Source organism: Rosa chinensis, chromosome 3, assembly GCF_002994745.2.
Source record: "Rosa chinensis cultivar Old Blush chromosome 3, RchiOBHm-V2, whole genome shotgun sequence".
NCBI lineage: Eukaryota > Viridiplantae > Streptophyta > Magnoliopsida > Rosales > Rosaceae > Rosa > Rosa chinensis.
In genome coordinates this window covers 25217498-25278445 of record NC_037090.1, presented here as the reverse complement: position 1 = coordinate 25278445, position 60948 = coordinate 25217498, and the positions used below count along the sequence as shown (strand labels likewise).

General features: G+C 37.9%; 4 protein-coding genes and 1 non-coding gene across 8 annotated transcripts; 3 read left to right on the top strand and 2 right to left on the bottom strand.

Annotated features, from left to right (window-relative positions):
• Positions 1 to 8762: 8762 nt before the first annotated feature.
• LOC112195097 lies at positions 8763 to 10945 on the bottom strand. Its single transcript, XM_024335451.2, has 4 exons — positions 10430 to 10945; positions 10226 to 10293; positions 9717 to 9787; positions 8763 to 9606 (listed from the first exon to the last, which is right to left on the bottom strand). The coding sequence occupies exons 1-4, from the start codon at positions 10724 to 10726 to the stop codon at positions 8945 to 8947; spliced, it is 1098 nt and encodes a 365-aa protein (XP_024191219.1). The 5' UTR covers positions 10727 to 10945; the 3' UTR covers positions 8763 to 8944.
• A 1990-nt stretch (positions 10946 to 12935) lies between these two features.
• On the top strand, positions 12936 to 13017 carry TRNAS-UGA. The gene has a single exon. It is a non-coding gene; the product is annotated as a tRNA-Ser (tRNA).
• A 13993-nt stretch (positions 13018 to 27010) lies between these two features.
• On the top strand, positions 27011 to 29196 carry LOC112192562 (ORC ubiquitin ligase 1). Its single transcript, XM_024332355.2, has one exon. It carries the CDS (start codon positions 27679 to 27681, stop codon positions 28936 to 28938), a length of 1260 nt encoding a protein of 419 aa, XP_024188123.1. The 5' UTR covers positions 27011 to 27678; the 3' UTR covers positions 28939 to 29196.
• A 7422-nt stretch (positions 29197 to 36618) lies between these two features.
• LOC112194351 lies at positions 36619 to 38553 on the bottom strand. The gene is made up of 4 exons (XM_040517012.1): positions 37869 to 38553; positions 37338 to 37784; positions 37077 to 37247; positions 36619 to 36989 (listed from the first exon to the last, which is right to left on the bottom strand). The coding sequence occupies exons 1-4, from the start codon at positions 38551 to 38553 to the stop codon at positions 36619 to 36621; spliced, it is 1674 nt and encodes a 557-aa protein (XP_040372946.1).
• Positions 38554 to 48413: 9860 nt separating this feature from the next.
• Positions 48414 to 52455, top strand: LOC112192669. 4 transcript variants are annotated; one of them, XM_040516437.1, is made up of 7 exons: positions 48414 to 48697; positions 48781 to 49171; positions 49634 to 49819; positions 49949 to 50035; positions 50155 to 50215; positions 50344 to 51187; positions 51431 to 52455. In XM_040516437.1, the coding sequence occupies exons 6-7, from the start codon at positions 50350 to 50352 to the stop codon at positions 52099 to 52101; spliced, it is 1509 nt and encodes a 502-aa protein (XP_040372371.1). In that variant the 5' UTR covers positions 48414 to 48697; positions 48781 to 49171; positions 49634 to 49819; positions 49949 to 50035; positions 50155 to 50215; positions 50344 to 50349; the 3' UTR covers positions 52102 to 52455. The 4 variants fall into 4 exon arrangements, with proteins under 4 accessions (XP_040372371.1, XP_024188272.1, XP_040372372.1 ...); XM_024332504.2 differs by having other exon boundaries at positions 49722 to 49819; positions 50155 to 51187; XM_040516438.1 differs by lacking the exons at positions 49634 to 49819; positions 49949 to 50035.
• Positions 52456 to 60948: the final 8493 nt, after the last annotated feature.

Here is a 60948-nt window from a genome sequence, read left to right as displayed (position 1 = left end):
AGAGGAAGAATTAACCAAGGTATAAATGTGGGGAGATATAAAGTTGGTAAAAAAACCACACCATTTTTCTTTTCCTTTTGTAGCCAACCATATGATGCTGCGTGTGCGAGAGAATAGGAAGAGATTTTGGCCATGTTAAAAAAACATGACATCATTGTAATGGAATGATGATGTCATCTTTTTTTCTACGGCACCATTGTAAATAACATTATGGGTGAGGAACCACCACAAGTGATCGAGTTGGTAAAAGCCTCCAGGTGTGGAAACCCCACACCCGGGTTCGAATACCACCGACGCTTATTGGAGTTAAATCCCAATATATTCTTGGTGGCCAGGAGGAGGAAGCGTTCTGACAAGATCTCCCGAGCACGGATTAATCTCTGGGCCTAGGAAGCTTTTAAAGACACAGTGTGATTGACAAATAAAAAAAAACATTATGGGTGAGGATTATGAATTTTCGATCCTTTATTGGCGTTGAATATATATGGTATCGACTATTTCATCATTTTGTTGAAAACTTCGCTTTACTCCAATTCGTGCTATTTTCTTTCAATTTATGTGGCTCCATTTATTTCATGCAAAATAAATTAATTACATAATAATTGACTTAAGGAGTAATTTAACACCGATGTATTAGGTATAATTACACGCATAAAAACGTGTGTAATCATACCCCAGACTTGAAATTTGTTTGATCCCAAGCAAACTAAATGAAACTGAATTGGAAAATATATCAACTCAAGCACAAAGAAAGTGCAATATTAGTCTTTCCAACTGTAACCCTCGGATAATTAATTATGTACACGGCTATGTAGTCGGCAAAGCGCAACACAGAACTCACAAATTGGTAAAGCAAGTAAGATGCACATGTAAGAAGTACTCAAACATATGCATGTGATAGCCATTTGTCAAGTCAATCCATCATAATCAAATAAGCACATAAAAGACCAGATACAATTCTGTAAACTCACATAGGACCATTAAATATTATCGCTTAAGTGTTTTTGGGTTACATGTATTTCACTCGAAAATAATTTCACAACACACGCTACCATATGCTTGCTGTTCAATCTCGTTCCACTAATTAGCTTACAACTTGCTAGATCAAGAGGTTTTTTTATTGGTTGTAATAGGGCTACAGGCGCGCAAGTGGCTAATATATATAAACGAAGGATAAGTAAATATAAAATCCAAGGAAGTTTGTGAAGTGACTTTCTCTTGTAGAGATATGAGACTTTTGCTTTCAAATGCTAACTCACTCACTCTAATCCTAATGTACAACCCAAACTACTATGCTATACACAACGCATACAATGATCTTCTTTTTCATTCTATTTTTGTATCGCTTCTTCTTTTTTCTCTTTTTTTTCTCAATTTTTTTCTTTCTTTCTCTCTTTTTATTTTTTCTAAATTTCTTTTCCATATAAGGTCACTCACTCCTACACTTATTCTTATGTAACCTCACACTTTTGCCTTTTCTTTTCTTTTGAAATACTTAAACATAGAATCGATCTCTCGACTTTCTTCACCAACTACCATAAAAGAGTAAGATAAAAGTGTTTTAGGCAAGGTAGGAATTTATGGTGCAAATGAATGAAAAGACTAAAAAAAATATAAATAGGTTCAAAGTGGCAATTTAGTAGTAAATGTCTTTAGGCACATATTTCCTTGGCCATGATGGTAACCTTAATGCCATAATCATTTCTAGCACAGTGTAAGCTAACAAGTAACCTTGAGGGGTCCCAAGCAAGTTTTAGAGATATGATATATCATGAAATTATACTCACATGAACTTATGAAAGAACAAGTGAATGAATGATGCATGCACTATAAAAATGTCACAAATATATGGACATGTAAGTCAATCAAGTCCTTAATAGGTTTCTCTAACTATGATGAACCAATCTAACTGTTACGTTCCGTACCTTAATTTACCTGTTTACTGGTCATTTAGACCGTAAACGACAATTACTTTCACTTTTAACTTCGTTTTGAGACTTTTAAGGGCACCAAAAAGTTTCTTTCCTTATTTAAGAAAAATTTTCTTCATGAAAGTTGTAAAGGACACCAAACCGAGTTCTTAGACACATGGCACGGTCAAATCAGAGTTCGTATGACGAAGTTATGGTCAGAAAAGAATAGTTACTGTTCTGAAGAATATACTTTAAATAGAAACTTTCACCAAGGTAACTTACTGTTCTAAAGCACCGTTTCACGCCGGTCCACTTTCCGACCTCATCTTCCACCATCAGACGAGACAGCGGCGAATCGAAGAGATAAAGGCAATTCGGGTCCGTGAGCCTAACCCAGCTAGAAATTTCTCCTCCGGAGACCAAAGGCAATGAGGCAACTTGTGCTTTAGAGCTCTTCCAACGTACATCAAACCCTCTAGAGGGCTTGCACCAATTCGCAACGAGGAGGATGAACCGAGGATTTGAAGTTAAATATTTTTCTTTGGCATTTTGAGATAATTTCTTAATGATACACTCAAAATTGATCAATGTCATAGTCAAAGAAGTTGTTGGGCTATTGAGAGGAAGATTTTAATGTAGGTGGTGAGACCCAATTTGGGGGTCAGAGATGGTGGCGCGTGGGGGCGTGTGGGGCCTACTCTGACCTCCTAATTTGGCTAGCTGTGATATCACTGATATGGGTAGCGTGTTGAACTTGTGGGTATGAGTTTGATGGGAATCGGAGAAGGTTTTGTATTGATCAGAAATTCTGAAGTTTTGGATTTTCGGGTTGTGATTCGAGGAGATCCGACCGTTGGATTGTCTCCATTTTTCTTTGGGATGTTTTAAGTTGGCGAAACCATTGAAGTTTGGGTTGATTCTGATGGGATTTCAGATATTTGAAAAATTATTTGTCTGAGGGGTTTTTGGGATTTGTTTTAGAATCGTATGTAGTTTTGAATCGTCGTTTACGAATTATAATTGTGTATAGGACGACCTACCAACCCAGCACTCGATGATGATCCATACGCTTGGTCATGTTAGCAATATACAGTGAGTGGACACTTTCGCTTTAAATAATATGCATGCAATAATGTTTCGTAAATAATCATTTTATTTATATCTTGGTTTCGGAATATGAATTTGGGATTGGTCTATAACTTTGGCTTTCGGAATTGAATTGTGATTTATTACTTAAATTGATTTCAGGAATGGATTTGCTTTACAATTTGATTTTCATATTGAGATTTTCATTGAATTTTCCGAAACATGTTTATTGATCAAATTGTGAATTTATTTAATCTCACACTTTATTCATTATCGATTTTAGACATCGTGTGGTATTTGAAAATCACATTTATTATTATTTTTATGAGCATAATTTTACTTAAGACTTTCCAGAGTATGGTTGGGAACCGTACTCGTGCTTTAATTGTGATTATTGTTTATTGCAAGATTTTGGGGAAGCTTTTCTAATTTGCGATTTTTGTATGATTTTTCCTATGCCATACTTGTTGTTATCATATTAGCATACTAGCATGTCGTTCCGCCTTTCGAGGCAATGTGACTACTACCTTCAGGGTGGAGTCATGAAAGCCCTTTCGGCTTTTATGGTGATGTGGTGATGCCTTAGTGGCAATATCATGAAAGCCTAATACCATATCCGCCTCTGTGGCATAAGGTACAGGAGCACTTTTAGCCTGGGAGGTCCTTACCTGAGTTTGGAGACTCACTTGTATGGCTATCGTCTTCCCCTACTTATACTTTTTTTATTTTTGACATACCAGCGGGGCTTTCAGATTTTAAAAAAAAAAAAAAAAAAAAAAACCTTATAATTGTTGCATGCAGCGAGACTTTATAAAGTTGATACGTGGGAAAGTACAAATTTCTCTTTTATTTCAACTATTACAAGTATTTATTTTTGTCCACTTATGCTAACGTTTTTCAATAACTTTCCCCTAGGCCTTCGGTTTCAAATGCCCAATTTGCATAATAAGTTAGTTGAGGTCTGGCGTACATGGAGTTGAGGCATAGTTGTCACTGCTTCCGCATTGTAGGATTTATCTTCTTTTATTTTCTTATATACGTTGTGTATTAGATTGCTCTAATAACATGTGGACTAAATGTTATTAAGTTGAGACTTGTACCTGTGAAATGAGAGATGTTGTGATTTGGAGAGCAGGGGGGCTCCAGGAGAGTAAGAATAGTTTTTTTAGAAGTGTAAATGTGTTTTCTACAGGTTTTGGGTAGTCCATTTTAGGGGTGACGCTACTGAATCTTTGATAGAGTTATTCCTAATGTAGGCCCCGCAGGGCCACCTTGGGTTTCACGGTGAAATCTGAGGTAGGTCATGTCACTAACGTAGGCTGCGTATATACATATGATCAAACGTAGATCACATATACACTTAATCACAAAAGTAATTCAAAGTCCTACATTTTGCTTAATCTATCCACAATCACAACAAGTTAAATTCATGTCTCGTTATTGGGATTGAAAAATGCACTAATCACTAAAATCTAACTACAAAAACAAATCTAAAAAGGAAAAATATTTAAATTTTTTTTTTTTTAATATTTTCATATATGGCACCCCAGCCGTCACCCTCACACTTAAAACCAATATTGTAATTAATGTTATATAGTGAGCTCGAAAGCTAAATCCACGTTAGATGTAAACATGAAAGTGAAGTCCGGGTGCAGGCCCAAAAAACACCTACACAAATATAAATCTAAATGCGGGGAAAATATATAGAAATCCCGTTTTTGAAGATACTCAATTGCTCACAACCTTCGAAGAATACCAATAGACACCAACCTCAAGACACAAGGCCTTGACTTCCTTACGTATGCTTCATACTCATGGTGCTCATGAAATAATCAACTTCATTTAGACAATAGAATGACTAGAGCAATGCGACACAGACAAACCCCTTCATAAAATAAGACAAGTGAACTCCTATAGGCACGAGGTCTTCAGCACATCCAACACACCTCAAAATTTCCCTATAATGGCCTCCATAGAAGAAGTAAAGCACATTCAGGTCTAATCCACCGGGTGAACAAAAATTAGTGAGTGTAGAAAAATTTCAACAATGACCAATCTGCTCAAACTTAGAAAGTGATAAAAAAAATATAAAAAAATAATTAAAAAAAGAATATATGGAATAGAAAGTAGACTCATAGAGCTTTCTATCCATGTAAAGTGAACCACCTATCTCCAAATGAGATGAAAACTAAAACTGGTCAAAGTTGCTGCTGACCCTCAATCACCAAAACTGCAATATCTAGGGCTCCAGAGGTGCGAACAGGATGAGACCATCTAGAGATGAAAGTAGACTCATGAGGTTGCCTAATGGTAAAATCACACTGAAATATCCATTCTGAGTTGAAAATTGTTGGCCTTCAAACTCACTGTTGTGTTCTACCACATTCTGATGTACCCTATTCTGACCTCTTCCCACTTGAACTACAATTCCAAACACTACAGGTGATCAAATTAAAAACTGTTTCTTGGGCATATGCTAGACGTACATACACACTTGAAAATTTTGAGCTATAAATTCATCCATATGAAGAATATGTAGCTTCCCAAATCCCAAAGTCATAGTACAATAGCTTGTCTAATTTTGACCTTCAGATATTCGGACTGCCATTCCAGGAGTTCTACGGCTCTAAATGAGATAGAAAGTTGCAGACATATAGTGGACATCTAGCACTACCTCTCTGTAAAATATCATTGCCAAATTCTCACTGGTTTTGGAAGCGTAGCTTCCCAAAATCTAGTGAAAATCTGTTCAGAAACTGTTGTAGTATGAAACGTCACCTTCTTCACTCCTTGATCACCAAACTCCTCCCTCCCTCCCATATACACCTTATTCTTTATGTGAAAACTACAACTACCAAATGTAGTAGCAATACAATTCGTTATGTAAATACACCTCCCTACTTCCCAAATGTAGGAACAACAGTATTACTTGGCAATAAGTCAGCATTTATGCTGATTGGAACTTTTTCAGAGACTATTGCTAATTGGAACTTTTTCTCTACAGAAGATCAGCAATCTATACGTTGAAGATGTAATTTCACTTTTATTGCTATATAAATAGCAAATCAAGGAGAGTGACGCCCCAAAAACTAGGAAGCATAATTTAGACAATTAGACCTCCCTCAAATTACTTACATATATAGTCTTGCTCACATAGTTAATATAGAAAATATAGAAACTTTGTAATATAGTTTACTCACCATAACTCCATGCATTAATTCACCTCAAGTTTTTATATATTACAAAGTTTGCTTTAATAGAAAAACTGTAGTTCACCTCAAGTTAACAAAAAATTGAGTTGAAAAAAGACATTTGCATTAATTAACATCAAGTTCAACAAAAATGGAGGATCGGCCAAAAAAAGAACTTTGTAAAATATAGAAACTTTTGTAATAGTTTTGCATTAATTTTTCTTTACAAATATTCTTTCTTCCTTTTTTTTGGCTGATTCTCAATTTTTGTTGAACTTCCCTGACTATTAATTTCTTATGCAAAACAACAAATTTCTTGTAAACCTAATTCAAGGTGTTCCTAATGCAAAGTTCTTGAGGTGTTCAAGGTCCTTTTTTCTTATGTACTGTCTAGTCCATGAATCAAAATGCAAATTTCTTATGTGGACAAATGTTAGTAACTTAGTATAGTTTTTCTTGGATTAATTGCATCCCTAACTAGTCCGTGTTCTCTATAATGAGAATGTTGAAGTTGAATAATATCTTGAATAAATTCTACTCTTTCTATATTATTGCCTATTAATTTTTAGTAAACTTTCAAATATTTATGTCTGTCACATGTTTAGCATCTTGAATCTGAAAAGTGGTCGTCACATTTATGTCAATTATAAATTAGGAGGTGTAGACTGTAGAGAAATAATTTTTGGCAATAAGTTGTTGTCCATAATATATAAATAGGTAATTTGATCATTAAAAAAGAATAGAGGTCAAATGAGAAAATTTGGAGGCTCCAATAAAAAAACTCTAATTTATATTTTATCTTATTTATTGTTTTTTTTTTTTTTTTTTTTTGCATTCCACAATTAATTTTTCCACACTCCACTCTTCAGACCCTTTAAATTTCATGCAATTTATATTCTCACATTTATCTTTTGCTATTTAATTTACGCACCATTATTTGTCTTGCATTCTTTATTAAAAAATCACACACACAAAAATATATCATAGTAAAAACGTAGAAAGTTCTTGCAATAAGACATTCGAATCCCACGGCCCAGAAAGTTCATTTAACGGTTCACAATCACTTGAAGAAGTCAGATAGAGCTTAACTTGGGCATGCATTCAGCCATAAGTTAGCACACCCACGCAAAAAAGAATTGATGAAACTGACCATGAGTCCTTCGGTCGTCACATTTAGGCTGAGAGAATTTTGAGGCAATCATAATTAACACCAACACATTAACCCTCACTATATCAATACATTCAACAACTTCTCAACCTTAGATCAAGGTTAATCCTCACTTAGTCTGCCGAGACAGTATAATTAACAAAACAGACACAATTACAACATAAACTTGTAGACAACAATCGGAGAAAAATCAAAAGACTCAATGGACTCATCAATGTGTGTGTGTGTGTGTGTGAGAGAGAGAGAGAGAGAGAGAGAGCATCGTTGCCAAAGAACACTTAGAAACTGTCTCCAACTCTCCATTCCAAAAAGATGTTCAACCCAAGACGTACATACACTATTCTCGAATATATGTGACCACATTAACCAATAACCATCAGGTACATAAGCTGGCCTATCATCTATTCTTTCTGTCAGTTTCAGGTAGCAGTACATAAAAGGATCGAGGAGAATGTAACCAAAATAAAGGAGCACAGATTCAAACTTAATCAAAAATAAATATACTTGTCGAAACTGATGAAGGACATGCTGCATTTCATAATTTTGCACAACCCTTACTAGGCCCCATATAATATAATGCAACATTATCTTGGTGTTAACGTTAACTAAGCTCTTAGTCAACCTTAATGAATCTTAATGATCAATGTGCAATGTCAGAAACAACCTCGATCTGCAATAAATTACTTTTTACTCTTGATAAAACCCAAATTTACTTTCTAGCTTGCAGAATGTGTTCATTTTTCATACTTATGCATGTATATATACGTAGATTTATGAACAAGCTTTATTTACGTAGTTCACTCTCTCTATTTCCCCCTAGATCGAGTGAACTTCAAGTTGAGGTAAAATCATTTCAAAAAGTTTCAAGTTTCAGTACTCGAGTTCTTAAATATAACTGTAAATGATCTTAACAACAACCTTAAAGCATTAAAACCAAAAACACCATACCAGCCCCGCCTTCCTCATCATACGGCTACTTTCCGAGCTTCCGCCATCATCGGCATTTGTCATTAGACCACTATGTATACATGAATTTTCAGCCTGACTCTCTAATCTTCTGCTTCTCGGCCGCCTCTCGGGTGGTAGCGAACAAAGCAACCAGTGTGCTACTGATAAAACCATCTCTTTTTCTTTCTTAATTTCCTTTTTCTTTTTTCTTACTGAATTGAAATACTGACGAAGTATATATAGTATCTATAGGCATACCTGGTCAAAAGATGTACAGTAATAACTGAACTAGGGTCTCCTGGTGTAGTTCCCCACATCTGAAATAAATATTCTTTCCAATATTAAAGTTACATTAATTTGCAATTAAACTAGACTCGATTGCATCTACTTGTTTAATATAAACCCATCACTCACGCGAAGCAAAAGCAGTAAACAAGAAGATTATAAAGAGGATCATGACAATGATAAATCCAACACTTTATCGAGCATCTGTTTATATCATTCAGATCGAATCACACACGCAAATTGCAAGTAGTTGAAAGTATAGTTGCACCAAGCTAGCTAGTTATTCACACTTCAAACCTCAATTTTTGCTCGTAACTCTCAACTACACCGAATAGTTGAACGAATACTTTGACCTACTTGTTATTCTCATCATCCACTGCAGTTGCACTGTTCGTTTGCCCAAGCAAGCTGCTCATGGATCGTGCCTTTACAATACCGAGTTTCATTCTCTTCTTCGTAACCACCAACGGCTTTTTCTCTTCACCGTATTCATTTTCGTGTCGTTGATCTTCACCATGATGATTGACATCTAGTAGCGTATCAGGTTTACGCTCCTCTTCCTTTGGCAGCTCCAAACACGAGGGTTTTGATAATTGCTTGGACTTGGTCTCTATGGATCCAACAGAACTCGCAAAAGAGCGACTTCGGACGCTGTTCAAGCTCCTAAGCCTTCCTTTGCCCAAGTGATGCTCGCAAAGAGAGTACCCGACAAGTGTCTGTTGACAACACCTCCATCCTCTTCCGTTAACTCGACTGCACCTCGACCCCTCCATTATTGCATTGCCTCTTGCTCTCTTCTTTGGACTCGTACCACTACCAACAGTATGGTCGAGGCTTTCTTTCGTAATTACTCTATCTTCTTGCTTCTTATCATCACTTTGTTGACCATCACATTTCTTGTCCATCTTGGTCTGCGTTAATTTCTTCTCCTTCTCCATTCTCGTCGCCTCCCCGAAGCTCCCTCTTCGCTTCTTGAATGGGAACGCTTTCTCTCCCTCAAACCATCTCCCAAGAACTAAACAATAGCAAAACGCAATTCAACAAACTCGATTCAGCACGAGCTAGAAGAAATCGTAGAGACATTATTTCATGAGCAATTTACATAAGGAAACAAGAATTATTGACCTCGATGAGAAGAACTTGATGATTCTGAAGGAAACCCAGATACAGTTTCTGCACCCAATGTGCTTCCCTTCCTAAAAATCAACCACAACCACACGCATAGTTGCACCTCAAGAGTTCACAGACCAGATGAAAAGAAAATAACCACCAGAAAATAAAAGACAATAATTTTAATATCTTTGGACCAGAATATCCCATGCTAACGTGCACCGCATGGGTACTTTAATTTGTTAGCCAATATGGAGAAAAAAGAAGAGGAGGGAGAGGATTGGATTAGATGGGAAGGTATGGTGGCTAGCCAAAGCTGATATAAAAACACCTACAACAGTATATTTCCACTTACTTCCAGCAAATATTTTCTATTTTTTCTTCTTTTTCTTTTTAATTTTCAGTAATGAGCTGGGATGACTAATTAAAACTAATTAGAAATTCTTGGTCTCCTTCATTTTTACTACAAGCTGGATTTCATGAAATAAAGATGGGAAACTTTATGTATTACTGATATTGATTACCTGGTATCATTACCCTTCTCCTCTGCCTGATCTCTTGATCCATCTTCGTCTTCCCCTTTCAATGTCTCCTGTAATAATCAACTCCAAATATATGATCCACACTCTCACGCTCTCATGGGTGCAAACGAGAGTGCACCACCACTATTTTAATCTATCGCACACACAAGTAAAAACCAGAAATGGGGGCGTGATTGTTTCACTAACCGAGCAGTAATTTCTCTTCTTCAGCTCCCCGGAAAAATCACAGCCGTCGTCGCTCGCTGCTCCAATCGGCCGGGGGCGATTGGGATGATCAGACGGCTGAGGATGAGGGAGAGGGCCCACATGATCAAGTCGTTGGGAGGGTTTTGGATCGTGGTGGATACGTTGTTGTTGTTGTTGTTGTTGCACCAGAGGAGGTGATGATGAGCAGTGGTTGAGGTTGAGGAGGTGGGGATCTGGTAGAGGCACGGGAGAGAGAGAAGAGAGGGGCAACGGGACCTGTCTTTTCCGGATCCTCATCGGGTTAAAGATGAAATATTGGAGCTTCGAAGAAGACCCGGAACTGTGCCGGATTCTGATGGAACGTAGAGGCAGGAAGGAGCAGAGAGCTGGGTAGACAGAGAAGGAGGTGCAAACCCAACAAAATCCAAATCAAAAACTACAACCCCCGGCAGAGAGAGACAGAGAGAGAGAGAGAGAGAAGATAGATTGTTGCTTTTTATTTGTTGCACCACAGAGAAGGGAATAGTAGTAATAAGGAGGGGAGGAGAGAGGGACAGGCACGTGTGAGGGGTCAAATGGGGGAGCGGGGCGCGCGTGTGGGAACCGGCTGAGACGGTAAAAGGGCAGAGAATCGTAGAGGGGGGGGGGGAGGGTACGGACGACTGTGCCAGGGTGGAAGGGAGAGGAGGGAATACAAAATGATGGGAGTGGGTAGTTTTATCGTTTCTACTTTTAAGAACGCCACCAGGTAGGTCCCGCACGCCCAAACAGCTACCCCTGCAGATGCCTTTCTTTGTTTTCATTTTCCTTTTTCTTTTTTTTTTCCTTCTTTTTCCCATTTTCGCTTACGTTTTTTTCTTTTTACCTCGACTTTGCCCACCAGTCTCCAACTCTGCACTCTGCAGTTTCCACTATGCCTTTCTCCGTGAGCTTATGCATCCATTAGTTACGTAAATTTACTCTAGTAAAGATTAAAGAAGTGAAAAATTCGGTTCATGTCAGTATAATAACACACTCTCGTATATATTAATTTCTTTTTATTTTATTAAAAATTAAAAGAGTGGTATTTATGAGAATCAATGAGCGTACTATTCATTAGTTATTAATCATTTGACACGTACTGTCGTGTGTATTAATTGATTTTTGTTTTTATTAGAAATAGTATACATAGAGTACGTCTTGCGTCTGAGTATCATGAGCTTACTATTCATTAGTTATCAGTCGTTTGACACACACTCCAATAAATATCGATTGACTTTTGTTTTGTTAAGAATAGTAAAGAATATAAGTATTTAAATTTGAGTGCATATGAGTATTGATGAGCTTACTATTAGCTGCTAGTCATTTGATATGCAATCTTGTACGTATCAATTAGTTTTTGTTTAGGAAATGTATAAGAGCATCTTGATTATTGTCCTACTCACATCTTAAACGTCACATATGTTCAGGTGGAAATTTTATCCTATATATGTGATAATTGCCTCATTTCGTGATATATCAGGTGTCTCACCATACAACTTATTTGATTATCATTTTAATCCATTTTCACTCTCTTCCTTTCAAAAACTAACATTTTGTGCCGCTATTTATGATTTTTTTATATAATTATTATTACAATATTTTATATTATATTTTTAATAAATTAGGGAGATGTGACAGTCTTAAGCTATTAAGCAGTTTATTATCTTATTTTTACGAGAAGTGGTTTTATTAGTTAAAATTGAAAATTTTGATAGAAATTATCTTAAAATAAAATTAAAAACTTTCAGAAAAAATAAATCACAATGATAAATTTAACAATTACAAATAGAATAAAATAATCCCACTATCCATGGGCATAGAGAGAAGGGGGCGAGAAGGGTCAGCTGACCATTCTCATATTTTCATTTTAATTATTGATTAATTGAACTTTTTATATAAATAAATAAAATAATACCATAATGATCCTCCTAAATACTAACAAATGACAATAATGTTTTTTCGACTTTACCTTTAATCCAATTAAATGTATAATCTTATCTCTTTACTTTTTGGTTGATGCATTTCTTTTTCAATTTCTATTAATATAGAGATAATCATAATCGATACTTTTCAATAAATCAATCTAATATAGCTAGGTATAAGTCAATTATTTAAAGATTTTACATGAGAAATTATGTTAGCAAACGATTTTTTTTCAATGTAATAGCTATTTATATTTTGACTGTCCTAAATAAAATTTCTAGCTATAGTGGCAATGGCATTCACTTTTCTTCCCCACTATGTTCTATTTGCAAGAACTGTTTTATTTCATTCATTTTCTAAAAAAAAAAAAACTGTTACACATGTAAAGCATATATGTAGAAAGCTAGTAAAATTAAATGTATGTGTGGATATTCAAATCTATTTCCAAGAAAAAGAACTCCAAAGAGAGAGAGAGATCTTCTGAGTAACCTCACCATTGCTTTGTTGTCGATTCATTGGAGTTGATTAGTAGTATAGTCAAACTGGGGGGAATTAACAGATAGTCGATATGTCCGAGTGGTTAAGGAGACAGACTTGAAATCTGTTGGGCTTCGCCCGCGCAGGTTCGATCCCTGCTGTCGACGTATCTTTTTTATTAATGAAACTGGTCGCACTTTCCAACATTCTCAATCCACAAAATGATTGTCACCGTCATGCCACCTTTCGTTGGAAGGTTTTCTTTGTCATCATTGGCAGGAATATGAATTCAGCCGGTACTGCTTGGAACAAAATCAAATCAAAATTCGTGTTTTACTAGCACTAATCAAAGATAACATAATCAATTAAAAAACAAATTCTGAGACTAGAGGTGTACGATGAAAACTTGGTCTTATATAAACTTTGGGAAATGACATTTTTATTTGGCATAATTCGATGAAATTTAGAATGAATTTCTTTGTTAATCAGAAGCACAAAAGGTTATGAATTTTAAAGGTTTGAATTGCACTAAATGGATGAGGTTAAATAAAGTCGGTAAATAACCTCAAGCCAATCTCGATCTCAGCAGTGTTAGTCGTTGATTCTAGTGTCAGTTCCTATCACCTAATGCCCGCGTTACTAACCTACAGAACGAACACGTTTTGCATGGTTAGTTAGTCAACATATCTTCATTTTCACCTTTATTGAGTGCATAAAGGATTGAAGGTTTACTGGTTTGATTAGATTTTTACTTTCAGCCGCATCTCTAAATCCTTCCTTTTCGTTCAATTTCCATTTCAACTTTTTAAACAACGACAAGCGTGGCCCGTGGCCCACTATTGTACCGATGCTGTCTCAACTTAACCACCCATTAGGTGTTGAGTTTTAATCACAAAATGTCTCGGTATAATTGGGTAAGAGCCACTCACTTATAAGTTATATTTTATTTGTCATTTTTCCAATGTGGGATCTTTCCTCTCCAACGCGCTCCCTCACGTGCAACCTAACTCTAGGTCTGCACGTAAATTAATTAACAATCCAATTCCCACATGGAAATTGGGACACAAGTCTCATATTGGAGACTTAGCCAATATAACAATCCAAGACCCACATCAGACACTTGGTAACAATCCAATCGGAATTTTCCGATGGCAATATAAGGAACCCAAATTCGGGCCCATGACAATTGGAGAAACATTGGAGAGAGACCCGCTCTGATACCATTTTAAACAGCGACAAGCGTGGCCCGTGACCCACCATTGTACTGATATTGTCCCAACTTAACCACCCATTAGGTGTTGGGTTTTAATCACAAAATGCCTCGTTACAATTGGGTAAGAGCCACCCACTTATAAGTTATATTTTATTTGTCACTTTTCTAATGTGGGATATTTCCTCTCCAACACAACTCTGTTAACTTTCTTCTTCAAATTCTTGTTATGTTCTCAAGCTAAGATCTTTCATTTTCCACTTTAGTTTTCATTCTCAATTATCATGGCAGAACCACCATATTTCAATTCCCCACCAGATTCCATCAACCCTTCTCCTCCATAGCTTCCTTCTAATTTAACTTAAATTGTTGCTTGGAGAATAGCAGCTGCATTCCTCTATTCATCTGCCCGCTCACTCCCTTTGCTCATACAAGATTACAAGCTACCTCTTCTTCATTTTCCTATATATATTTGAAAATTCTATTCATTTAGATATCTTGCTTAACAGCTCTCGATCCACTATATGGCACTCATTGTGGAGCCCTCCCCTTGTGAAACTCCCTACTCTCAACTCATTCTTGTATCTCCTGAAGCCCTCCCGTTTGGAGGGTCAACTTCTTCTTTTTGCCTCCAGGTACTCTCCATATTTCAAAAAAAAAAAAAAAAAACCTTCTATACCAGTTTTCTATTCCATCTCGCTTTGCACAGCCTCAACCGCGATATTCTTTCGCATTTTGATTGCACAGAAGTCTCATCTCCTCTACATCAGTGTCGTTGCATCTCTCTTCTTCATTGGCTGCTCTTCTACAATTACATCTCTCTCTCTCTTCTACTTCGTATCCACTTCTTCTATGTTTCCTTCTCACTTAGTACTGAGTTTTCCCCATCAATCCTTGTTTAGCAAATTCATATAGATTTTTTCCTACCTCTCTTTAAAATTTTCTTCTCCTTTCTCCTCATCCCTTTGAGATATGAAATTCCAAAATAGATTTTTGTACTATGATTACTCTCTGTCTTTTTCTCACACCTACAGAACGAACAAGTTTCACATTGTATGTTAGTCGACGTATCTTTAATTTTAGTCGACATTTATTTAATTTCACCATTATTGAGTATATATATGTGATGAACTGGTTTTTTGTTATTTAATTCTTACAATTAATAATGGACCAGTTGTACGAATTATTGTTGTTATGCCTTGTTCATATGTTGTTGGTGGAATGGACGTATTTTTTGAACGAATAATTATTAGGAAATCATAATTTTAGGGGGGTTACAAAGTTTGACTTTTTATACGTTGAGTTTCTCTAAAAAATTTCTTCACGAAAGTCGTAGAACACATCGATACAAGTTCGTGGACATGCGAAACGCGAAAATCGGAGTGCATATGAGAAAGTTATGGTCACTGAAAGTTATTTCCATTTTCAAAAATTTTAGTATAAATAAGGAAATTCTGGAAATATCTTCACAAAATCCGAAACTTTCCTTTTTGGGCAAATTCCAGAAATTTCTAGAAACTCAAACTCTCTCTAGCTTCTTGCTGACCAGACCCGGACCCAAACCCAGTTTTCCGGCTCGTTGTTTTCTCCAATCTCCGGTGACTTCAGGCGGCGGGATCAGCACAGACGTGTTCGCCTCCTCGTTCCGGTCCTCCCTACGGTGGTTGCTTATGGCTATTTACACCGAGCATGGCTGATCGAAGTCGTAACGTTAAACGGCGACAAAACCGGCCATATCTCTCAATTCCCGCGACGGCTGGAGGTGAAACCGATCTTATTTTTCTCGTAGAAGCTTCCTCTATCAATTTTTTATGGTGGTTTTGATAGATTCTCAGTGTATAGTTGTAACTCAACGTGAACAGTGGATTTTGGCTTGTGGTGGAGATCTAGGCCGATTTGGCTTGAACCCCAGGTATTAAAATTGCTCCACTTAGTATCCTCTACATTTTGGACAGTTGGATCAAGCTAATTTTGAGTTTGACACGGCGGTGCGTGCGGTGCAAGTGCAGCCGGCTATGGCCCGGTCATGTGTGGGGCAATTTCTTACTTCATTTATCATCTACTCGTCGATACGAGCATTTTGATATATGATATGTAACTTTTGGAGATCGTTTGATCATGTTAGGATTTTTCGTAGTTTCGATTATCTTAGTTTTCGATTCGTGAGGATCCGGTTGTTCAATCAACTTGTAGTTTTGATATATTGATTGTAGAATTATTCCGAAGACTTTGGGTGGTCTCAGATGAAGTTTCGCCTCGATTGTTGTTACTTATGAGTTTTAGTTCAAATGAGGATTCGAACTTTAATCGCTTGGTGATTTGTGTACTGAATTGAGATCATATTTTCCTTAGGTGCTTGACATAATGTGTTCTAGGGGTGGGTTCGGTTCCGAGCCTAAACCGAAAACCAAACCGAATTTAGGCTCGGTGCGGTTCGGTTAGGTTTTTGTGTTTTGAGAAGTTGACACCGAAAACCGAACCGACCCGAATGGTTCTGTTCGGTTCAGCCCAGTTTCGGTTTTTTTTTTTTTTTTTTTTGAAAAACAGATTTTTACAGACTTTTACTTTCTTAAAATAAAAATAATTTAATAATTGTGTTTTTTTTTTCCAAGTCTTTTTTATAGTTCATTCTCTCTCTTTTTGCTAGCCTTTTGGGCCCTTCCTCACCAAAAAATAAAATTATGCATCAAACACATTGGTGTAGACTCGAGAGATTCAAGTCCATCTACTTACAAAAATTACTCCGGAAACTAGGAAATTAGGAATCAAGGCCATTGGAGCCTTTTCGATATAAAAAAATAAAATAAAAGAGCAACCCATTAACCAATAACCACCCACACAAGCAAAAGACATGAAAAACAAAACAAAAAAGAGCATCCCTCTTCTGTCTCAAAATTGATGCTTGTAATCTCTGCCATAGCTCCTGCATACATTTCAGATCACACAAACTGAGTCAGTCTCTAAATCCAAATCAATATAAAACGCCACAGTCAATCTTTGTCCTATGCTTCTAATAAATAAAAAATATAATAACTTTCTTTGCTTGAAATGGGAAGTGACATGAATTGGTGTTAATAGCTAGCTATATGGCTTAAAAAGGAAGTCTCATCATATATAATCATCAAATTTATACACATCTATCAACTTATATGTAGACTTATAGAGTAACAAACCTGCAAATGACTAGCTACGTTCTCCCTAGTCAAGCCAGGCACATTCAAGAACTCGAGGATTCTCCCTAGGCACAGCCTCTGTATGGAAAGCCAAAGGTAAACAATAGTTATTAGTAGACCAAAAATTAATCAGACAGCGAAATATATAATATAATTAAACTTACTATCCAAGCCTATATGTCTGATGTCCAAGCCTACTAATGTAAACAATGTTTGGTCTACTGAGGAATCAATACATATTCTACTATCAGATCATATCAATGGTCATATCAGATAGTATTATCTCGAATAACAATTATTTTTTGAACCTAACTATGGGAATTACCTGCAGTAATGAGGACTTGTCCATATGTGGCCATATGATAATGTCATGGTTATATATCAAAACTCAATTGATATAGACACGACAATGACTACAAGGAATAATCATCTGTATGAAAATATACCTAGACGACAGGTACACCTCCTTGAGAATTGGAAATCTATGACTTGAGGATATTTCCTTGTAGAAGAGGAATAATAAACCCATCCAGCTGCCACAAGAAAGTTAATGTGCATTAGAAAAAGAATCTTACTCATAATTCTGACCAATCGTACTAGTCACATATTATGATACTTGACATGGATTACTTTCAATAGTCTTTCAGGGAATAATCAATTCACAGTCAACTCATAATTCCGAGTTTCCACCAACCTGCTTCCATATTGGTTTGGCCATCCAACCTTCAATCAACTTGCGTCTTCTCTAAAAGCTGGTAGAAAAACACTTATGATTAGCAAAACTTCTTAGCTTTACACCAAGCTAAAACTAGATATATGCAGGAGTCAATAATTGATCTATAAGTGCACAAGTTACAATTATTGAACCGGAAACATGTTATACTTTACAGTTTACACTGCACTTGAGTACTAAGAAAAACATAACAAAGATTAAACAAAACTGTAAATAAGTAGAAGCAGATCTTCATCGAAATATTTTGACTTACAGAGAGTCTTCTAATATTGACTGAGAAAGTAAGAACTGAGAAGTATGCTATCTGAAAACATATTCAGTAAAACAGAACAAAAATTCAATTTGACAATCAAAACAGCACAACAAGAATAAAAATCCATGATTCAACTTATAAAAAATAAAAATAAGGACGCGAATGACACCAAAAAATGGGGATCAAATATGAGTCAGTTCCAACTTTGTAATGGGTCTATGGCAGAACGAAAACCTAGAAATAGATTCAGATTCTAAGAAAAAGTCACATACCCAAAAGCCTCTTTTTTGAAATTGGTGATATTGCTAAGTGCAGCTCGATAATTGAGCCCCATCTCCTTCACAAACTTAGCGCCCCCCAATCTTGGATCTTTACAAAAGATCTAATCATAACTGGATCTGAAATTAAGAAGAATAAACAACAACGATGATAACTGAGCAAGATTAAATCGAAACAAACCGACGAAAACAAGATTGAAGAAAAGAGTAAGAGCAGAGATGGACCTGGAGGGAAAGGAGGAAGCTCCAGCTGAGAGATGTGTGAAGGAAGAAGGTAGAGAAAACGAACCTGAAGCAATTGACATTTTACGGTCGCGATCCGGCTCCAAGCAAAACGCAGATCCCAAAGAGGCGGTAGAAGGGACCACCAAGACCTTGGCCTGACGATTTTGGACTGTGAGCTTAACCCAGTCCTTAGCGATCTCGAATTGTCGATGACGAAGAGAAAACTGAGAGGCCAGTGAAGAAAGAGAGGGCGAGAGGAAGAGAGAGAAACTGAAATGAGATAGGGTCGTGGAAGTGTGGAAGTGAGGCAGTGAGAAACGAGGGCTCAAGGCTGGGAAAGGGAATATAGTTGGTCTCTAACCCTAAAACAAAATGACGTCGTTTTGTCAAAAGTGAACAGTGTTTCGGTTTTCGGTTCTGTTCGGTTTTCACCGGGCCGAAACCGAAAACCGAACCAAACATAATCGGTTCAGTTTGGTTTTTTTTTTTTTTCGGTTCGGTTTCTTTTTTGTGCGGTTTTGTTCGGCTTCAGTTCGGGTTTCGGTGCGGTTTTTTTCGGTTTTCGGTTTCGCGAGCCCACCCCTAGTGTATTCTATAAGTTATCTAGTTGTGTGAAGACGCAACAGGAATTTCAGGGTGAGTAATCTCACAATGTTCATTTACGAACGGAGTTACCTTTATCGTTTTGGGAGTTATTTATTTAACCGAAAACTACAGTTGGTATTAATGGCATTCCTGAGCGAATGACTACATGTGTGTGTGTATTTACGTGAAGTATATATAAATATATATATACATATATATATATATATATATATATTCTTGTGAGTGTGATGTATGATGAAACAATATGCATGATTGTGTTCATATTATTGTTTTGAATGTGACTTTTCAGGAAACAATATTGTGAAAAAAGATGTTTTCTATTGTTTGAAAATTGTTAAGTTTGATGTGACATTTTTGAGTCAAGCGTAACTTATTTTAAATGTATTGGTCTTTATACCAAGAGTCACAGATGGTGAGCAGGGAATGAGAAATCTTTTATTAGATTTATGTAATATTTTTAGGTCGGGTGTGACTTATTCAAATGTTTGGTTCGAAGACCAGATGGGTCTAAAAATCATATGTCACAGATAGTGACTGTCACAGATGATGACCAAGGCACATAATCGGGAACCATGCCTTTGGCCTGGCGAGTGGTTACAATTAGTTAGAACTTAGAACTCTAGTCTGTCTGCCATTATAGCTTATGGGGGTAACAGTCGAGGTTGCTTGAGACTCTTAAGTATGTAGTTTAAAAAATTATCTCGAGAGTATTCTTTCCTTTACTGTCCATGTGGGACTTTGAATTTTCATATTGATTTTTTGAGTTATCAAATAATATGTTTTTGTCACGGAGGTAACTTGTGTTGTTCCTTCTGAGAAAAGGACTTGGAGTGTTGGAATGAATCATGGTTCAGTTATTTCTTGAGGTTGATTGGTGTGTTGTTGGGATTGGTGTGAGTTTCTTGATTGTTGTTTTTGAGTTACTCATACAAGCTTTCATAAGCTTACAGAGTTTGTTGTGTGGTAACCCGGTGCACTATTTGATGGTATAGGGGTTAATCTCGCAGGTCAGGGTAATTGTGGCTGAAGCTGAGATAGTGTGTTCGCAGTTGTACAAGTAGGAAGCAAATTTTGTTGGCTTTGCCATTGTTATGACTTCCGCTATGTAGCAAGCTCTGGGGAGCATTTACGTTTATTTTGTTGTGGCAATTTAATTCGTAAACTTGTATAACAGATGACTCTGCAAAGCGAGTATATATAGGGATGGCAATGGGGCGGATTGGGGATGGGGATCACAATACCATCCCCAGCCCCGGAGTCATTTTCTACCCCCATCCCCGCCCCAATCCCCAATAAAAATATGTTGGGGATTCCCCGTCCCCATCCCCATTGAAGACTAAGCCTCCAAACCCGCCCCAAATCCCCTATAAGAATTTAATAAATAAAATAATTTTTTCTCTTATTGTCTTTTTTAAAATCAAAATCTACAACAAATAAATTTAAAATATGATTAAATTCATAAATCATAATTCAGTGAGTGCAAAAGTCAAAAACACCATTAAAGTAAAACTGTAGCTATTAAAGTAAAGTAGTAAATGTATATATTTGTGATTTATATTATAAAAAAATAAATTAAAATATATATAAGTTAAATATATGTTTATATTATTGGGGCGGGTTTGGGGATGAGGATCACAATACCATCCCCGCCCCATCCCCAATCTTAGATAGCGGGGATTGGGGATCCCCATCTCCATTCCCCATTTGTCCCCGAATTCTCCCCCCATTAGGGGCGGATATCCAATGGAGCTCCGCCCCGCTGGAGATTTTTGCCATCCCTAAGTATATATTGACATTGTGAGTTCAGGGCATCACTATGTACTTAGTTCAAAAGAAAAAAAAAATTCAGGTATTTTGTATTGATGGTTGAACCATCATGCATGTATAATTCTAGGATTATATTGATTTGTAATTATGTCTAAAAATCGGAGTGTGACAATATAGGATTGAAGATTCACTAGTTTGATTTGGTGTTACTTGAGACTTGTTGTCTTCCAAAAATTCTTTCAATACACCAACCAATAGGTATTAATAAGCGGTGTTTCTGATATGTTGTCATGACTTTTGATATTAATGATATTATCTATTTTGTTAAAAAATAAATAAATAAAAAATCTTTGAAGGTACCAAAAATTTTAACTTGTGTAAATAGAAGTATTCTCCGCATTCAAATAAAAAAAAATAGAAATATTCTACACAATATTTTAGTTTGGCATTTCAACTCAAATGACCAGTGGTGGGGTGGTAGAACCTCCAGGTGTGGAACCCCCACACCCAGGTTCGAGCCCCCTCTCCTATGCTTAGTGGCCAGTGGTGGTCGGGGCCTCTGTGCATGTTGCCTGTTGGTGCACCCCACATTGGAGGGAATAATCTGGCTCTGCTAGGATACCCTCCATGGATATGTGTGTAGCTAACAACGCTAACCTCCCCCGATCACCAAAAAAAAAAAAAAAACTCAAATGAAGTCTGCCATCAAATGCCAAAATGCTAGGTTATATTACAACAATTATGTAGAGAGAAATTTTAAATACACACTCCAAACTACTTAATACACATCTCTATTATTTTATTTTTCAAATCAGATTTTATAGATATGTTAAATGATTAAAATAGACATATATCTATTAGAATAATAATCATATATTCCTTATATTATTCTATAATTATAAATACAATAAATTTCTATACATGACATCCTCATTTAAAATAAGAATAAAGTTAGAAACTATCTAATTTAATTTTTCCTTAAATAAATCGTAATTAAATGGGGTGAGAGACCATATAATTTAGAATTTCGAAATCAATGGCATTAAATATTTTTAAAACATATTGCTTTATTCCCACTTTTTAGTCCTTTTTTTTTTCTTCTGAAAATTATTAAATAATTAAGGGTGTGTATTTAATTTAAAACTTCTCTTATGTAGAAAAAAAAAAAAAAAAAAAAAGTGGTGGGACCCAAGAACTTGGCTTACGAATTGAAAGCCAAATTTGGTTTCAATCGGAATGGTCTTAACTTTTTAGGCATTCTAAAAATACTATTTATTCAAATAATAAGATTTATAATTTGCACAACTTCAATCATTCAATCATTCAATGCTAAATTATAATTTACCCCACAAAAATAGCACACAGTGGACCAACCTCCAACACTTCTTCATCCACTTGTAGACCTGGCCTCAGTACTAAATTAAGACGTTTTTGCCTCAACCGTCAGCCGAACCGACCATTGTCAGTAACTCAATTCTCAAACCAATACCGGCCTGACAAGATCGGTATATCGACTAGTCGGTAAACGAGATCTCGGTTGGTATCGATCAGTTTTGAGTTTTCAGTCGACTAGTTCTAAGTTAGATCTGGAGGAGGAGAAAGAAGATGATAAAACAAAGAAAGAGATGAAATCAGAGATTTGCAACTTAAAAATTGCAGTGGAAATCATGGAATTTGGTACTAAGATTGTTCAATCCTGGGAAGACGAAGAAGCATAAAGGGCAAACGCCTCCTCTTTATTTTTGTCTGCCCTTCCCGAAGTGAGTGAATTGCATGTACAGATCCGTAGAAGATCTGTAGCTTAAAAAGAAAATAGAGGAAGCAAATTTGAGAGGTTTGTGGTTGGGAGTACTTTGCTTGGATTCTTGGGTTTGTGAAATGAGTGAAATTGTGAAAATGGGTTTGGATTTATAGGAAGGAGGTGAAAGAAGGGTAATTTGATGCAACACAACAACACGATGAATGTGGAATGAATTTTTAGTTTTGTTTTAATTCTATCGCGTAAGAAGTAATAAATACAAAAATCGTATGAATTATAATAAGAGCAGCTCGTGCTCTAGTGGTTGAGAGTGAAGCCTCTGCGTAAGAGGTCTAGGGTTTGAGCTTTGCCTCTTAATAAATTTTATGGATTATGTGTATTCTTTGGTATGTATACGTACATACGGTCGGTACAATATACCGATGATATGTATAACTTCATATTGTAGCCAAGCCAAAATTGATATTCCATATGGCTCAGCTGAGTCGAACTGTTGGTAAGCCAATATTTTGGCCCAATACGGTTCGGTCCGATTTGAAAATCAGTTAGTTCGGCCCATTGGGCCGAAAATGCCAGCCGTAGTCTACAACATGGTATAAATGATCCCTTAGTTTTTTTTTTTTTTTTTGTAAGAGCATGTATAAACGATAGAATTCAGGCTAGTGTAAACTATAATGTATGCCCAAATTTGCAAAAGTCAGCTCCAATAGGGTGGTTTTAAGATAGGCTAGCTAGAGGTTAGTATGTTGAAAAGGCTAAAATTGAACCATGCTTGAAGGTAGGCTAAATCTGGAACTCACACATGCACATGTAAATACAAGGAAGCTAATGAATAGCTTATATGAATGCCTATTAAAGTAGGACCATATAATTTTGTACTTATCCAATAAGAATTACTAAATAGTATTAATAATAATAATAAAATAATTAGACATTAGACTTTAGTCCTTTGTGGTAGAATTTCAATAGTAAAGAGAATTCAAAAGTGATGAATAGTGTTTTTTTTGGAGTCTAATTTTTATAGTGAAGACTTTAAATTTAACTTTTATGGATGCATATGCTCTAATGGAAATTTAACTTTTATGGGTGCATATGCTCTAATGGACCCAACTTGCTGCTAGAGATGGAATAATAAGGTCCAAAAAGTTTACTTTAGACCTAGGATTATAGATGGCCTTAGAGTATTTGATTTAGTTGTATCTTAGTTGTTGAATAATTGTCTTTTAAATTGGAGGTGATACTTTATATGTTTATTTAAACCGGCTAGGAATTTTGACAAAACCATATGTCCAAAAGTACTTCCTTTCTTTAAAAAAAAATTCTATCAGTTGTGTTTTTATTTAGAACAACATTTGATTTATTTAATTGACTTGAAAAAACTCATGGGGCTTTTTTTAAGAGCAAATGCACTCATGTACTAAGGGCAATTGCTGATTTTCCTACCAAATTAGCAACTATCAATCCACTATTCATGTAAAATGGGCAATTGTCTCCAGTTACACAATACACCAATAAAAGGTAATTTGATTGCCAATCCGCTATTCACACTTCAAAATTTGAATATATCATTAATTCAAAATAATCTTAAACTTCCATTTTGATTAATTAATTAATTTATAAATGAGATTAATCATACACTATAGAATATGAAAAACAATATATTAAATTAATTGAGATTAGAGAGCTTGAGGAGTTTGGTTTGTTGGTGGACCTATACTCAATTGCACATAATCGATGTCAACTTCTTCCCTTAAATTTGAGAAGGATATACATTTGCCAGTGATGAGGCATATGGTGATACGCGTCAATGAATCGCATAATTGAATTTCCTCATCGACTTGCCAATTAGAACCTGGATCTCTTATTGTTGGATGACAATTGAAGGAAACGAAGAATAAATTGATAGAGGAGATGGAGAGGTAAAAATTTTGAAAATTTTAATGTGAGAAATTAAGGTGAGAAAATTGGTATTTATAGAATTTTTGAAAACAAATTGGGTCTAGGGAAGGGAAGGAATAGAAGAAAAAAAGAGGGAGAAAGAGATGAGATGAAGAAGAAGAAAAAAAAAATGATAATGTGGTTCTTGGTGAAGGGGAAAAGTCTCTAAGAAGGAATGAAGGGTTAAAGTCCCTGAAAGAATGTAGGATTAATATTCCTGATAGAAGGTGAAGGGTTAACGTCCCTTAAAAAAACAATGAAGGGTATAAGTCCCTAAATGAAACATATTGACACAAAGGTGCCAAGAGAAAATGCTCCTTGGAAGTGGCAAAAGTCCTAAGATGAAGATGAAGATGGCACAATGATGTCAAGTTGACAAGGCTCCCTAAAGACACAATGGTGCAAAGAAGTTGACAAGGCTCCCTAAAGGCAAAATGGTACAACAAAGATTGGGTGAACGTCCTAGAGAAAAGTACTCTCTAGTGGCCAAAGGTAGGCAGAAGAAACTTTTTCCCTCAAGGCACAACATGAAGATACTTGTTTTTCCAATGAAGTCGATGAAGGCAACAACATGTCAGAGTTCACGGAAGCTCCAAGAGGTGTGAACGGTATCAAACATTGGTGAGGTGCAAAGAGAATCTCACCTAGAAGGAGACAATATAGTTCTCTAAGTTGTGAGAGAGAAAAAAGCTCCCTAGACCCAAAGTGACTAGAGAAGTGTCACGAAAGAAGCAAAATTCAACAAGTAAATGAAGGTGCTTGCATTGATTGAAGAAGCAGATAAGAAATGAACTTAAAGACCATAGTGAAGCAATAACAAAGAGAAAAATAAGCAAGTTGAAGAAAAAGAGGCAATGGAGCAAGAATCCTAATGAAGAACTTTGAAAAACTTGAAGTTAGAGTAATTCTAAATTAAGGGAGGATGTTGGAAATAAAATTAATTTAGAATTATGTTGAGAGTAATAGTGAAAATAATAGTGAGAGTCAGTGGCTTAGGTTATGGGAGTTAGAAATGTTTGATGTTATTCTAACAATTTAGTACTTATGTTTGTTATAATTGTTATACTTATGGCATTGTCTAGTGTAGGCCTAAATAAATGTGCTAGTCTAGTTGAGTAAGATGTAGAGGAGTATTTTGTAGAAGTTTTATCAGAGTAACTCTATTATCAGGTATTTTGAGAGTTTTCTCCATATCTCTCTCTAGGAACTTTGTACATGTCTTTGGGCTGTACGCCTCAGATATTGTGTGTCATTCATACACCATATCTCCCTACTCAAAATAAGGTTTTCAATATTTTCGCTTCCGCTAATATGAGATGTAATGGCTTTGTCGGAGCTCTATTTGGAATTTGCTCTTGCTAGTGATTGATCGAATGTAGACCCCGAACAATTTAAAGTGGACGCTGTCATTACACTAGTCTTCCTATGTTTTCCTTGTTATATTTGGGCTATTGACAAGCATTTTAGGCCGAATTGGTTCAACAATCATAATCCCAAGCCCATAATATTAGCGGGTGTTTTATTTTATTTCAATCATGTAGTAATACTGTCACACACATTGACAATTTAATTGAGACCCTGAGTTCAATGTTTTACTTTTAACCGATTTCAACGTTCTAGACCTTTTTGTTGAACACCTAATTAGAGAACGAGTAAAATTACTTCTTGTTATATCATCTTGAGGATATGGTCATAACATGTAATTGGGCCAATAGGCCTCCAACCTCTTTGCTGTCTATCTTGAGAAATGATGGACTACCTGGCCCTCCGTCCTTAAGTTAGTGATCGGGACTTTTGAGGCGATGCTGTTCTCCTTTCCCTTCTTAGTTACTTTCGTTGGCTGTTGTTTAGTTTATTTAGTTGGCTGTTATAAGCTCTTCCTCAGTTAGTTGTTGCTTTCCTCTTTCATTGTATTTCTCTTGCCTTTTGGCGTAATGAAGTTATTTCCAGACCAAAAAAAAGAAGAAAAAAAACATGTAATTTGATTAACCGGGCATCAAACCCACTGATGACAGGCCCAAAATTTAGTTTCGGTTTCATGCAACATCTAAACTTCTAAAGACTTTCCAAAGCCCATTGTAGAAAGTACCAGTTTCACTTTCACTTTCAACAAGTAGAACTGAGTTTGCGGCAGAGTCTGGGGGCCACAGCCCTCATCACAGCCGTCCATCACAATCGAACAAAAAACAAAAAAAAAAAAGGTCTGGAAGGCATAGAGTGCCGAGGACAAGGATCATCTCTCTCTGGCTGGCCTCTCCTAAATTCATTGCGGTCACTCATCTCTCTCTCTCTCTCCCTCTCCCTCCCCTTGTCTCTGTGGACTAGATCGCTAATCAAGAGGGTCGGGTTGCTTATGGCGAGTCGACTCGGGCCAAACCCACCTCTGGCTCAGTGGGTCTGCAAATCACTGCAACTATAGCTCACCCATCAACACCGTCAATTCGCAACCCAGGTCTTCGATTTTTTTTTTTTGTATTTTTTTTTTAATTTTTCTGATAATTTTGTTATTTATCAGGTTCTGAAACCCTAGATTACCCTCTAGAAATTGATACCGCAAGAACCATTGCCCTTCCAATTTGTTGACCTAAACCCAGCTTGACTTTCTGATTTTCTGGGTTACTTATAAAGGCTACGAATTGGGTTTGTTCAATTTAGGGTTTTTGTTTCCCTTCTTTGTATCCCCATTAATTTAGAGTTTTTTGTTTTTGTTTTTAGTTGCACGGATTCGTTTGTATTTCTGCAATAATTAGGGTTTTGTGATTTTGGGTTCTTGAATTTGGGATCTGTGATGGCGGTTTCTTCAATTATGTGGTGGAGTTAGGGGTTTTTATCTGGGTTTGTGTATTTTTTTTTCCTTATCGAGTAAGCCTTTTGGGTTAGTGAGTGATGGGTGAGGAGACATCTGATGCAATGAACCTTGACCTGAATCTGGGTCCTGGTCCCGAGCCGGCTTCTGCCACCATGTCGATTGAGCCTGTGAATTTGGAGAATTGGATTGACCAGCAGCCTATTCACCAAATTGCGGAAGCTTATGGGATTAATCCATTTCGACGGAGATGGCCACAACCTGAGGCGCATAATGTTTCGTCAGAGTTGAGTCAATTGATGGTCGATTCTGGTACTTCGAGTATACTACAAGCGGGGGAGGGTAGTGTTGCTGCAGAGGAGAGAAGCAACGATGTGCCTAAAAAGTGTGAAAATATCAATGGGATTTTAGAAAATGAGACTTCAGAGGAGAAGGATGATGTTGAAAAGAGCAGTGGCAATGATGGTAGCTTTTTTGATTGTAATATTTGTCTGGACTTGGCTAGGGATCCTGTATTGACTTGTTGTGGTCATTTGTTTTGTTGGCCATGCCTGTACCGATGGTTACATGTGCATTCCGATGCAAAGGAATGCCCAGTTTGTAAGGGAGAGGTAACTCTCAAGAATGTGACTCCAATTTATGGCCGTGGGAACAATGCTCGTGAGCCAGATGATGACTCAAATCTTAAGATCCCTCTTAGGCCTCACGCACGGCGGGTTGAAAGCTTGAGGCAAACTATTCAGAGGAATGCATTTACTTTTCCGGTGGAGGAGATGATTCGACGCCTTGGAAGCAGATTTGATTTGTCTCGGGATTTGGTTCAGCCAACAGAAGATACTCCCCGGGAAACTGCAGCTGAAAGAACAAATGGCTTGTTAAATAGGATCCTAACATCTCGAGCACTGCGCAGAGAGCAAATTCAGTTGGCACAAACTGAAATTGTAGATTTAACGCAAGACAACATTACTAGCCTTGATACAGGAGATAACCGCCGGCTTCAGTCCATGCTACTTCGAAGAACACAATCACATAGAGCAACACTTTCTTCTCTGTCATCTGCATTGAGTTCTGCTGAAAGGTTGGTGGAGGCATATTTCCATAACCATCCTATTACACCTGCAGTTAGAAATCAAGAGCCGCCTCCACCAGTTGATGACAGAGACTCTTTCTCGAGTATTCAAGCTGTTATAAATTCAGAGAGTCAAATGGACACAGCTGTGGAAATCGATTCAATGGTTTCCCTTTCAACTTCATCTTCCAGAAGAAGAAATGAAGCTTCAAGGGTTTCAGACATGGACAGTGGAGACTCCCGTGCCCCAAGAAGGAGAAGACTGAACTGAAAGCCTCTTCTTCATCTGGTCAGCACTATGTTGTATGTGCTCTTTGCCTTTGTTTTATTAGCCTTTCCCCTGCTCAAGTGCCCTTGTATTACTACTTCACTGTTTACACTCTAGGAAGTGTTCACCTTTTACTACAACTTTGTCCTTTGACATTGATGAGGTGATTATCAACTATCTGCTTGAATTATTTGTTTTTACATTATCAATGTTATGATCTTCCTTAACTTAAGGGGATTGGGTTTTTAATTGTGTGGCAAATCACAGTTGTACTCTTGTACTGCTAGTAGGCTAGTTTATTGGCTCCGACTGTACATAAACTCATGTTCTTATGCCAACGTTCATTTGGAATAATTTTCTATATATTCAAATAATTTCTGATCGTTGAAGTCTATAGGAGAACTCCTAGTTTCTTGTAATTTTCCATTCGGATATTCTAGGCACATAACTTCACACACCATAATATTGATTGAATGGTGGAAAAAAGATGGATAATCTTGAAGCTACGATTATGGCCAATCCCCTTCATGAGTTGCTGAATATTACATGAATCAAATTATCAACTCAAAACTTCCAGTTGACAATTTCCGGTGCATTCAGATATCTCCCTTTCATAATCCGTTGTCCATGTTATTTTAATCTGCTATTTGTGTCATTGATCTTGGTTTGTCAAGAACATCGTATTCTCGACTAATTCAGGAAGCCAACAACTGTTGGGTGATTCTAACATTTCCTTTATCAATTCTACCAACTGTTGTTATGCTTAGGAAAACTCAGAGAGAAGCTAATGTTTAGCTACCTACTTAAATCGTGAAGTTTGTATTTGTTTCCATCATAGTCCATCCATCGCTATTTCTTAGGGCTGGCATTTTGGGCCGAATGGGTTGAACCAGCCAAAGTTCGAACTTGGCCAAACCGTGTTGGGCTGAAATCTTAGCCTGCTGACTTTTCAGGTCGACTGAGCCACATCGATTGGATCATTCATCCCGGCTACGGTATGCTATACTGGATACTATTAGTATACCATACTGGCCGTATAGTAGGTTTACATATCGAAAAATATACATAAATGTATAACATTGTGTAAGAGGCAGTCCATCCTTTGCTCTACGCCTGGGCACGGGCCAAGCCCAATATGGATTTTACAGGGCTAGGGACTAAGCCTGATATCTCGAGTCGGGTTCAAATTTCGTTTTCTAGCTTCAGGGACCGATATGGCTCGGACCATTATTAAACAGGCCGGTCCCTTGGGTTTTTCGAGCCCAATTTCATAATTGAAATTTTTTGATAAATTTTCCATTTCGGGCATGTTCATCACTTCCAAACTAGCAAATTTAGCTTGCTGCCATCACTTCATCCCTACAATACCAAAAAAATAAAAACCAATTCACAAAAAGCTAGCAACCAATCCACAATCACAAATTTGGTTCAATAACATTTTCATCAAGCTCGCCAACAATCTTTGATGAAAAGGCAATCCAACAAACTATCACCCAGATATTATGGCCCATTCAAAATCACTGCAAGGATTGGAAAGTTGGCCTATAGGCTTGATGTCCCTAGCCATTCCCGCATTCACCCAGTGTTCCTTGTTTCTCTCCTTAAGAAGAGGGTTGGTGACAGTTCAAACATCTCTCAGACTCTTCCTCCAATTGATCAAATTGGTATTATCACTTGGTACCCAGAAGCTGTTCTCGATATGCAAGTGGTTCGCTTGAAGAAAAAGAACATCACGCAATGGTTAATCAAGTGGTCTGGGTTGCCTACAGATGACACTACTTGGGAGCTATGAAGCATGGATACTTCAGAAATCCTACTATGGTGTATAGTACCCGTATCCGATATTGATACGGGTTGGATACGCGTTGGGTGTGTATCTGAGACCCTCCTGGTGTATCGTTGACTATGTAGTGCTGTTGACTATGTTGATACGTCTTGGATACGCGATGACATGTTTTTGGATACGTTTTGGGAGTATTTTTGATAATTTGTTATCAATTAAAACCTAAAAAACATCACAGCCGTACTTCTCTCTGAGTTCTCTCTTGGCGTCTTTCTGCTTGGCTTCTTCGCGTATTCTCCGATTTCTCTCTTCGGCGTCTTCGTCAATGAAAAAATGACCACTCCAGCAGCTGATATTCATCTATGGATTAAAGGATTAAAGGCTACAAAGAGGATGATATACACAGTTTGTGGAACTATCTTCACGGCACCGCACTCAGAGCAATAAAGGCGCTTAGTCTTTTATTTGGTGATGGGTCAAACAACTCATATCATCATATGATAGAATCTGTCTTTATTCATGATTTGCTTGAACTTACTTAAATAACAATAAACAACTACACACACACACCATTAATGTCACAGGTATAAAAGAAAAAGATATACAAATTGAACATAAGCTAAAAGAGTAGCAATATGGTTAAATGGTGTTAAATACATAATACCAAAGATTATAGCTTTCTTGGTGAGTTCGGTTATTTCTTGGTCACCACGCTGGTTTGGCATGAAACCTTTATGACACTTTATATTTGTGTTGTGCTAAGAATGAAATTTTGTGGATTCCATTGTTGCGAAGATTTTACATTAGAGAAAATAACTAGTTTTCTCCAGTTATCAGAATTGTTGGACGACATTATCGATCCAATATTCGAACAAATTAAAAGGATTTATCTTTTTGAAAAAGCAAAAAGCCATTTCCCTGGTCACATTTTTTCAGATATCTATTGTAAAATCCATAATCAAGAACAGGTAATCCAAGACCTGTTTATGGAATATTCAGAATCCCTGAATGTTGGAGATTATGGCATCCCAAAGCTCAGTTTCATCACAAACCATGATGACTGAAATCTCTCAGCCATTGAATGGGGAATAGTTAATCAAATTATTTCCCAAAGTTTAAATAATGATGAAATAAAAAAAGGAAAAATGATCATTTACCCAATTTTGGGGTTAATTAACCTCACTTATCTAAACACTCTAAGTGATTGTCCACTTACACAATATTTTATAGGGTTATTATCATAAATGGTACCTGAACTTATCTTTTATCTTATCGATGGTATATGAACTTCAACTTTGATCACAACTAGTACCTGAACTTTTCGACTTCATTTCAAGTGGTATCTATCACTAACTTCCGTTAATGTTCCGTTAAAAACTAACATGTGCAAAACACATGACCTATATTCAAGAGTAGTTTGACTAAAATACCCATTAAAATAATTTTGTTTACTAGATATTTTGATCAATTAATATGTTCATAAAAATAGAAGTTCAATTAAAAATAAAATAAAAAATGTATCTCTACCCTCTTATGAAAATAAAATTTAAAAACAATATCTCAACAAAAATTAATTGTTTTATAGATACAGACAAAACATTTCAAATAAAACTATAAAACATTTTTTTTTTGACAAACTATAAAATATTTAAAACCAAAAGCTTATCAAAACTTTCGTAATTTTTTTTTCCTGTCATTTATATATATTTTTAATTGAAGTTGAAAGTTTTTCCTTTTGATAGTCTCATTTTTTATAGCCATATTGCCACAATATAAGTGAAAATAAGTGATATTACAAAAAAAAAAAAAAAAAAAAAGAGAGAGTAATTTTACAAATTTATCCTTGAAAAATGAGTCACATGTTTGGCACATGTCAGTTTTTAACGGAACATTACTGAAGTTTGTGATAGGTACCATTTGAAATAAAATCGAAAAGTTCAAGTACTGGTTGTGATCAAAATTGAAGTTCAGGTACCATTTGTGATAATTACCCTATTATATATATATATATATATATATATATTTTTTTTTTTTTTTTTGCTCTAATATCCAATTAAGTATTTTTTTATTACTTTTTATTTATTTTTACGACAATTTTGTCTCTCCTTCTTTGTCACTTAGAGAGAGAAGTCATTGGAGACCTTGTCGGACTCCGGTGACGGGAATCCGGCAATCGGTGACCGGATTCCGGCGTCCGATTTTATTGCCTCCTAGTAATACCCAATAATGATATTATTTCCCCCCAATAAACATATTATTGCCCCCAATACTCTTTTTATTGCCTCCCAATAATCATACTATTACCTCCTAATAATCATATTATTGCCCCCAATAATCATATTATTACCCTCCAATAATCATAGTATTGCCCTCCAATAAATTGCATAAACTCCTAAAACCAAATGAATACACTACAGGCGCAATTGATCAATTTATATGTTCAATTCTGCATGTTCACTTTTTTTTTTCCTTTCCCATTCCCGGAGCTCACAGTTTACCAAAAAAAAAAAAATTTGGCCACCCAGAAAATGCTCTGGGCACCAAATTGGAGCAAACCATGAAACCTTCCACCCCCCCCCCCCCCCCCCCCGGGTCAGGACTTCCTCTCTACCAATCCTTCCAATTGCCACATCCTCCTCCTCGTCGCTGGCGATTATCAGGGCTGCATCGCCCTCCTCAACCTCCACCATAAGTCCCCGTCCTCTGGTTCGACGCCAACAACTCCCGCCTCGCCGTCCAGGACCTCTGCTCGGTCCAGGCCCTACCCGAATCCTATCTCTTCACTGCCATCTCCGGACTCTCTCCTTCCTTTCCATCTACAACCCCAACGCATCGTCCAAATCCAATTACGAGAGCGACGAAGCCCGCAGACGTTGGCGCCGATCTGGTTCGTACAGAGTGAAACAGTGCGCCACCACTCAGTGACAGAGGGCGACGGCATTGCCAGATTCGGTCTCTGGTGAGAGAAGAAATCGGTGAGGGGGGGAGGAGAGAGAGAGAGAGTATGAGAAGAGTGTAGTTTATTAATTAAAATGAGGGCAAAACTGTCAATAAATGTTAAATTGGGTAAATGGGAGTAAAAAACTCTTAGTGGAGCAAGTGAGCAATTTTTAGGCTCAAATTGTGTAAATTGTCAATATCCCATAAAAAAATTTCCTCATTTTATTAAAAGGACTAAATACTGTTTAGTCCTTGAGGTTTTGATCAAAAAACACTTCAGTCCCTGGCCTCTAAATTTCACAAGTTTAGTCCTCGTACTTCGAAATTTAGGACCAATAGGTCCTTTCCATTAACCGTCCTTTAAAAGCTGCCGTTAAGTGGCTGACATGGCGTTTCCTTCCATGCCAACTCAGCTGCTGGCATGCCATGTCACTAGTAAATTGTCCAAATTGACCCTTGCTTCATCATCCCCCATCTGCAGCTTAAATTCCCTTCAAATCATTCATATATTCCCCTAAAATTACCTCCTCCAAATTTTGCAAAAATCTGCCAATTCCAATATAAACTGATAGTATGCCACAATACCACAAGAAAAATCCTTACAGAAAAAAATCACCAAAGTATGGAAAATACCATAATCTGCCAATTCATTCATATTAATCCATAAAATCTGCAACAAGCCAATGAAGAACCTCTAGTTTACAAAAACTAGAGCATTACATCCTCAAGAACTGTTCTATTATGCATATACTTTAGCTCTAATCATCTTATCAAAAGATTAGAACTAGCAACCAAGTGGCACAGCACAAGGTTGCACAAAAAAAGTATGTTTAATTTCATTTGCTTGGCAGCCTAACACTTCATCAATCTGCAGACCTATTTTCCGTTTTCTTTACCTGAATTTTCTCTTATCCTTTGAGATGATCTTGTTGGTGTTGCAACTTGCTTGGTTGATGCCCTAGGAGCTTGTGGATGCCTTGAACTTGTACTGGTTGAGGTAGCTTGAACAGGTCTTGAGGTAGTTGGGGCCAATGTTCTAAAAAACGGCCTAGGCGGCACCTAGGCGCTAGGTGGCAAGGAACCGCTCCGATTTTGGCCTAGGCGTTTCCCTTAGGCGCTGGGCTACTAGGCGGGGACTAGGCGGGCTAGGCGGTCATAAACCCTAATTTATTCTATATTTTGACTATTTTTATATTTATAATTAATTTTTAGACTTTAAATATTGTCATTTATATTATTATATGTCATTAAATTAATTTTTTTTTTTTAAAAAAAAAAAAAAAAAAAACCGCCTAGACCCCTAGGCGCTAGTCCTTGGGTCACTGCCCGACTAGCGCCTAGCGTTTTTTAGAACCTTGGTTGGGGCAGATGTGGCTTGTCTAGGCCTCCCTCTTGTTGGGGCAGATCTGTTTGCTGCCAAGCTTGCTGCCTTCATTGCAGCCCACTTTTTCTAGACACACAAGAAAAAAATAGATTCAATTTAACTTGAGAATGAGACTTTTAAGTGCAGTAGATAGTAAAAATGGCATGCAACATTTTGATACTGAGTTCTTTCCTTCACTTTCTCCCTCAACTCATTGGCAGTCATAGGACCCTTTTTACCTCTCTTGGACTGCAGCAAACATTAACCATATGAAATAGCTTTTTATCACACAATTAACTTTTAAACTTTACAATTGAAACTACAAAGAAAGTGCAACGAAAAGTTGTATACCTGATTTGGAGAACCTTGACCAACTTCATTATTTGCCTTCCTCTTCCTAGAAACAACAGAAGTCTTCCTCTCCTTTGGAGGCAAATGCCTTGGACAAGTTTTGAGATTATGTCCTACTTGGTTGCAGTTGCTACACTTGAGTGACCTTTGCACCCTTCCAAGTTTCCCAGCACCATCTTGAACCTTTTCAGAAGCATCCTTGATTCTCTTAGTCTTTGGCCTACCCGATTGCCTTGAATATTGAGGAGGTAAGATGCTTGGTTCTTCACTTCTTGACCACATATCCATGCTATTAACAGGCATTATCACGTTGGAGTAGATACTCATATATGTACTCTTGAGGTAGCAATCAGCCACATATGCATCTACATCCTCCCTCTTTCCAAAGATGGCAGAAATTTCATCCTTACATGGGATTCCAGTCAAATCTCACCTCCTGCAACTAAGGGTGTGCAAAACATGGTACAAACCGGCTAAACCGGCCAAAACCGACCGATAAATATGGTTTGGTTAAGGTTTTTTAATTTAAAAAATTGAAAATTGGTTCAATACCGAACCAAACCATTTATGAACTGGGTTTATTTAGTTTCTTTTGTACTTAAACCGCGGAACCCGAACCAACCGGTATATTTGAAACATAAGAGAAATTTTTTTTTTTATATATACACATAATAAATATATATTCATTTGTCTGGTTTGTTCTAAGTAAGTTTTAAATCTCCAGTTATAACTTTATTCTCAAATGATATACTATTATATTGAATTCAAGGCTCAAAGGCCTAAAACCTTAGTATATAATTGCTACAATTTTTTTGATCCTTTCATATCATATCTCTGATCTCTCAATCTCTCATTCTTTGACCTAAACCCTACTATCATACTAAGCTAGTATTGATGGCTAAGTCGTTAAATAAGTGAATCACTTTAAATCAAATTTAGGTTTTAGTTTGGACTATATGTTTTGAATTTTAATTATTGAATTTTAAATTTAGATAATTTAACGCAATTTCAATTCTTGAGATTGAATTTTTACTATGAATTTTTTTCATAAATAGCATGTTAATATTTTTTTTTTGAAAGGAGCATGTTATAATATTGAAAACCGCCTAACCGACCAAACCAAACCATCTTTAATTGGGTCGGATTGAGCTTTTTTTTGACCGGTTTTCCAAAATGCCTAAACCGCTCACTTTGGCATAGAGATGGTTTGGAGTCAAAACCGATCCAACCCAATCCGTGTGCAGCCTTACCTGCAACTGCATGTCCTTGCAGCAAGGTCAACAACATTCTTGGAACCCTTAATGTTCTCCACTTCTGCTTGGTCCGCACCATTGAATGTTGAAATGCAGTCTTCAGCAGCCTTGATCTTATTCTTCTCTATAACCTTTCTGGCCTTTGGACAGATAGTTCCTTCATAAGCTGCCATCTTGTCTTTCCTCCTTTGAACCCTCCTCATTAACTTCATCTGTATCTCTTCAAACATTGTGATAGGTGGCTTACCCCTTACATGTACAACAAGGCCATTAAAGCTCTCACACATGTTGTTAATGAGGACATCACAATTGTTGCCTGGTCTGAAGTAAGCTCTGGACCAATGTTTGGGTGGCCTCTCGGGTGTTGCAAATAACAAACAAAATCCTTAACTAAAAATCACAAACAGTCTATTAAACATTATAAACAAAAACTTAAGTGGAGACTAAGTACCTGTCAACCAATTATAAGCATCAACATCAAGGGACTTCATCTCCTCCATTTCCTTTATAAAGTAAGGCAAAGTTGTTGACTTTGCTGCTTTCCACATCTGATCCTTCATAACCTTTCCAGGAAACAGCTTGGTGAAGTTTGTCCATAAATGTCTTGCACAGAATTTGATTTCTGCAGATGGGACAACATCCTCAAATGCAGGTTTCAACCCCTTCTATTTATCACTAATAAAAGTCCAGTCTACACCTTCATTCTCAATACTCAGGTCCTTCACCAACAATTCAAGAAACCAAGTCCAGCTATCCTTGGTTTCCAGCTCCACCATTGCATATGCCACAACCCAAGAAGTATTGTTGGCATCAATTCCGACAGCCGTTAGAAGCTGACCCCCAAAGCAACTTTTAAGATGTGCTCCATCAAGTCCAATAACTGCTCTACATCCAGCCTTGAACCCCTCCTTTAAAGCTCCCAGGCAAATATACATTCTTTTGAATATGGGTAGCTTCTCTCGGTTGTTGAAGTCACATTTTATGTCTATTGTTGTTGCTGGATCAACCCTATGCAGCTCCATCCCATAATCCCTCAGCCTAGCATACTGCTCTCTAATGGATCCCTCAACCTCCAACATGGCAGCTCTTTTAGCTCTATAATTCTGGGACCTTGAAACTCTAGCTCTAATGGTAGCTGACATGATCTTAGCTAGAGAATCTGCAAATACCAAATAGAACTAATAGTTAAAAAACAGATCAGAACCATAAATAAGTGGTTAGAAACAAATCAGAATTAATAAACGTGGTGTTAACTCTTGGTTAAGAGCAATCTGGTCCTTGAACTTTGCAGTTAGGTATCTCATCCGAACCATGCTATTGTTGAACTTTCTTGTACACTTGTGAGTTGATACATACTCCTTCATCTGAAGAGTGCTTTCATGTTGCATTTTTGAGGCAAACAAAAAAAAAGGGTAGTTATCCTCCTTGCACACCACCCTTAACTTGGTCTTATCATTCTTGATATAGACATATTCCCATCCTCCCTGAATTGCCATCTCTCTTAAGGCATCCCTCAATACCTTTACATCTGCAAACTTCATTCCCAAGCAAAACTTTGGTTTTTTCATATCAGTTAGAGGGTTGAATTCAATCCCCACATCCTCTAACTCTCCATCAGAATTAATGGCATATTGCAGTTGTTCATCATCTGAACCAACCTCCCTAAACATATCCTCATCATCAGAAAAGTGCCCTAAATCCTCTTCCACTGTTGACTGATGACCCTTTGATCCGACCCTTGAAGTATTGGCTTTTGAAGCTGCCTCCATCTCTGCTTCTTCCAACCAATCTTCATCCTCAGTTCCATAGTGGTCATAATCCTCATCATCAAATTGAGGATCATAATCCTCATCCTTACTTGAATTTGCCTCCTCATTGCCCCCTTGTGTAAATCTAACATCCTCATCATCATCTAGACCAAAACACATCTATATCATGTAGACCAAAATCCTCATCATCTATACCACTTGTCCCTTACACCACACCTGATTCTTGCACACCACTTGTTGAACCAATACCACTACTCCCTTGTCCTATACTTGACTGGCCCCAACCACTTGATGCTTGCTGGTCACCTTTTGAAGGTTTTTTCCCACTGGAATGGTACTCTATAAGCATCTGTTTTCCCTTATCTTTTGGATCCAAACCTCCAGCTTGGCTTGCTTGAGTTGGTACACGGTTTTCAACCTCTCTAATCACAACTCCTTTGCTTGAATATGGTCTGGGCTCATCCGGTAGCTCTTTTATAACAACACCACTCTTCTTTCTTGGCGTGTCAGGAAGCTCTTCTAAAACAACACCACTCTTACCACCTTGACTAAAGAAGAAATCTTCATACATGAATACATCATCATCTGAATCCCTGAATACTTCATGAAGCTCCACATGGTCCAAGTACAGTATGATAAGTCTCCATGCCGGTACTGAACTGCACATGACAACCACATCCTCATATGTATCCAGCTTCATAAGTGTATCATGCTAATCGCCTACCCTATACCAATAGTCGATTCTTTGCTGTCTATAAGCTGGGTTAAGTTGCCTCACCATGTTATCTACCTCCACCAATGACATCCGATCTTTATCTACATTATCGTAGTAGTCAAACTTCCCTCCAACATAACACTCCTTCTGTATGCAGCCTCCATGGTACACTTTTATGGTGAAATAATCGGGGTGAGCTGCATAAGGATTACAACAACATTAGTGCTGACTCCCAAAGCAAGAAAACAGAAATGAACTTGCAAATTAAACCCTAGCCACTGTACATGCAAGAACCAAAACACAAATGTGCAAAGTGAATGCCTCCATAAAGAGGTAAAACACAAACATACCCACTTTGAAACATTGTTTAGGACCAGAAATGCCATTCTTCACACATGGGAGACAAAGACAAAAAAAAATTTCTTTACTGCCTCTAATGGACCACTTTCAGCGCTTTCAGTACTATATTAAAAGCAAAAGCAGAAAACTCACCCACAACTCCAACAATATTAAAAGCTAAACCCAACCTTCTCAACAAACACTTCACAAATTTGAAGCACTTAAATACACAACACACTGAACCTGAAGTAATCATGTTCACAAATACCACAAACCCAAAATAGTGTGGAAATCCCTAAACTCAAAAACTTAGAAATCCATAAAACCCAATTTCGATTTTCAAACCCTTGAACTCGAAACTTCCATTCCAACACAAAACCCTTTACAAAAATGTCAGAAACAACACAGAAACTACCAAAAAACAACCGACATACCACCCCAAAAGAAACCCCCAATTTTTTTTCAAAACCCTAAAACTGGAAACCATCCAAATAGTTCGTCAATTACTTCAATTAGTCATCATGTTGTTCAAAATGGAAAGAAAACTCACTATATTCAGGGATGTCCACTTGCTCGCTGTCTTCAACTCTCGGAACCCAAACATCACCGTCGTCTCTAGCCATGTCCCCACCTCTATATCCAGCTTCTTCTACTGCTTCAAAACGCCTGGGATTGAGGTTCAGTCCCCCGATTCAGGAGATTTTTCCTTTTTCTTACTTTGGGGTTTTCAATTTTGTGGGTTAGGCGGGATTAGGAGATGAGAGAGCTTGATCGATGACTTTGATAATTAGGGCTGTTTTCCGAGAATGGGTTAGGGATCGGGTCCTAATCGATCGCAAAAAACGACAGGGGCATAATGGAGAATTTGCCATCCATCCGACTTACTTAGCTCTTAGTTGGCGTCCACGTGTGTGCCAGGTCACCTACTTAACCGAGAGATTCGACGGAGTGGACCCATTGGTCCTAAATTTCGAAGTACGAGGACTAAACTTGTGAAATTCAGAGGCCAGGGACTGAAGTGTTTTTTGATCAAAACCTCAGGGACTAAACAATATTTAGTCCTTATTAAAACAATGGTTTGTCACGTAGCAAAAAGCTAAGACTCTCCAAATACTTAACCTTCACCATTGTAAGTTCTATCAGATGGACAGAAAGAGAAAAATTCTTCCAACCATATCAAATGAAGTTAACTATGGTTCCAAATGAAGAAGTCAACAAGGTAATCAGACAGAGTAATCTGCTTACTTGGTAAGCTAGCTCTGATACCAATTACGCAAAGGGATATTTTTATTGATGTTGCAAGAAATTTCTTACAAAGTTTGGACAAAGAGAGGAAAGAGTGGCTAACTACAAAGAAAGCTATCTAGGTGAAGGGCTCGATCATCCGCTTCTTACAAAGTGAATCCTATATATACAATTGAGAACTAACTCTAGTTTACAAAAAGTAACCCTAGTTAAATAACTACAGTTACAAAAATGCCCTAACTAGGATTACATTTTATCAAGTCACCAACTATAGTTAGGTTAAGGTGACACATAATGCTATATATATATATATATTTTATCCAGAGCGAGGTTAGGGTTTAGGGTCACTTTTCGGTCGCATATCCACATCTCGACCGTTCAGTTTTTAGGTACTAATGTATAGATCATCTCTGCAAAATTTTAGCGAAATTGATGATCTTTAAGGTATCTAACACGCTTAAACCAGTGGACGAACTGAATATGTCCAACTTGAACCGTACTAACTTTAAGGCAGTTATCAATGCCTTAACGATCATCAATTTGGCTGAAATTTTGCAGAGATGATCTATACATCAGTACCTAAAACTGAACGGTCGAGATGTAGATATGCGACCGAAAAGTGACCCTAAACCCTAACCTCGCTCTGGATAGGAACTGTGTGTCTATATATATATATATATAATTATTATTATTATTATTAAGAGAAGAGAGTTTGTCAACCAAAACAGAAAAAATTTACTAAAATATCCCTCAAATATTAAAAAAACATTTGAACTAAAATATTTGAGAAAGACAAAATGGTCAATTCACAAATAAAAGAAAAACAAAAAAGTTTAACAAAAAAAATCAAAAATGTAAAAGTAAATGGAGATTGGAATGGTCTACTCATTTCATTTCATAGTCCCTTTATATAGGGAAGAAATTACAACGGAAATATTGATTACAATTATGATATTAAATACTGATTGATCTATCTTTTATGCTAATTGATTGGTAATCACTGATTCCTTGATTCCCTCTTCGTCAGTTACTTTGACGAAGGCACATAATATGTTTTTCCTTTAACACTCCCCCTTGTGCCAAGTCAAAGACGAAATGGTGCATAAGTTGTTGCCTCACTAAAAACCTTGCCAAGTAACAATAAAAACCCTGTGGGACAAAAAATAAAACTTGGTCGAAAGAAAAGAGCACAACGCACCTTCTACATTTGAGAATGACATATATGTGTTAGACTCCCCCTGACGTCTACACCTCCCCCTGATACTTACATTAATCAAGGGAGCTTGGAAAGTCTTCGCATTCCTATGCTTTTCACATGTTTCTCAAAAGTGTCCTTAGGCAATGATTTGGTGAACAAATCTACCACATTCTCCTCAGACCTTACTTGATTCATTTGAATCTTGAGGAGAGTCTGTTGTTGCTGATTGTAGGACAACTTTGGCGATATGTGTTTTGTGTTATCACCCTTAATATAACCTAGCTTCATCTGTTCGATGCAAGCTGCATTGTGTTCGTAAATGCAAGTAGGCTCTTCAGTGGTATAACTCAAACCACTAGTCCCTCGAATATGTGCAATGATATTTCTTAACCATACACACTCAAGAACCGCCTCATGTAGAACAATGATCTCTGAGTGGTTCGAGGAGGTAGCCACAAAAGTTTGCTTGGTTGATCTCCAAGATATCGCCGTGTTCCCATTGGTAAATACATAACCAGTTTGGGAACGATATGTGGGTCAGATACATATCCAATATCAGCAAAACAATTCAAAACGTCATTTGACGTTTTAGTATAATGAGTGACGTTTTCGCCATCAACATTTCCTGTAGGGATTGCAGTTTCATCTGCGGTCCCTCTTGTCTCTCTATAGGGAAAGAACAGTCCCAAGTCAATGGTTCCTTTTAGGTATCGAAAATGTTCTTGATACCATTCCAGTGACGCTGCGTTGGCGCTGAGCTAAATCTAGCTAACAAGTTCACTGAGAATGCAATGTCTGGTCGAGTGAATTGGACTAAGTACAATGATGCGCCTATTGCACTTAGATAGGGAATTTCAGCTCCCAACACTTGTTCGTCATCTTCCTTTGGACGAAATGGATCTTTCCTTGCATCCAAACTTCGACCGATCATGGGAGTGCTAGCAGGATGTGCTTTGTCCATGTTATATCGCCTGACCTTTGGACATATGCAGACTGGTGGATTAATATTCCACAAACTCGGTGTTCTAGTTCAAGACCTAGCTAGAATTGAGTTTTCCCAAGATTCTTCATCTCAAATTCGGATTTCAAGTAGCTCGCGGTTTCTCTTATTTCATCAAGAGTACCAATTATGACATATTCTACTACAATTTGCAAATCTGGAACTTGTTTTCTTTATGAATACGCAGGGGCATAATTCATCATTCTTATATCCCTTCCCAATCAAGTAGTCACTTAGACGGGTATACCACATCCGTCTGGATTGTTTCAATCCGTAAAGTGAGCGTTTCAACTTAATTGCAAACGCACTCTGTGGTTTAGAGTCACTTGACTTGGGTAATGTAAGGCCATCAGGCACTTTTCATATATATCTCTGAATCTAGATCCCCATAGAGATATGCAGTAACCATATCCATAAGCTGCATTTCCAGTCCTTCGGAAATTACTAAGCTAACTAAGTAGTGGAACGTTATAACGTCCATTACGGGAGAGTATGTCTCCTTGTAGTCAGTTCCAGGGCGTTGTGAGAAACCTTGCGCCACAAGGTGAGCCACCTCAGGACTTCATTCTTCTCATTACGCTTTCTAACAAAGACTCATTTATGTCCTACAGGCTTTACACTTGGTGGGGTTAGCACTACCTGACCAAATACCTGTCTCTTTGTTAGAGAATCTAATTCTACCTGGATTGATTCCTTCCATTTAGGCCAATCTGCTCTTTGTTGACATTTTTCAACAGAGCGTGGTTCGATATCATCGTGCTCTATGATTCCTTGAGCAACAGTATATATCATCAATGTGTATGGAAGATCTTTCTATCAACTCATACGTACTCTCGTAATCCTTTGAGATTTCTTTGTTCTCTGGAATCATTTCAAACATCGGAGCGTCCTCCAGTATTGATTCATGGACATAACTATAATCAGAGACAATCTCATGAGAGGGATTCTATACATTGATGATTGGTTTGTGCCTTACTCACCCTCTTCTTCCTTGGGTGAGTGTCAATCGAACCAAGTGACCTTCCCCTCTTCCTTGGGGAGCCACGGCCTCAACCACACCTCCACTAAGTGCGGTTGCAGTGCCTCTATTTGCGGCACCGTGCCCCTTGTTGGGGACTTCTAACCTTGCAGGCACATTTGCAGCTGGTATATATGATCTCGTCACTTTTACGATATCAGTAAACGCATCAGGCATCGAATCTGCTACGTTCTGAAGATCGATTATTCTTTTCACTTCACTTTCACTTTGTGAAGTGCGGGGATCAAAATGAGACAGAGTGGGGACAAACCACGACAATTCCTGTCGTTCCCTTGGAAAATCCTTTTTCCTATCTCCCCCTAACGACGGGAAGACTGTCTCATCAAAGTGACAATCCGCAAATCTAGCAGTAGAGAGATCGCCTGTCAAGGATTCCAAATAGCAGATAATTGTTGGGGATTCGTATCCAACATAAATACTTAATCGTCTCTGAGGACCCATTGTGGTGCGCTGTGGGGGCGCAATAGGCACATATACTGCTCAACCAAATATGCGTAAGTGTGAGGTGTCAGGCTCATATCCAGTTACCAACTGGTACGCAGAAAATGGTTGGCTAGCTGTGGGTCTTAAACGAATAAGTAAAGCTGCGTGCAATATTGCATAACCCCAGGCAAATATAGGCAGGTTGGGGCGCATAACCAATGCCCTAGCCACCATCTGTAGCCTTTCGATGGTGGTTTCTGTGAGACCATTTTGTGTATGCACATAGGGTATAGGATGCTCTACATCAATCTCGATAGACATGCAATAATCATCAAATGCTTTTGATGTAAACTCTAGCGTTATCAAGCCTTATAGACTTGATAAGGTGATCAGGGTGGTGAGCCCTTAAACGTATAATCTGTGCTAGGAGTGTTGCAGCATTTCTTGTGGACAATAAAACGACATGTGACCAGATTGTCGAAGCATCCACCAGAACCATAAAGTACTTGAATGGTTCGCATTCTGGATGGATAGGTCCACAGACATTTCTTTGTATCCTTTGTAAGAATGGAATGTTTTGTTTTGTATCTTTAGCATAGGAAGGTCTCGATCCTGTTTTTGCTAAAGAGCAGGCTTTGCAAAACGAGTGATGTGCCTTTGAAATAGTCAATGAGGCATAATGGGAGGGAGGTAGTGCTTCTGGTACTTCAGAAGTCAATGACTGCATTTGAGCAATACTAGAACCGACACCTTGCAGTGTGGCGGATTTTTCTCCCATTTTTCACTCGAAAGAAGGGATGTCCGTGTGAGTTCTTGAAAAATACGGATCATCATGTCACAACCTCGGTGCCATAGGCGGTCATGCAAAAAGCCTGTATGAGTCAGTGTCCCACATTTCATTGTTGGTGACAGTATAGGATTCAATGATCCGAATCGTAGTGAGGTACAGTCCACTAAATTGACTCAAAAGTTTCTCTAAGATGTGTTTCCTTCCACAGTCATTAGGTGTAATATCAAGGTATTCAGTTCTATTCTCACGGTGTGTTTTTACATGATAACCGTTGGCACAAATTGCTTTGAAACATTAACAAGGTTCGATTAGCTCTTGGTGCATATAGAGCATCTGTGACTTGAAATGTTGCGCCATTAGGCAGCAAAAATTTGGCAGTTCCTCGCCCTTTTACTAGTTGTGATAATCCAATCATCGTAGTCACAGAGGAATTATAGGCTATTAGTTCAATGAATAATTGCCTATTTCTTAATATTGTGTGGGTAGTCCCACTATCATCTAAGCACTCAATTTCTCCTCCATTCATTCCTATAAATAAATGGGAGGTATTTAGAAAATATAACTCATATTCTTTAGAGTATTTCTATTTGCGTAGAATGGTATTATTTTCATTCTAATAATTTTTTTTCTCTAGATGTATTGCTTTACATCTTCATAGTGCTATGTTGAACCATGTAAATATGTGTATAGTAAATAAATTTGAATAAATTCAGTGCTTCAGAATAAAATTCAAAATTTATTAATAAGCCAACGATAATCAAATCAAGGTCTTGTTCAGAAATCTTATTCATCAATCCATGATTGAAAATAAACTTTAAGACTTAAACAATAGTCTAATTAAAAATGAGGCATCATGCCTTCACAACTGTTTTTGGAAAATAAAATGAATAAAGCAGATCAGTCAAGATTGAGAGCATCCATTGACTTAGCAAGTTCCTCTTTGCCATTGGAGTCTGCAACTGTAAGGTTGACGTCTAGGTCATGACCTCCTTCTTCCATATAGTGAGCCTTTTGTTCTTTAGACTCTCTATACCTCTTGTAATTGGCTACTACTCGGTTGTTTGCTTGGCAGTTCTTGTACCAATGCCCAATGAATCCACACCTATAGCATGGTTCATTGTTAACGCTTTCCTTTTGCATCTTGTTTCCACGATCCCCATGTCCCTTTCCACGTGGTGCATGGTTGCCACGTGGGTAGGGATCAGCACGTCTAAACCCCCTTGCATTGGAGTTATTTCCACCTTTCATTTTTCCATAATTAGCCTCGGGAATTTTCTTTGTCCCAGTGGGCCTGGCATTGTTATTCAAGAGAATCTTATTTTGTCTCTCAGCCACTTGCAGTAGGCTTATTAACTTATTGAAGGTTGTGATTCTTTTGTTGTCATAATCCAACTGATACTAGTTCGCTAGTATAAAAGCTGAATTAGGAAAGGTGGTAAGGCCGGGCGCTGCAAGGAGGTAAGGTCGGGCGCTGCTGTGCTGCGGGGATGAGAGGCCGGACGCGGCTGGGCTGATGCAGGGCCGAGTCCGAGGCTGGGCTGATGCAGGGCCGGGTCGGAGGCGCTGCTACAAGCGTCAGAGGCTGGGCTGTGCGTGCGGAGGCTGGATCGGAGGTTCGATCGTGCTGCTGGCGCGGGGGCACTGCAGGTGGGTGGACGCAGGGGCGTCTGGGTGCCCTTAGTAATTCGGTGGAGGCCGGTGGTGGCTTGTGGTGCTCGGCAGGAGAGGCGGAGGTGAGGCCGGTCTAGGGATGCCTGAGCGACTGGGATGAGTTTGGGGCCGATCCGGTGGTCGAGTCAGTGCTGCTGGCCGGTTTGGATCGGTGCAGTGATGGGCGAGCAGGAGGTGGGGAGGAGAAATCGGGATTTTGGAGGATGGAGGATGGGGTTTTCGATCTGCTTCTGCAGATTTTTTTTTTTTTTTGAAAGCGGCAGAAAAGAAAAACTTTTTCTTCTTTAGGGTTTGGATTTTTTTTTCTTTCTTGGCTATTTGCTCTGAGCGTGCTGATAACGTGTAAAAGTAAATGGAGATTGGAATGGTCTACTCATTTCATTTCATAGTCACTTTATATAGGGAAGAAATTACAACGGAAATATTGATTACAATTATGATATTAAATACTGATTGATCTATCTTTTATGCTAATTGATTGGTAATCACTGATTCCTTGATTCCCTCTTCGTCAGTTACTTTGACGAAGGCACATAATATGTTTTTCCTTTAACAAAAAACAAAATATGTGTAGCAATTTTCTCCGCATTTTGTGGAGTAACTTCCCACGTAATTATCCATACCCATAGGGTGTGTTTGGAGTCTAGTACTATTATTAAGAGAATAGACTTTGTTAGCCAAAACTGAAAATTTTGATAAATTTAACCCTGAAAGATTAAAAAACTTTGACAATGAATTAAATCACAAGGGTAAATAGGACAATTATAAAATATATTTTATTAAGAAAATTGAAAAGAAATGATCCCACAACCCCCACTTTTTTCTCTACAATAACTACCCACTGAATCTATTTCTTTTGCTTATAATTTTATTTTATTTTATAATTAAAATTTTTCTTACACATGCAGAACATGTGATTGTAGACTAGTATATATATATATATATATATATATATATATATATATATATATGATTTTTCTCAGGTTCAGACGTCCGTACGAAATTTAGGTACGGATTTATGATTTTTACCCACTTTCCGATAACATATTTTGATCTTAACCGTTAAGTTTTTAGGTCTTAATGAATAGATCATCTCTACAAAATTTCAGCCAATTTGGTGATCGTTAAGGCATCCAAAACTGCAATTTAGGACCTAAAAACTGAACGGTTAAGATCAAAATATGTGATCGGAAACTGGGTGAAAACCGGAAATCCGTATCGAAATTTAGGTACGAACGTCCGCACCGTAGCCAGACTGTGTGTGTGTGTATATTATTTTAGAAAACGTATATAAATCGTATTGTATCCCGCACCTCGTACCCGTGTCAGTGCGTCATAGCTTGCGAGTCTGCCCAAGACATAGTCACCGGGTTTCCTTCAACCAGGCCAAGACCTAAACAGCAGCCCATATCAAACCACAGTCCATCTTTTGCATCCAAGTAGTATCCAGATATTTCCCAAGTTCGGTGTCTACTTATCCTATACAAGCAAGAGATTTTTTTTGGAATGAAAGATTTTCATTAAGGGACGAGCCCAAAATAACCTCAGCTAAAGGCCCAGATACAAAGAAATAGACAAGGTGATTTCCATCTAACTCCAAAGCGGAAATAGAAATAGGAAATAGCACCCAGAAACAAAAAAACGAAGCAGAGGCCACTGCTTAGCTTCTCAGCTCCTCTGAGGGTGGGCAAGGCAGCCCGTCATTTCTCAAGACCAGAATCAAGGATGGTGGTGGCTGTGACGCCCATCTCATCGGACCCACCGTCCTATTGGCAAGCGAGGCTGCGAAGTGAGCAGCACGGTTCGCTTCACGGGGAACCCATTCCCAGCTGAATTGATCGAAGAAGGAGCAGCGATTCCTAATCCGGTATAGAATTGGAAAGGTATGCCAGTTCCTTCTTGCGGATAGATTCTTCAGATCAGAAATAATTTCTTTAGAGTCTGATTCGAAAGTCACTCTTTTCAGGTTCATGGATATAGCTAGTTCCACCCCTGACAATAATGCTTCAGCTTCCGCAATAGGCACCGAGGCACATACAGCTCGGGTAGCAGTCCCACCCAGCACAGAGTTGCTACTATCACGAATGATCACACCCAAGCCAGCAGAGTGGGGGGCAGACCAAGCCGCATCACAATTCACCTTCACAAGAGGCCATGGAGGGGGCTTCTAAACACGCTGAATGGGCTCTACGACAAGCTTCGGAGTTAAGCCCGGTGGAGACTGGGAACGAGCTTCAACAAATTCCGAAACCTGGTCCGAGATGGAATTGACTATGTGGAGAGGGTGGATGGGTTTCTTCTGGTAGATAAAAGCACACCTGGCCTTCCAATTATTCCAGCAGATGAAGCTTAAAATGGTGAGTAATCTTTTCTTTTCACTCCCGGTAGTACATGTTGCTATTGATTGTTGGAACCAAACATCAAAAGACCCAATTTGATGTTTAATGATTTTGGTACCAAGACCAAACCAAATCCATTTTGGCAAGAAAGAGATGGGTAGATCAGAAATGTCAGCTATGATGTTTTTCATTTTGGCAAAATGTCAGCTGGGATGTTAAAGCTAGCTGCATTGGCATGTCCACAAAACAAAACAAATATATAGAGCTAAATTGATTTCTAGTGCTAACATGGCATGATGGAGTCCAGTCACTTTTTCAATAATTTCTCATATTCGATCCTCAATAATTTATAGAATCATTGTAAGGACAATGTCACAATGGTCCCAAGTGTGCTAGTCTAACTTACTGCATTTTTGGCTTTATGAATAAAAAGGGCTATGAAGAAACTTTAGTTTGCTTTCCTTTTCTTTTCTCTGTTAGTGCTGTTCAGCCTCCAGATTCTCTCCCCAAAATCATCGATTCCGGCCCCAAAAACATCGATAATTGATTTTATAGCCGTAATCCGCAGCCTGCAGTTGTCCAAAATTTCAACAGATTCACCCAAAAATCTAAAAACCATCGAAACGCTAATTCTGGAAAATTGTTGTTTCCTTCACCGAACGCAAGGTAATATTATTGTCGATTTCTATCCCCAACTATTCTATGTATATTGTTGTTTGGTTTTTTTTGTCAACTAGTCACGACGATCAAAAGAAACCCGATTTCGGACATTAACTCTCTGTCACTCTCGTGCAGTACTGTGAAGAAGGTTGTGTTTCTTTGGTTGCAAAGTCTGATTCCTGCTACTCTAGCAAAGTGAAAGATAGCGATTTTGTCGTCAGGGTCTCTCTCTCTCTTTCTTTCTCTCTGTTTGTTTTTTGGGTTTCTGTTTTTTGAGGATTGGTTTGCAGCCTGTTGCAGCTTTGAACTTGTGTACTTTTGCTTGTCTATGATTTGGGCAGATATATGCGAATCAGGTCCTCTCATGCAATTGAGTGATTGACATAACTATTAACACGGGAGGTGAGATTTCGTACTGTTATTGTTTGGGATCTGTGATGGCGGTTTCGTCAATTATGGGGTGGAGTTAGGGGTTTTTATCTGGGTTTGTGTAATGTTTTTTTCCTTATCGAGTAAGCCTTTTGGGTTAGTGAGTGATGGGTGAGGAGACATCTGATGCAATGAACCTTGACCTGAATCTGGGTTCTGGCCCCGAGCCGGCTTCTGCCACCATGTCGATTGAGCCTGTGAATTTGGAGAATTGGATTGACCAGCGGCCTATGCACCAAATGCCGGAAGTTTTTGGGATTAGTCCGTTTCGACGGAGATGGCCGCAACCTGGAGCGCATAATGTTTGGTCAGGGTTGAATCAATTGATGGTCGATTCTGGTACTTCGAGTATACTACAAGCAGGGGAGGGTAGTGTTGCTGCGGAGGAAAGAAGCAACGATGTGTTGAGGGATTTGGTTCAGCCAACAGAAGATACTCCCCGAGAAACTGCAGCAGAAAGAACAAATGGCTTGTTAAATAGGATTCTGACATCTCGAGCACTGCGCAGAGAGCAAAATCAGTTGGCACAACCTGAAATTGTGGTTTTAACGCAAGACAACATTACTAGCCTTGATACAGGAGAAAACCGCCGGCTTCAGTCCATGCTACTTCGAAGAACACAATCACATATAGCAACACTTTCTTCTCTGTCATCTGCGTTGAGTTCTGCTGAAAGGTTGGTGGAGGCATATTTCCATAACCATCCTATTACACCTGCAGTTAGAAATCAAGAACCGCCTCCCCCAGTTGATGATAGAGACTCTTTCTCTAGTATTCAAGCTGTTATAAATTCAGAGAGTCAAATGGACACAGCTGTGGAAATCGATTCAATGGTTTCCCTTTCAGCTTCACCTTCCAGAAGAAGAAGTGAAGCTTCAAGGGTTTCAGACATGGACAGTGAAGAGCCATGTGTTCAAACTTCAAAGAGGGCCGATGCTACGCAAGGTAAAGTTTGAATAAATGTATTTCTTGGTGTTTCCATTGTCTGCTTCTTCATCATATGTCCAATTCAATTTAGATATATCTTCTGAATGTTTATATGCTTGATAATGATACTGTATGCTAATGAAATCTGGAATTTCTGTGCTTATGTATTTGAGTTTTGTGAAATAATGTGCTTAATGAAATTGCTGGACCCTACAACTTATGTGAATTGATGGTGAATCTGTAATAATGTTCGTGAGCCAGATGGCGACTCAAATCTTAAGATCCCTCTTAGGCCTCAAGCACCGCGGGATGAAAGCTTGAGGCAAACTATTCAGAGGAGTGCATTTACTTTTCCCGTGGAGGAGATGATTCGACGCCTTGGAAGCAGATTTGATTTGTCTCGGGATTTGGTTCAGCCAACAGAAGATACTCCCCAGGAAACTGCAGCTGAAAGAACAAATGGCTTGTTAAATAGGATTCTAACATCTCGAGCACTGCGCAGAGAGCAAATTCAGTTGGCACAAACTGAAATTGTAGATTTAACGCAAGCCAACATTACTAGCCTTGATACAGGAGATAACCGCCGGCTTCAGTCCATGCTACTTCGAAGAACACAATCACATAGAGCAACACTTTCTTCTCTGTCATCTGCATTGAGTTCTGCTGAAAGGTTGGTGGAGGCATATTTCCATAACCATCCTATTACACCTGCAGTTAGAAATCAAGAGCCGCCTCCACCAGTTGATGACAGAGACTCTTTCTCGAGTATTCAAGCTGTTATAAATTCAGAGAGTCAAATGGACACAGCTGTGGAAATCGATTCAATGGTTTCCCTTTCAACTTCATCTTCCAGAAGAAGAAATGAAGCTTCAAGGGTTTCAGACATGGACAGTGGAGACTCCCGTGCCCCAAGAAGGAGAAGACTGAACTGAAAGCCTCTTCTTCATCTGGTCAGCACTATGTTGTATGTGCTCTTTGCCTTTGTTTTATTAGCCTTTCCCCTGCTCAAGTGCCCTTGTATTACTACTTCACTGTTTACACTCTAGGAAGTGTTCACCTTTTACTACAACTTTGTCCTTTGACATTGATGAGGTGATTATCAACTATCTGCTTGAATTATTTGTTTTTACATTATCAATGTTATGATCTTCCTTAACTTAAGGGGATTGGGTTTTTAATTGTGTGGCAAATCACAGTTGTACTCTTGTACTACTAGTAGGCTAGTTTATTGGCTCCGACTGTACATAAACTCATGAACTTCTTATGCCAACGTTCATTTGGAATAATTTTCTATATACTCAAATAATTTCTGATCTTTGAAGTCTCTGGGAGAACTCCTAGTTTCTTGTAATTTTCTTCTCGGATATTCTAGGCACATAACTTTCACACACCATAATGTTGATTGAATGGTAGAAAAAAGATGAGCTATGATTATGGCCAATTCCCTTCATGAGTTACTGAATATTAGCATGAATCAAATTATCAATTCAAAACTTCCAGTTGACAATTTCCGGTGCATTCAGATATCTCCCTTTCATAGTTCGTTGTCCATGTTATTTTAATTTGTTATTTATGTCATTGATCTTGGTTTGTCAAGAACATCACCATCTCGACTAATTCAGGAAGCCAACAACTGTTGGGTGATTCTAACATTTTCTTTATCAATTCTACCAACTATTGTTATGCTTGGGAAAACTCAGAGAGAAGCTAATGTTTAGCTACCTACTTAAATCCTGAAGTTTATGTTTGGTTCCATCATGCTTCAACTGGATACTGGGAATGGTACTCAATTACTGCCATTGATCCCATTCTCCTTTTCCTCCTCAAGCAGGTTTTGCTTTTATATCGGATCGATCATCGCTTAATGCTTATCAGTTCTCCGTACATCAATGCGTTTTTACGGTCCCAATTTCCTTTGTGCACTTTTCTCCATTACACAACATGAGCTATTCGCATTGATCTTAACATGACCTTAAGGTAAAGAACACCGTGCTGATGCTGAAAACTGCAGTCTTGGCCTTTAGGAACATATACCTGTTATCTCAAATTATATTTATAGCTGTTGCTAGGTTGCTGCATAATAGGTCTGTTGAGTTATAAACTCATATTAAGCGCTGAAGTTTCTTGTCATGGTTATACTGCTTTCAACGTTGTCTAAATCTTTGCACAGGCACCTGTAATTATATTGCATCACAATGTTCAAAAAAATAATATATATATATACACACACACACTATTATGAAGAGAAGAGGCTTTGTTAGCCAAAACAAAAAAAATGTACCAAAATGACCCTGAAATATTAAAAAAACTATACAACTCATAAAGCAGATAGGGGTAATATAGTCAAATTGCAAAATAAACAGGAAAAAAAAAATTGAAAATGAGAAATAGATAATCAAACTACCCATTTCTATCATTCCACGAAAAACTACTCACTCCTGTACATAACTTTCCACTCCCTATTTAAAAAAGTAATTCAATTTTCACACACATTGTGTGGGGCCATCTAGTGTGTGTGTGTAGCAAGGCGTTCTGAAGAGGTCGTCCGCACTTTTGCTAAAGTGCGAACTGCGCTACTGTAGTAGCTTTCAGGCAGCGGCAGGGCTTGCTGGACTGAGCCCAGGGGTCAGACGGACTGGTTTGCAGTCGGGTGGAGTCGTCGGCGACCAAGTTGCAGCGCTGCCCAGAACATTGCAATTGCAGGTGAGGTCGCTACCCAAAACCTGCAACCTTGATCACTGCCCAAAAGCGGTCTGGGATACCTTTGGCCTCCGTCAGGCAAGCCCCGCCGCCTGAAAGCTGCTACAGCAACGCCGTCCGCACTTTAGCCAAAGTGCGGACATCCTCTCTAGAACCCGCCCGTGTATATATATATATATATAGACACACACACTTCCCATCACAGATTGTAAAGGTACTAGACTCGTGATTGTTTCTTACATGAAATTCTGAAAATGGGTGCAGACTGTGTATCCATCTTAAAACTGCCACGAGATTGTAGTGCTAAAATCATTTACTTGTTACATATTCTACGAAGGCTACAATATTGACATACAAATCAGATTGATATGAAGGTGGCTATCCCAAAATTCTTATGAAAAATCGGTACATATATTGACATAGTTTTTATAATGTTTCCTATCATCAAAAATATTTTTTTTTTTCCACATAACATAGACTAATATGAGATATTAGAAAAAATTAAAACACAAAATTGAAAAAAATAATCCGCTTGTGAATCTATGCATTTCTTCAAACTGCATCTAAACCAAATTTCATTGCATATATTCGTCTTCGCCTAAATACTCTTCTACATACTAATCTTAAAAATTATTTCTAGTTTTACTTCTAACATTAAAGTTTAATTTTGACTACAGGATGATCTAATTTATGCTATATTTTCTGTTTTAGAGCATTTTGAGTCATTTTTGAGTCAAATTTTAACTAAAGTAACTAAAAAGTTATTTTAGCTAGCCACTTTAGAATTACGTCTGCATCAATACTCTCTATTTTAGATAGTTTTGAATTAATATTATTTTTTAAATGAAGATTAAATAGTTTAAATGTATTTATAATTACATAAAATAACTTAAAAAGAATATTTTAAATTATAGACAGCCTCATCCCGCTTTCTATATTTAGGAGTGAGATAGCTAAAAGTTATAATAGAGAGCCACTTAGAAATTTGGTGTAGCTGCTAAAATAGATAAAAAGCTAAACATGCTCTCCAAAATAGCTAAGAAGTCAAAATAGAGAGTCTGCTTAGCCTCAACATATTAAGCGACTTTTGACTTTTAAATGTACCCGTATATATCTAATTACTCCCAGTCCTAATATATTTTTCTATCATTTTCCAATTTTACCCATCGATTTATTATGTCAAATTCCAAAAAAAAAAAAAAAATTGTAGCAAAAAAGTAAAAAATAAATAAATATTTGATAGCCGGTTGATCCCCTCTCTCTCCCTCCCTCCCTCCCTCCTTCTTTAGACCTGTGAGTTCATGTGTCTGGGAGCAGTACGTTATTGGTGGTGGTTGATTCTTTTACTCATCATCTAGATTTTGTTGGATATTCATCACCATCATCATTTCTATAGTTCCATTTCATTTTGGCAACTCCAAATTGATCAATTGTTGTTAAATTTAGAGTTAAAATCTGTTTAGTCTATATACTCTGCCTCCAACATCATTTCAGTCCCTGATATTTCAATTTAATCGATAGAGTCCCTGACCTCATAATTTCCTTCCAATTAGTCCACTCAGTTAGGGTTCCGAAAAAATCTTCTGTTAAGTTGCTGGCAATGCCATCCATTCCAAGCAACCTCAGTTATTTGCATGCCACGTCATTGGAAAATTATCCAATATACCCCTTGCATTTTCACCCATTCGTCTTCTTCTTCACACCCGAAATCCAAAGCATAAGAGGATCACCACCATAACCACCACCGAGCTCTCTCTCCGAGCCCAACCACCACCTTGAACCTTAATTATCTTCTCCTTTTCTCCTTTGCTCACCAAAACCCAGATCTAACACTGTTATCCCTTCTTCTATATATGTTCTAAATTCTCAGAGCAGTCACAAGTCTTCAACATCACCACATCCAATCTGACCCTACAAATAGCATAATCAAATTTTCGATTAGCTCCAAAATTCTAGAACTCTCCACCACCACCATAGAAGGTGGAACTCTCAGTACGAATTGCTCCTCCATCAATACAAATCAAAAGACCCCGTCTTTTAAACCACAAATTGCAAATGCACAAAACCAAACCCTAATCTCTCCGGAACACCAAAAGAAAACTCTAAAGCTGAAACAAATGTAAAATTGATCGAGAAATTAACCTCCGAATGTAAAAGTGATTCAAAAAATAAAAGCTTTGGTGACCGCGAGGACCCCAACCAGACACCGAAATCTCTATCCTTAACTACAAGGTCACCTTGGACCTCATTCCAATCATCCACCTTCAGACCACCTGTTCTTTCTGGTTTTGAACCTCTTCTTGGTCTCCTTCAAGGTGGTGACCTTCTTGTCCTTGCCAATGAGCACGTCGGGGTGATGACCTCAAGATCCACGTCGAGGTGTAGCACGTGAGCATTAGATGCTGTTAGTTGATGTGCTTGACAATGACGCGGCCCAGTTGAAGAAGGCGAAGGCTTGGAGGACAGAGATGTCGTGGAGGACGCCGCCACATTTCTTGATGATGCAGTGGACAACAGCCGGAGAAATGGAGGTAGCAGTAGAGAGTTGGGAGAAGTCGGAGGAGAGAGAATGGATTACGTAGGTAGGGTTTGGAGGAGTGGAATTGGGATTAAGGTTGTTGCGGTGGTGGTTTTTGATTATGGAGTGGAATATGTCGGCGATTTCTTTAGTGGCGAAGTTGAGGAAAGTTTGGGAAGTATCATCGTGCTCTTAGAGATGAGATTCTGAAGCTGTAGAGAAAGAAGAGGGATTGAGAATTCGTTGGGAGAGAGGAGAGAGAAAGCGGCAGATAGGGAGGTTTGATTTGGTTAAAGCGACCATAGCTGCTGCTGCTATTGAGTTTCAGTATTTCTTGAGATCAGGGTACTGGGAAACGAGGCGAGAGAGAAACAACAAATACTTGCTCCAAATGACTGCGTTTGGTTCCAGGGAAATTCAAAAGAAAAAAATAATAATAAAAGAAATGGAGATTCTAGTTGGACCTCCAAATCTGTTATTTGGACTTTGTCAGTTCTTCTTTGACTTTGTCAACTCATATGAAAAGACAATCAAGGACAAAGAGATATAGAAAAAGAAAAAAACTATTCTTACCTCCTTGACAAATCTCTTCAGTTTTTCTTTAGAGTGTTGTCCTATTACTGTAGTTTCGGAGACTTTTACACTTGATGATTGAATATTGTTCAACATTATTAAATTCCTCCATCGATATAAAATTTAAATAAATTGTTATTGAAAAACACAGGCACACAAAAATACATAAATATCTCATAAAGCTTTACAAAAGAAAGCTTACAATTTATCTATTACAAACTTCGTTCACCGGCAGCCTTCAGATGGCGCATCCTTTGGATGTCATCGTCGGACAAGCTGCTGTCAGTACGCTTTCTTGGCCTCTTGTGGTGTTTGGGGTCTCTGTGCTAGGTTCAGCAATCAATTCATGGTGTTGAGGGCTCCGATGGCGGCTTGGAAAGGTTATGTCATTGTGGGAGATGATGGTAAGCGGGTCGAAGGCTTGAGAGGAGTATGGGATCAGATCAGATTATCTCGGCTGCCGAAGTGGGATCTGGTTGCCGGTTCGATCGGGTTTGAAGATAGAAAAGCACCAGCTATGACCTTTGGAGGGGGAGGCTCCATATTGGGTTCAATGGGCGTTCGATTACGGCGGCGGTGGCTTGCGATGACGGCGGCAGCATTACCAATGGTTTGGGCAGGTTTCGATCTACCATGGCCGCCCCTTTTGGATCTGTCTACTGTTTCCATCTGGTTTGGGGATGGTTGGAGAGGGAGGTTCCAGATCAGGTTGAGTGGACAACGGTGGTGGTGCGCTGGCGGCGGTTGTTCAACAATGGTGGTGGAGACCTGTGGTGGCGACAGCAACAATAACCATAGATGGGCCGGACCAGTGGAATGTTCTCTCGACATTAAGTTGGATGGATTGTGGACTTGGTCTCAGGCTTTGGGCCCATATTGAGCTGATGGTGATTTTACTTTACTTTATTTATTTTGGTGTTTCATTTTAATAGGATGTGGCTTTAATAAGTCCCTACCGAATTGTGGTAGGGCAACTTGGGCTCTATCCCGGACTGTGCCTTGTCTGCTCTGGTTAGGCGGTGAGTTCCTTGCTTCATCGAATGGTCGCAACCTCCCAGTGGCACGATGAAACTAAGTGTCACCGGACTTGTTTTCCGGTGGCAACATAGTGGGAAAGTTGATAATAATAGTAAATTATGGCTCCGTGTGAGCAATATCTTTTTGGTATGTCATCACCTTTGTAAAGCGAATAGAGTAGCCAATTTTGCACTCTTCGCTAATTGGTGCATGTTAGAATACATATTTTTTGTAGAGACTCTCGTTATTATCTTGGGATGGATGTTCTCTTTATGCTTATTGTAATTTGGGATTCATGTATCATGTCTCCCCCCCACACACACACACGTATTTTGAGGTTTCATTAATGGTCAAGGTTTAAGGGCAGCCGTACTGGCCCAATTTCAAAAAAAAAAAAAAAGCTAAAAAATAAACTAATAACCCTCTTATCAAGCTAAACTTATCACATATCAACTAGCTATCTTCCTCCTTGAAGCTCAATCTCTCCTTGATCATCACTCCATCTTAAAAATATAAAGAATACCTGTCAGAAAATCATATTGATCATCACCCCATGTCCAAAAATTGAGATAAAGAAATAAAGAATTTGTGTAAAACTATATTTTTTTGGCATTGAAATCTCTAAATAAAGTTGTATTCGATCATGATCATATTTCTTATTTCAAAATGACAAACTAGATGAACCTTTGCCTGATCATTCCTACAACTTATCAGATGAATATTTTTCATCAGTACAACAAAATCACTTGACTGATCAATTCTAGAGCAATGTGACAATATAACAAAGATAACAGAGCCCAGGTTCTGGATACTGAAAATGAACCAATAAGACATATTGAAATTGAATGTAAGCAAAAGAAGCATGCGTGAAACTCATTGTTAGGTTCATAATTATCTAGTAATTATTCCCCTAATCTTGCATTTTTACTAACCTTTGTGTTTATTTATATATATTTATTATGTTTTCCTTATCATGCTAGGAAATGATGGAGAAGCTTGGAAATGCATTAAAAAGTCAATCTTAGCATATTTTCCTACTCCGGCTAGGAGAAACCGAGCTAGGCAAGGAAAGAGGAGCGGCAGACTAACCAAATGAACTTCAATTGAGTTGAAACTTTCCAGATCCATTCTAGACATCCTAAGGATCATTTAGTATGAATAGTGAAAGAGCTAGTTCGGAGAGGAAGACCTTCAAACGATCGGCACAAATTTCTGACTAAAAGATGAAAACTGCAAAACCGGACCTGTGAGGCTAGGGAACTTATGTGCAAATAATGTAAATTTTCATGTGGTTTGATGTTTATGCATGTTTTGAATCTTTTGGAAAGTGTGTTTATAGATTTATCACCTAGAAACATGCTTTAAGAAATTAATGAATCGGAAACATGAACTTGATAAACTCTTGATTCTGTGAACATGTGTAGCTAAATAGGTGGTGCCTTAGCTTATTCTTACGGGAAAAACTAAGTTGCTTAAATTTCTTACCTTGAAATTAAAGCATGATGTTGTGAGTTTAGGTTCCGGAAGAATTTAGGCTCACGGCACCATAGGCCATTTAGGATCCGAAAGATTTGAATGGTATAAAGGTTGTGTAATTTAGCTTTGCTTCAGAAGAGATTGTTAAATTGCATGACTAGTTGGTTTCTTGGTAGCTTCATCAAAGCACTAAGGGGAAATTTATCAAAGCATGTTATTACATTAAATATGAGTTACATTTTGTGCATGAGTAAGGTTAGGTGCGACGCCTAAGTCTCTATTCTTCTCATTGATTTAGTCTCTACACTTTTATTTGTTTATTTTATTTTATGTACCTTAATTTTCTTTATCAAAATTAAAATCAACAAAGCCGATTCACCACTTTACCATTGTAAATATCATTATTGATAGTTTTGGCTTCCAAAGGGCCAAGACTATTAATTTGTAAAAAGATAGACTCGCATGTGTTTTCTAGGTTTTATTTTCGCGGTGATCTAGTTAGGGTAGAGTTACTCAATCCCTTGGATACGATACTTTTACTTTTCCCCTTTACTGAAACTTGACCTCCTAATCTTGGGAGTATGTAACATCACACAAATTTGTACATACTTACTCGTGATGTTCCCAACACTCACCAACCATTACTTGTGAAAAAAATAAATAAATAAGACCTATAAACAAAGCTTTGGAGCAAAGCTCAACATTAACAAGCTACCATCATACACACTGAGCCAATGAATTGTATGATTAACAACTTAAACCTAAACCCCTGGGAAGATGAAGTATTATTAGCTTGTAATGAAATCCATAAAGTTGTTGACTAAAACATAAACTTCACTACTGACGTATTTAACCATGCACTATAATGGAAAGTATGAAACCATTGAAATCTGACCAAATCAAGGTAGATATATGTACCCCAAAAAAAAAAAAGCAAGAAAATACCAAGTTGATAGCTTATGAGCACGAAAGCTGATTCGTTCTTCAAGTAAAGCTGGAGATGAAGACAATAACGAATTGTTCATCAACTAAGGAGGTTTTCACCAACACGCACAAATAAGCAGACATATACAAAACAAGTACTATTGAACTACTCAAAGATTACAGAAATTACAATCCAAAAGAATCCAAATTTAATTGAAATTGTTGGCCAAAATTCGAAGTTCCAATTCAAAATTCAAAACTGAAAGATAGATGGAAACCTGTATTCCTTGTAGCAATCAAAGGAGTTGCCACTCCAGCCCTAAGTTTTATTAGTGGCCATAACCGAGAATGAAATCAAGCATCGCACTAATTCGCTAATCCGAAATCACAACCCCGCCGTCTTCACCACATGGTCTCTCCTTAAGGGCCGCCTCGCAGCCTTCGATCTTCCAACCCAAAACCCTTGAAATCCTTCTTTTAGCAAATCCAAAGGGATTCTAGCAACATATCAAGGATCAAGAACCAACCCTTTGAGTAATTTTGGTGGAGAAGAGCGACGGACAGATAGTTG

What these genes read in the sequence shown, in the direction of transcription:
- LOC112194351 (XM_040517012.1), bottom strand. Translation starts at nt 38,553, where the DNA reads ATGTGTTTTGGTCTAGATGATGATGAGGATGTTAGATTTACACAAGGG. An exon ending in TAACCAAGAGTTAACACCAC is followed by an intron (nt 37,785 to 37,868) that starts GTTTATTAATTC and finishes TGGTATTTGCAG; the next exon opens with ATTCTCTAGCTAAGATCATG. An exon ending in TGCTTATAATTGGTTGACAG is followed by an intron (nt 36,990 to 37,076) that starts GTACTTAGTCTC and finishes TGTTATTTGCAA; the next exon opens with CACCCGAGAGGCCACCCAAA.
- LOC112192669 (XM_040516438.1), top strand. Translation starts at nt 50,350, where the DNA reads ATGGGTGAGGAGACATCTGATGCAATGAACCTTGACCTGAATCTGGGT. An exon ending in GAGGGCCGATGCTACGCAAG is followed by an intron (nt 51,188 to 51,430) that starts GTAAAGTTTGAA and finishes TTCGTGAGCCAG; the next exon opens with ATGGCGACTCAAATCTTAAG.
- LOC112195097 (XM_024335451.2), bottom strand. Translation starts at nt 10,726, where the DNA reads ATGAGGATCCGGAAAAGACAGGTCCCGTTGCCCCTCTCTTCTCTCTCT. An exon ending in AGAAGAGAAATTACTGCTCG is followed by an intron (nt 10,294 to 10,429) that starts GTTAGTGAAACA and finishes TGATTATTACAG; the next exon opens with GAGACATTGAAAGGGGAAGA. An exon ending in ATCAAGTTCTTCTCATCGAG is followed by an intron (nt 9,607 to 9,716) that starts GTCAATAATTCT and finishes GCTATTGTTTAG; the next exon opens with TTCTTGGGAGATGGTTTGAG.
- LOC112192562 (XM_024332355.2), top strand. Translation starts at nt 27,679, where the DNA reads ATGGGTGAGGAGACATCTGATGCAATGAACCTTGACCTGAATCTGGGT.